The 72,089-nt window shown below is 33.6% G+C and overlaps 2 protein-coding genes and 1 pseudogene across 2 annotated transcripts; all 3 read left to right on the top strand.

Moving 5' to 3' along the window:
• The first annotated feature begins 35,026 nt into the window (after positions 1-35,026).
• Positions 35,027-42,461, top strand: LOC120182618 (annotated as a pseudogene).
• A 12,754-nt stretch (positions 42,462-55,215) lies between these two features.
• LOC120182643 (protein terminal ear1 homolog) lies at positions 55,216-57,439 on the top strand. The gene is made up of 5 exons (XM_039187561.1): positions 55,216-55,900; positions 56,037-56,688; positions 56,773-56,895; positions 56,999-57,140; positions 57,215-57,439. Exons 1-5 carry the CDS (start codon positions 55,216-55,218, stop codon positions 57,437-57,439), a joined length of 1,827 nt encoding a protein of 608 aa, XP_039043492.1.
• A 10,987-nt stretch (positions 57,440-68,426) lies between these two features.
• On the top strand, positions 68,427-69,840 carry LOC120182629 (protein JINGUBANG-like). The gene has a single exon (XM_039187553.1). It carries the CDS (start codon positions 68,475-68,477, stop codon positions 69,783-69,785), a length of 1,311 nt encoding a protein of 436 aa, XP_039043484.1. The 5' UTR covers positions 68,427-68,474; the 3' UTR covers positions 69,786-69,840.
• The last annotated feature ends 2,249 nt before the right edge of the window (positions 69,841-72,089 follow it).

The following is a 72,089-nucleotide window of genomic DNA, read 5'->3' as shown; positions in this document are numbered from 1 at the left end:
CCTGCCCAATCAGCATCAGAAAACGCTCTCACACACAACATAGTATGCTCAGACGAGAAAACTAAGCCATAATCCAATGTACCAGCTAGATAGCGTAGGATGCGCTTAACAGCAACCAAATGTTCTTCACAAGGTGCTTGCATGAACTGTGCCACCTTGTTGACAGCAAATACTATATCAAGCCTAGTATGGCACACATATAACAAAGCACCAACAATGCTTCGATAATCACGTGCATTGTCTAATAGAACACTTCATTTCCCAGATTTTTTCATAGCAACTACCATAGGTGTGCAGGTTGAAGAGGCTTGAAGCATATCTGTTTTCTGTAACAAATCGAGTATGTATTTCTTTTGACTGAGGACTAAACCAGCATCATTCCTCTTAACCTCAATACCAAGAAAGAACGAAAGTGCTCCAAGGTCCTTTAGAGAGAACTTTTTGTGCAACATATTAATAACAGTATCAATATCAGCATTCGAACTACCAGTGATGAATATATCATCAACGTATACTAAAATATACGTGCACGAATCATTCACAACTCGCACAAATAGGGACGTATCAGCTCTTGACACCACAAAGTCCAACTCAAGTAGACTATTCTTGAGTTTATCGTGCCAGTTTCGAGGAGCCTGGCGAAGTCCATATAAAGCTCTCTGCAACTTGCAAACTAAAGGAACTCCATTGGAGCCAAGCTGCTCAAAACCAGGTGGTTGTTGCATATAAACATCTTCAGCTAGATCTCCATTCAAAAACGCATTATTGACATCTATTTGTCGTAGAGACCACCCTTTAACCACTGCTACTGCTAGCACCACATAAACAGTTGCAAACTTAACAACTGGGCTGAATGTGGCCACAAAATCATGGCCAGGAACTTGCGAAAAACCCTTGGCAACTAGGCGAGCTTTATATCGATGAATAGAACCATCTGGGTTCCTTTTTAGTTTGAATAGCCATTTGCAGCCAACAACACTTCTATCATGAGGCATCTCAACTAAACTCCAAGTTCGGTTTTGGATTAAAGTCGAGTACTCCGCATTTACAGCAGCCGCCCACTTAGGTGACATTAATGCATCATGAATATTAGATGGAACATCGTCATCAAGAGCAATGGTGTATTCCTTGGGTTTATAGATACCACATTTGCTGCGAGTCAGCATGGGATGATGATTACTATGAGGTGCAACAGTCTCATCATGATCCACAGCCTCAGATGATTCCTCAAGGTTATTCGAGGAAGCAGCAGAACCAGCAATTGAGCTCTCAGGCTCATGTACAGGAGTAGTCTGATTTCCTGGTACCCCTGCATTGTTAGCAAGTAACCGATTCATATCTACTACAACATCAAGGGGTTGATTGATTTGTGCAGAGGAGCTGCACGAACTGTGACCAGACTTAGTTGCAAACGGAAAATGCCATTCATCGAATTTTACATGTCTAGACACATACACTCGCCCATTCTTTCCGAGACACAAGAAACCTTTGTGCTGGGGACTAATGCCAAGAAATGTACACGGTTGGGAACGAAATTCCAGTTTATGGTGGTTAAATGGTCTAAGGTGTGGAAAACACCGACAACCAAAAACCTTCAGCAAGCTATAGTCAGGCTGCTTATGGAATAGTGACTCATATGGAGAGAGCCCATGCAGCACCTTTGTAGACAACCTGTTGATGAGATGAACAGCCGTTGTTGCAGCATAGGTCCAAAACGTGATAGGCATAGAAGCCTGAGCAAGCAAAACTAACGCAAGTTCAATGATGTGCCTGTGTTTTCGCTCAACAACTCCATTCTGCTCGGAGGTGTGTGGACAAGTTACACGGTGCACAACCCCAGTTGTTTGAAGAACACGAGAGAGGCTTCGAAACTCACCTCCCCAATCACTCTGCACAGCTAAAATCTTCAAGTTAAACTGCGTGATTACAAGCTGTTGAAACAATTGAAAAGCATGTACTGCTTGGGATTTATCACGCAATAGATAGAGCCAAGTATGTCGTGTACACGCATCGACAAAACTCACATAATACCTAAATCCGTTAGAAGCAACTGGTGAAGGTCCCCACAAATCAGTATAAACCAATTGAAATGGTATAGAATAAATCGAATCTGATGCATGAAAGGGGAGTTTGTGACTTTTGCCCATGTGACAAGCAACACAACATTCATTCACATTCTTTTGAACGAGTACATTTAAGGATTTGCAGACTTGCTCTAGGGTCCCATATGCAGGATGCCCTAGGCGCCTATGCCAAAGTTCATACAGCTTATTTGGAGACAATGCAAGATAAGTTTGTGCCTGACCACTACTCGTAGTATCCATATTCGACTGAAAGAAATACAAACCACCTCGTTCTTCACCACGCAACAAAATTTCTCCAGACCTCTCGTCTCAAACACAGCAACTTGAAGCTCGAAATTCAAAGTAAACATCGTTGTCTTTAGCAAGCTTTGACACCGAGAGCAGATTTTTCGTTATCGTAGGTACATGCAACAAGTCATTCAATAACAACACTCGAGAATTAGATGTTAAAATAGATCGACCAGAAGTATGAATAGATAAGGGCACACCATTGCCAACAAGCAATTTACCTGGACCTGTAAAATCACCTTTATGACCAATAGTTGAGGCATCAGGTGTGACATGGTGTGATGCGCCGGAATCAACCACCCATGAACCACTAGAGGTAGAAGCGCTATGAGCCTCAGCAAATCCTTTAGTACAGCAGGAACATGCTACATTCTCTACAGCTTCAAGACTAGAGTAATGAGCATTACCAGAATTATCTCTTGATGAAGAACGAGCAGAACATTTACCAGAGAAATTCTGATCAAATCGATGCCAGCAGTCAGCCACTAGATGACCATTTTTTCCACATAGCTGGCACTGAACCCGTGGTCTCCCACGACCGCGTCCACGAGTAGAATAACTAGACTAATTACGATAGGATTGATTTGTAGAATTTGTGTTGTTCGATTTGGAACAAGCGCTCAGATTAGCAACATGAGCACTCATTGGAAACTGATCATCTCGAATATCAAATCCAGCCATTTGAGTCTCAGCATCAATCAACAAAGAACATACCTTATCAAGCGAGAGAGAATCTTTCATTGTTGTAATAAAAGCAACATAAGGTTGATAATCCCTGGAGAGGCCTTTTAAGATGCTGGCTACTTGCTCGGCATGAGAGATCGCACTATCACATGATGCCAATGCATCACAGACTTCCTTAATCCGAGTGAGATAGGTTCTCATGCTGTCATATCCCTTTTTAAGAGATTGAAGCTTATAATGCAGACTAATGACTGTTGTTGTAGAACGACTCGCGAAGAACTGCTGCACTTTGTTCCAAACAGCCACTGCTGTCTCCGCACCAACAAATTGAGAAAGGAGATGAGAGCTAATAGTTGACAATAGCCACGACGCCAGTGCACTATCTTGTGCTACAAAATCGTCGTACACCTCGTTTGGTATAGATTCACCATTCGCACCTACTATAAATTCAGGCGGAGGCTGCAGCGAACCAGTTAATAACCGCTCGAGGCGATGGCTACGAACCGTTAGCAAAACTTGCTGCTTCCAGAGTAAGAAATTCGACTCATCAAGAACAACATTCACCTTCTTGTGAGTGAACGTTTTAGCAGACCCAGCATCCATGGCTACCAGCAGATGAAGCAGCGAAGCAAAAAACACCTCAGGAACAAAAAGCGACTGATACCATGATAGAATACACTTGAAAGTAAATTTCAGTAAACAAATTCATTATTATTTTTTCATATATTGCAGTGAAGGCTTGACGCCTATTTATATAGTTTGTTTACAGCCAATCACAACAGATTTGTAACAACCTCATAACAAACTCTTGACTTACATACTCGCACATACTCAACAACCTCACACCATGCATACAGCTCAGCTGCTAAACTAACTGATATCACTGCTAAACTGACTTCACTCACACTTAATCTCAATATGCTAATATGAACTATTATTGAACATAAAAATAAGTTAGAAGAAAGCATGGAAATCTGATAGGGGGTTGTCCATGTATTGTTTGAAAAACTGATGGAATGTTTTATCCATCTATCATGCTTACAGCTCAAGATAATGACCTGAAAGATCGACGAAGAAGTTGTTTGACTACTTACATGAGTAGGACTGTGATGAAGGTTAACGATTGAGTGATTGATTTATTATAAAACAATAATATTAAGGATCGTTTTGTTATTTTTAGAACTCCAATGTTAAACATAAATTTACTCTTACTTCAATGACTATTTTTATTTAATTTACCCTTTAACTTAATTGAAGTTTTAACATATTTATTTGTTATATAAATATATTTATTTGATTATGTGTGAGTATATGATCATATTAAATTATTTAAAAATATTATGTTACATTTTAATTTGTTGTCATATAATTATCTCATAAAATAAATTGGTTTTTAACTATTATAAAATAAACATTTTACTTATTTATATAACCACAAAAACTTTATTACCCATTTTAATTTTAAAAATATAAGAACTTCACCTTTGTAAAAAAAAAACCTATATAATATTTTTACACATCAAATATCAAAATAAAGTACTTTTGATTATCTAATTAAGAAATCCGGTCGAGAAAGAAGTGCATCAATATTTTCTTTAAACTATCCAAATACTTTAAACCCTTGGGTAAAGGGATATCACGTATTTATGTATTTTTAAATATTATAATAATAACAGTTATTACATACTTAAACATATTTAAATTTTTATCTTTGTAAATATTATAATTACCAATCTACCAAAACAATGAGAGATGACAACATGTTGGGTTTTGTCAAATTTTTAGTCGATCTAATCTGACCATAAGAATATATACCCTCCACTCAATTTTAATTTGATTTGGAGAGTATATTTTTTACGTGAATTTGATCTAACTCAAATTTTTAGAGTTTTAATCTGATTCGACTCGACTTGACATAAAATAAATACATAATTAAAAAAATTATAGAGAGAGTGAATATTATATAAATTATTCATTTATATGAAAAAAAATACACTTTTACCTCATATCGATATGACTCGTACTTTAATTTTTTTTAAAAAAAATCAAACTTATCAAATCAGGTGAAGTTAAAATTCACACTTTCGAATTAAATTATCATCCTATAAATAATACCTAACCAACTATTAGTACATATTAAAATTATTTGTGAAATTAAAAAGTTTTACGAATAATCCTAGAATAATTGAAATTAGGCCATAGCCATTTTCCAATTACCAATTTAAATGGGTTGGATTTTGTAGACACCCGTTTTTGTCCGGGTATACAAAAATATTTTATTATATTATTATATTATTATTATTATTATTATTATTTTCTTTTGTTTGTAGCCCCACACTCAACAACCATGATTTAATGAGATTCAGAAAATAAATCAACGTATTTGAGTCTTATTGAAACACTAAAACCAACGTATTTGAGTCCTATTAAAACACTAAAACTGAAGCATTTGAGTCCAAGTAGGACTCTAAATCTGAGCTAAAAATAGGTTTCTTTAGACTATAAATAGTCTCAAGCATCAAGAGGAAATGACACAGAGAAATACGGGGGACCATATTCCAGAGTCTGAAACACAAAGCACCCAGTGTGCTGCTGCTTCACACGATCCCAAGACATTTAAATCCAAGTCCGGTGTTACACCAGTGGTGCAAAAGCAAGCAAGAAGAAGCGCTAAGGATTTGTAGCTGAGCTGAATACACGGACTTTAATTTCCATTTGCAGTTCGAAAGGTTTTTTTAATTGCTTTTGTTGTTTTGGAACGTGTTTGTTTGCAGAATTTTATAACTAGATGGATATTAAATGCATTTGAACAATGAGCTGGATAACCCCAAGATATACAATGGATGAATTGTTGTTGTTTTTTTCTCTGCTTTATAAAATACCAACACTGACTGTTTTGAAATGGATAAGTTCTATATTTGTTGTGTTTATTTCAAATGTTGGTGTTTCTCATGTTCATTTGTCATAATAAATAAGAATTAGGAAATGATAATACATTATTTATTATTATTTATTTATTTATTTATTATTCATTTTTTTCTTTTTGTTTAGCATTCAATATTTTATTTTGTCATCTACCATTTTGTTTATTTTTTTCTTCGGTAGTAATTTCAACCAAAGGTAAATAATTTGAATTAGGTTTTTAAATTTCAATTTCAATTTTCGCAATTAAAGACAACCGATAAATTAATTGGTATCGAAAGGGCAGTTCAAGGGTGCTAATCCTTCCTTGACCGTAACCGACTACCGAACCCGACACGTTTCTGGTACAACATAGATCAGGTAAGATGGTGTCCGACCCACCTAAATTTGTTTTAAAATGGTCAGTGGCAACTCTAACCCAATTCATTCAAGTCGAAGCCCAATTCCGGGCCCAACCGTTAGACGGTCGCGACAGCTTGGCAACTCTGCTGGGACCGGTAAGTGAGTCAGGCCAGAATTAATTTTCGGTTGTCTTTTTATGACAAAATAGTAAATTTTAATTTATTTATTCGATTTCAATTATTTACATTTGATTATTTTTCAAATAAATTGTTGTATTGACATTTTTTTCAATGATTTCAGAGATTTTTTTAAAAATTTCTATCTCAGGCTATATACCCGAGCTCCGAACCTATTTAAGTGGGGGTGAAAGTGACGCCTTCATGTGAATTTATTCACCATGCAGGCCTAGCAAGTAGCCTTCGGGATTTATATACCTTATGTCTTCGTGTGAATTTATTCACCGTGCGGGCATAAGGGAATGTGTCCTCTCGAGTTTAACTTAGTCCACACAAGCCTGTGATAGGTTTAGGACTAAAGGTTTGGCAAGCCCAAGGGGGCACCGGCAAGGAGAACTCGAGTACCGTTTTTTATAACCTAAACCGGGAGACTATGGAGAATTAGAGCCCACCCAAAAACCTCATTTCAAACCCTAGGATGCCTGAGTTATTTCCTGCTTTACTTTCTATTCAAAGCATGTGAACTAGACAAATATGTGGTTAGGATTTGTTTGAAATTAGCATGCGGGATAGAGATCATGTCCGGGTAGGAATAATAAGCATGTGGGGTAGATATCATATGGGGTAGGATTTTTTATTTTTATTATTGTTTTGATTTACCTCACTAACTCTTTTTTTTTGTTCTCTTTCATTTTGTTCTCATCATTCGCATCATTTAAAAGAGGTATTGATCCACCAAAAATGTGTTTGTTAAACATGAATAATCTGCATTAATGGACAAAGGGGTTGTAATACAAGAAATAAAAATACAGAGGACATTCTACAAGGCGACTATGTGTCACCTTCAATCCAGATGACGTGGTGCCCACAATTGAAAGTATATCATTCTGCTGCATCATAAAGGACTCAGAATGAACTGGGTCTACGTCAAGCACAATGAAAGTCTAACTTTGAAGAACTGACTGGCAGAGCTTGCATGGGCAAGATGAAGGTTACTGATCTTGGGAGTCCCTTCAAAGACAACAATGGCAAAGCGATATCTAAAATTAGAGACCATTGCTGACGAATTCAAGAAGCAGACAAATGAACTTCACATAATTCCTATCAATTGAGGACTCCAATGACGTATTCGTTGGGAACAGGTTTAATAAAAGATAAATTCCAGAGATGCAGTCATTCGAGACTTCTTGGGCTAGTACAAAAAGTAACTCAACATTTGCACTGTTCATCCAGAGAAGCCAGAGCGGTTCGATAGATTATTCAACCGGTGACAGACAAAGACAGAAGACTGGTCAACTTATCAGAAGATGTCAGGATATTTTTGTCTCTTAAAAGATAAAATTCTTTTGTCCCCAATAAGGATTATTTCTAATAACAGACATATTTTTTGATCAATGCCTCGAACATTGCATGCATCATGCATTCTTGCATATTTCGCATTTTTTTCTTTCTTTTTATTACATTCACATGTCTCATAAAAAATGATAACATTTCGATCCTATGATATATAAAGAGCTTTACCAACAGTTGTTTGACGCACATGTGGTGTCACTATATCCATAAAAATCCATGAAGCCCCCGTACCCCAGATAGTATGATGAGAACGCTCATTGCGAATATCATAGCGGTGTCCCAGGGCGCACTATCGAGAACTACTCCACATTCAAGAGAATCGTATAGAAAATACATAACAAGAATTGGATCGACTTCAACAACTCGGGGGCATCCAAGCGAAGAAGATCATTTCATCATTTGAGGCTTCTGTTTGAGTTTGTTTTTTCATTTTTTTCTCAAGTTTTTGTAAGAACATTTGAATAAATTTATGTTACTTTAATGATGACGAGCAATGAATCACATTTGAAAACTTGCAATTTTTTAAATATCAACTAAATTAAGAAACTCTGTAAATGGTTCAAAGTTATAGATCTCTGACAAAGTAACATGATTTAAAACAAGGACTTTTTACCTTACCCAGAATATACACTCAAACACCGTACTCTGCTCATGCAATTAACCAATATAACATTTTCCTTTCATAAGGTGCGGACAACGTGGGGCATCCTTTTGCATATGACATTATTATGCATTTTATTTAAGACGTTCAATGATGATCATTATCTTTACAGATGGAATAGTCGAGTAAGTGAATCTAGTTTAGGTCAGTTGCTTGAAAATTGAACTCTAAAGATGAATTTTTTTACTTTCAACAACACCTAGACTATAACAAGTTCTTCTTGACAATCTTAAGAAATTAAATCCGTAAAAATTAAGCCATTCTGCCAAGTCAATTGGTTATAGAGGAAACTTGAAAGCCCTGGCCTTATGAGTAGATTACGTTCAAACCATGACATTGCTCGAACACTTGGCAATTCGGTGTTTGCTCCACTGCTATTGTCTGGTTAAAGACTTTTTGATGAGATGAATCCTTCAGATAACTTGATAGAACTGATTGTAATGTTAAGTTGTCCCTCTAAAGCAATTGGTTAAGCGCCCCGGCTTTATGGATTCAGCTAGCCAGATAACGACAAATTAAATTAAAGCAAGAAATGTTTCGGTAATGATGGACTAAGGGAGTTAAGGAACACATGTTATAGTCAATTTCACACGAGAACTCAAGAATTTCATTTTTAGATCGATATTTTTGCACTGCCTTTGTTAGAGGAGCCTACTAAGCTTGAACAAATGGAAGATTTCAGAGGACCGAAATTAAAGGTCTAGTAATTGATCATGTTAGTTGCGTCATTTTGTCCGCACCCAATTAAAATGCCAAACAAAAAAAAACATGTTGCAATATTTCAAAAAATGACATTTTGGATGACTGAAATCTTAGGAAGAAGTCCAACCTAAAGCCAACTCATCCATTTGAACATTTTTCAAAGAGCTGTAACTCTAAAAGCATTAAAAGAGCTATTGATTCCTTTGATATACTTTGAACTCATGTTTATAATTTGATTCAATTGTGAACAATATTTTATAGCATTTTTATCATTTTCCCTCCTAAAATAAGAAAAATGAGAAAAACATTTTCAAACAGAACAGTCTCAGATATGAAAGGTCTGTAAAGCCAAAGCTTGAAAAAAGAATGGGGACAATCGATTCCATGGCCTAGATTGGAAGACAAAACACGAGACTCCAATCCAAGAGATAAAACATAACTCATTCATGTTGCATGCATCTTAGACATACTTAAGAGCATCTCATTTATCATGTTTAGCACACATAATTTTTTACAGCTTTTAGAGTCAAATTTCAACTTCAAGATGAAAGATACTCGATTCAAAAGCGCATTCGGAAATTGATGGTGGTTGCTCAACTTCACAGCGAAGGGGAGACTATCAACAAACAACTTTTCAGTTTCATTCAGAGTCAATTTCAACTTCACAGCGAAGGATATTGGACTCGAGACAACACAAGCTCAACTTCACAGCGAAGGGGTGACTGACAGTAAACAAATAACTTTTCAGTTTCCTTCAGAGTCAATTTCAACTTCATATCGAAGGATATTGGACTCGAGACAACACAAGATCAACTTCACAGCGAAGGGGTGACTGACTGTCAAACAAACAACTTTTCAATTTTATTCAGAGTCAATTTCAACTTCACAGCGAAGGATATTGGACTCGAGATAACACAAGCTCAACTTCACAGCGAAGGGGCGGCTGACTGTCAACAAACAACTTCCCAATTTTATTCAGAGCCAATTTCAACTTCACAGCGAAGGATATTGGACTTGAAACAATACATACTTGGATTTCAACTTCACAACGAAGGATATTCAAGTCGAAGCTCAACTTCACGACGAAGGGGCCATCCATTATTTCAACTCCACAACGGAGGATATCGTATCCACACATCCACGATTTCAACTCCACGACGGAGGATATCGTGCCATTTGAGGCTCAACTTCACGACGAAGGGGCTTCTCATTTTCAGAGCCAATTTTAACTTCACGGCGGAGGATATTGGACTTGAAACAATACAACTTACTTGGATTTCAACTTCACGACGAATGATATTCAAGTCAAGGCTCAACTTCACGATGAAGGGGCCATCCACGATTTCAACTCCACAAAGGAGGATACCATACCCACATATCCACGATTTCAACTACATGATGGAGGATATCGTGTCATTTGAGGCTCAACTTTACGACGAAGGGGCTTCCCAATTTCAGAGCCAATTTAAATTTCACGGCGGAGGATATTAGACTCGAAACAATACAACTTACTTAGATTTTAACTTCACGACGAAGGATATTCAAGTCAATGGTCAACTTCATGACGAAGGGGCCATCCACGATTTCAACTCCACGCTGGAGGATATCGTACCCACACATCCACGATTTCAATTCCACGACGGAGGATATCATGCCATTTGAGGCTCAACTTCACAACGAAGGGGCTTCCCAGTTTCAAAATCCATTTTAACTTCACGGCAGAGGATATTGGACTCGAAACAATACAACTTACTTGGATTTCAACTTCACGATGAAGGATATCCAATTGAAGGCTCAACTTCACGACGGAGGGGGCATTCACGGTTTCAACTTCACGACGAAGGGAATCGTGCACACAAGCAGCATCCATCTCCAGATTTGGATTTCAATTTCACGACGAAGGATATCCAACTCAAAGAATGAGTGTCTGTCAATAAACTTTCCAGTTTCGGAGTCAATTTCAACTTCACGGTGAAGGATATTGGCCTCGAAATAGCAACATTCATCTTGAAGATTGGATTTCAACTTCACGACGAATGATATCCAATTCAAGGTTCAACTTCACAACGAAGGAGTTATCCATGATTTCAACTTCACGAAGAAGGATATCGTGCCCAATTGATCGACTTAGTGTCACAACAAACACTATCAAGTCTGAACTCAAAGAGAACCAGACAAAAACTGGTTGTCTTTTTCATCTTTGCCCTATTCTTGTTAACACTAAAAATACTAAAAATAAATCACTAAAACCAACGTATTTGAGTCCTATTAAAACACTAAAAATGAAGCATTTGAGTCCAAGTAAGATTCTAAATCTGAGCTAAAAATATGTTTCTTTAGACTATAAAAAGACTCAAGCATCAAGAGGAAATAACACAGAGAAAAACGGGAGACCACATTCCAAAGTCTAAAACACAAAGTCTACAAAAGTATTGCTATGTGTATTTGCTAAAAGAGCAAATGTGTAGCGCCCCGGATCTCGGGTTAGTAGTTTAGGCTAACCCGAGACCTATTAAAAGAGGCCATTGGACCTATAATAACAGTTAGAATCATGTTAAATTTGGATTGGTTTGAATTAGGCCTAAATGTTAAAGATATGGGGATCATTTTAATATTGGGGAGTTCTAGGAAAATAGTAATTTACCCCTTGTTAGAAATGAAATATAAAACCCCCTTTTTATATTATGATTTCACATACCCACTCCCCCTTAATCTCACCTAACACTCTTCCTCGCCATCTCATCCTTCTACTCTTCTTCTTCCTCACCCACGTGAAGCAAAGATTAAAACTTGAAGAAATTCAAGTTTGGTTGAGTTAAGTGAATGTAAGAAATGAAATCTTCATCCTAAGAGCTTCGTTTTTAACACCACATTTCAAGTTTTTGTCATAGTTTTCAAAAATGAGTTTTAAGGAGGTTTAATTACACCAAGTGATTTTACCTCGTTCTTAGTGGATTTAAGTTATAAGAAGTATTCTTAACTTTAATCCAAGCTTCAAAATGGGTTAGTAATGCATTTACTTTGTCTTTGATTAGTGAAAGAAGTGGGAGAAAACTCAAAGGCCGGGGGAAAAGAGAAGTTGACCCTTGGTTGATTTTGGAAGAGTTTTCATTAGCTAGATCATCAAGGTAACACATTTCTAACCTTACTATACCATTTCGAGGATTTTTAGTCCTTTGGCTTAGTTGCATTTAGCTTTCGTAAGATAAGAGCATGATTATGGTAAATCTTAGTATTATGTGTATTTAAGTGGTATGCGGATTATTTATGACCTTAATAAACTCAAATAAGACTCTAATAACATTTGGGGACCTTATTAGATCTTTTAGGGTGGTTTAGAAGGGTTTTAAAATGCCCAAGAAAGATATTTTCGAGTGCTAGTATCAGTACTGGAGGAACAGTACTGATATTGTTCTTATGCAAGGTAATACTTTAAGGGGTTTTAGGTTGTAGTATCGATACTCATGCATAGAGTATCGATACTTAGGACTCACTTTCGATACCTCAAGGAGTGGTCTCAAAACTAATTTTTCATAATGTAATTTTAGTACCGATACTCATAGGAGTATTGATACCAAGGGTTGAGTATCAATACTCCCTATAGGGGTATCGATACTACCCTTTCTCCCAAGTTATTTTAAGTTGTCTGGTATTGATACTCCAAGGGGAATACCAATACTCCTGAGTCGTATCTATACTAATGGGTTCAATATCGATACTATTGTACTATTCCAAATAAAAAATTGAGGGGAAATTAGAGGCAACGTTGTGGGACCCTAAAAACATTCTTAAACTCCCCGATAAGACATCAAGTGGGAACAATGTTAACAATGTGAAATTTTACCTAGAAACCTTATAACTTAGGGAAACATAAGACTTGCCTTGTGTGATGTTCGAGAAACAAGACAGACACACGAATCACTCTAGAAACAGGGGAATGGTTGTATTTAAGGTTTTGGCTAACCCCAAGATAGTGCACTAGGCATTTCTTTCCTAACTGGGTGTAAATGCCCCAAGGCTCGACGAAGCAAGTTAGTCGGGTGTGTAGTTTCGATGTAGAATTCTGGACTCCACATAGGTAGTATAGTGGGGTGCTTAAGCTCCGAGATATAGCCCTTCAACCGCACCATGATACCTACCTCTGTATGTATGATTAAGTCTAGCATACTCGTATGCTAATAGTTATGTTGATAGTGTATGCATTTGAAGACTTATGTAGTATAGCTTGGTTATTAGTGTGACTCTGAGCTTGTGAGCTTAGCGTTCGAAATTTTTTTCCTTGCGCAAGTTCATAGGAGGAGCTTTTCAGGAGCCATTGCCTAGATCATCCCCAGTTATCCGCCAGCTTTTGAGTACGCCTAGGGTTTTTGTTAGTGGTAATGTATCATATATGTATCATTATATGTTTGAGTCATAATGTTTTCTTTTGAATATTCTGTATATTTTATTCTAAATCATTTTCGTACTCCCGTATTTCTAAAATAACTATTATGTATTTAATTTGTTATTTATAAGATGAATGAATTTAATAAATGAATATGAAGTCTTTAAAAAGAAAAAAATTTGGGTCGACCACTCTGTTGGTCTGTGTGACGCCATAGTTCGTCGATCTTCGAGTTGTAATGGATTAGGATGTTACAAAATACAAAGTTATAGATAAATTTGTTTTCTATAAACAAAAAGTTGAAAACCAACTTAATAAATAGATTAAGATGGTAAGAAATGATAGTGATGGTGAATATGTTAAACCATTGTGCACAACATGATATTATTCATGAAGTGACATCGCTATATTTTACTAAAATAAATGGAGTAGCAAAGCGGAAAAATTGAACCTTAAAGGAAATAATGAATGCAATGCTACGAAGTTTTGGTTTATCACAGAACATGTGGGTGAGGGAGAAGTTATTCTGTCAAATAATTACATTTTAAATAAGGTCTCTATGAAAGAAAAAAGATAAGAAACCATATGAGTTATGAAAAGGTCGAAAACCTGCATCATATAAACACTTGAAAATGTGGGGGTGTCTTGAGGAGGTAATGGTCATATTACCAAAACAAATGAAAATATGTCATAAACGATTCGAGTGAATATGTTTCACGTTGGGAGAAGAAGATGTGTCATGAAAATCCTTAAGAAAACAGTTATAACCAGATTCATAACGGAATTTAATTTTATAGCTCTAGATAAGTCTGGAGAATGTGTTAAATGGCTTTGGAATTTCTTGGAGGATATTCTTGAATGACTGAAATATTTTCCCATGGTATACATATATTGTGACTAGTATAGAATTTCAAATATAATGGTAAGTCGAGACATATGCGTCGTCGACATATTACCATAGATGACTGATCTCAAATGAAGTTATCTTTGTTGATTTTGTAAAATCAAAGGATAACATCACATATCTACTAACCAAAGAGTTAAATCGAGATCGGATTGAGAAAATATCTAAAGGTATTGGACTAAAGCCCATGAAATATAAAGGTTTTATGTAAAGGAAAACCCTACCTTGTTAACTTGATATCCCAGATATAGGTTTAAAGGGATAACCTAATTGCATAAATCGTGTACGATCACTATATGGGTTTATTATCCCAAGTTCGTTCCTATTATGTAAATAATGATCAAAGTAGCATAAGCTAAGCAAAGCTTTTAATGACCATTATGTGTTAACCGAGTAACATAAGTTACCTATGTGAGAGTGAAGTATAGACGCTTCAAGGAGATTATTTGTTGAGTTAATCGATAGATGGAATCAGCCTAGAGGGGGTGAATTGGCTATTAAAATTTTGGTGGAAGCTTTTGCAGAAAATTGAAAAGATTTGCACAACAATTTAGTGTGGTTCGACTTTCTCAACCAATGTCTAAGGCCACTACCTTAGCTATCCACACTAAGGATTTTCCAACAAATTCACTAATTTGTTCTTTCTTTTGAGGCCAAAGAGATAACCTTACAACTCCCTCAATAATATATCCCAATTCTTGAGAACACTATTTCTCAAAGAGAAGATTACAAATTTACAAACTTACAAGGAAAACCTCACAAGGCAATATGTTTGCACAATTCTAGTACAAATAGTGTTCTTGAAAGCAAAATGAATATTGAAAAGAAATTTGGCTTGAATTGCACAAACTTGATGTTTGATGCTTTCTCTCTTGTTTCTCTATTGATTCTTCTTGATTGTTATTGATCAATGGCTTCAGAACTTGTTTAAATACTCTTTCAAATGATTATGAACGTTGGGGATGGTTAGTGGAGTCAATAGAGCCGTTTAAGTGTGAAAACAATTAATTAAAGTAGTTGGAAGCGTCAGTGCATCGATGTATACCCATGGTGCATCGGTGCATCAAGTGTAAAATTCAAATATTTTGACCGTTGGACCCTTAGTGCATCGGTGCACTAAGAGTGCAACGATGCATAAAATGCATTCGATGTTTTAAAATAGCCAGAGTGCATCGATGCATGGTTTGTGTATCGATGCATCAAATGCACTGAGTGCATCGATGCATGGTATGTGCATCGATGCATAAAATGCATTCGATGTTCAATTTAATCCATGGTGCATCGGTGCATCACTTTGAAAAATTGATTTTAGGCTTGATTTTGGTTCAAAATGCTTTGTGAAAATTGTTTTAAAAATAGTTTAAGTATAAAACACAATTTTACACATTTAGTAAGGTTTGAAATTGATCTTGAAAAACTTAGAGTAATAATTTGATATTCGATTAATTAAATCAAATATTCTTAGAAAATCATTTGTAAAATCTTAAAATTCATTTAAACTTAATTTTTTATATCGAAACATCAAAATATTTTCAACAATCTCCCCCTTTTTGATATAACAAAACATTTGTGTTATTTTAAGATTTTCTAAAATTCGAAATCAATTTTGAAAAATTACTCCCCCTTACTATAACACTTCTCCCCTTTAACACTTTTACACTTCTCCCCCTTTTTGTTAAATCAAAAAGAAATTAAAATAGTTTAAACAAGGTTTTGAAAAGCATAACCAATTGATTATAAGTAAATATAGCTTAAGCTGCTAAGATCACAATCAAAAGAGAGATTAGCCATTAGTTCCATAATCAATATTCATAATCAAATGTGAAATGGCATAATTGGTCATAATGTAATTAATATGTAAATGATGCAAAAATAAAAGTAATAAACATTAAGCTCATAATGAAAATTCAAACCATACCAAATATATATATATTAAGTTCAAAATCCAATCATCCTAATCATAACTCCAAACACAAACAAAAAGTTAAGAATCCAAAACAATCCAGAAACATAAAAAATAATCCAAGTTTGAAATACTAAGAAAGCATGGAGAAAAGGTCTAATCCATCGGAGGGTCGGGAGGAGGAGGATAATGAGCTCGAACTTCAATAGTGAGCACGTCCATGTGTTCACGCATCTCCCGCTGAAACTCAGTAATCTGAGACTCCATGGAGGCAAACCTCAGATCAAACGACTCTAAGAAAGATCGAAAATATGGTGGCATTTGATCTTCTTGCCGTGCCGGTTCTGGTGCAGGCTCATCGTCTGGAACGTGATCGTCGATATCTTGCATAAGTTGTTGAAACTCAGGATCATCATCATCAGCCGGTGCCGGAGGAGGAGGAGGAGGAGCACGAGAAGAGCTAGGAGCAGTTCGTGAAGAACTCAGTCCCGGAGTATTCATACCAGGTCGAAATACCCTAAGATCGGTTTCCTCGTCTTGTTTCCAATCCGCTTTCTTCAAGGAGGTGAGATTGATTTGATAAACAGGTTACTAAGAAGATATCCATAAATCAATGTTTCAACATGTTTTGAAGGAACAATGTTTATGATATCCACTAGTTGACTAAAAATAATGTGGGGCAGATTTATTTTGATCTTATTTTTAATACAGTGCATCCACCATAAATCCCTAGCACGAAGTGTGGAGTACCTTCCTCCGGATGGTCTAAACCACCAAGAGATCATCAAATGAAAAAAACGATCATGATGAGATCGTAGAGTACTAACACTAGAGTTTGGAACATAGGGATATTCCACATTTTCATTCTCCTTGTATAACACATCATCATCTAACCCAAAACGGAAAACTATAATCTCGGGGTCAATATTAATATATTAGCCTAAAAGATAGGATCTAATGATTATAGTTCCACATTGAGTTTCGTTTTGAATACATACCACATTGGAATATAAAATGCGGACTAACTGGTGATAGACGATAGGTTTGAGATGAAATAATTTATCAAACTTCCAAGTTTTGAGAATCGGAAGATATTCAAAGTCCATATCTACCATGGCTTGAAGAGAAGGAATACGCTCTTCATGAATTCCATAAGATTGGAAAGAATTTTTGTACCTAGAGTACAATTCGTCTCTATAACGCTCAGGCATATTAAAACAAGATCCTAATAGGCTATTAGGTGGAGGAGGAACGGGATTTGGAGGTCAGGATGAACGACTCGACGAAGTCCTAGGGCATTTACGATTTGACATGTTTTAAGGTTCGAAATAAGGAATGAAACCTACAATTTGAAACACATATATGCACAATAATCAATCTAAAACTTAATTGAGTCCGTAATAATTCAAGGTTCTCTAAACCGAATCCTAATGGGCAAGATTTTGAAAACTATTTGAAAATAATCATAATATGTATAGTTTTCATGAAAACAACATAATTAAATCAAAAATATCAAATTAAAAAATTAAATTAAAATTTTCAATTTTTATTTCGAAAATTCAAAATTTTCCTTAAAAATTGTGAGTTTTTTATCAAATTAGTTGTAAAATCTAGTTTGTAATCATCAAACAATCAATGTACGATATAATGTTCATCCTAGAACTAATTAAAACTAGTCCTAAGATCAAAAATTAATAAAATAGAGGTTTTTGAAATATTACCTTGAAAATTTTGGATTTGAGAGGAATGAGATGTTGTGTTGCACGATTTAATGATAGTAGCAGGATGTAGAGATGAAAAGCTTGAAGATTCCGACAAATTTTCGTTGATTTTGAGCAAATGGAGATTTAGGGGGAGAGAGGAGGCAAGGGAGTGTTTTTGAGGGTTTTGAAACAAAGAAGAGAATCAGGATTTTTAACCAAAACCCAATGGATGCATCGATACATGGCCCTGTGCATCGATGCACATTCAAGGCGTGCATCGATGCACATTCAAGGCGTGCATCGATGCACATTCAAGGCGTGCATCGATGCACATTCAAGGCGTGCATCGATGCACATTCAAGGTGCACCTTCATGGTGTATCGATGCATTAAGCACAAAAATGTCAAAAATATGTTTTAAACACTCAAAATGCTAAATTAATTGGCTCTAGTGGTATTGGCAACTCATATATTGAAAATTAATCATGTTCAATCAATCAAACTAATCCTTAAATTACATTTGAACATAAAATTAATTTTTCACCAAAGAACATAAACTCCCCCTAACTAATAACAAATAATGCAATCAAAAATTATTATTATAAGCATTTTTCATTTATTCTTAAAAGTGCTAAAAATATTTTAAACACTAAGTGAAGATAGGTCAGTTAAACCTAATTCTCTTCTATGTGTCCAAAATTTTTCCTTGTCTAAAGGCTTTGTAAAGATATCCGCTAATTGGTGCAAAGCATCAACGAATTCTAGAACTACATCTTCCTTAGCGACATGGTCTCTAATGAAGTGATGTCTAATTTCAATATGCTTAGTTCTAGAGTGTTGGATGGGATTTGTAGTGAGACAAATAGCACTAGTATTGTCACACTTGATAGGAATGGTACCTGCTTCAATTTCATAGTCAAAAAGTTGTTGTTTCATCCATAAAACTTGTGCACAACAACTACCAGCTGAAATGTATTCCGCTTCAGTGGTAGATAATGCTACACAATTTTGTTTCTTTGAAAACCAAGAAATCAACATATTTCCAAGGAATTGGCAAGTACCGGAGGTTCTTTTCCTATCTAATTTGCATCCTCCATAATCTACATCAGAGAAGGCATGCAAGCTAAATCTAGAGTCTCTAGGATAACAAAGTTCTAAACTATGAGTGTCCTTAAGGTATCTTAAGATCCTCTTAACAGCTAGTAAATGTGATTCCTTAGGGCATGATTGAAATCTAGCACATAAGCAAACACTAAACATAATGTCTGGTCTACTTACAGTTAGATAGAGCAAAGAGCCAATCATTGACCTATATATTTTAACATCCACACATTTACCTCCTTTATCTAAGTCAAGCTTTATTGATGATCTCATTGGAGTGTTATATGGTTTCCCATTTTCCACTCCAAACTTCTTGAGCATATCTTTGACGTACTTAGCTTGATTGATGAAGATGCCATCTTTTCTTTGCTTGATTTGGAGTCCCAAGAAAAATGAGAGCTCCCCCATCATGCTCATCTCGAATTCACTTTGCATTATTTTAGAAAATTCTTGTCAAAGAACATCATTAGTAGAACCAAATATTATATCATCAACATAAATTTGAACTACTAATAAATCTTTACCTTTATGCTTTAAAAACAATGTAGTGTCAACCTTCCCTTTGGAAAAACCTTTTTCAATTAAAAAGTTTGACAATCTTTCATACCAAGATACCAAGCTCTAGGAGCTTGTTTTAAACCATAAAGTTCTTTTGCCAACTTAAGAACATGATTTGGAAATTTTAAATCTTCAAAACCAGGAGGTTGTTCCACATACACTTCTTCCTTTATAAAACCATTTAAAAATGCACTTTTAACATCCATTTGATATAATTTAAATTCATGAAAACATTCAAATGCTAATAACATTCTAATTGCTTCCATCCTAGCTACGGGAGCGTAAGTTTCATCATAGTCTATGTCTTCTTCTTGAGTATAGCCTTAAGCGACAAGTCTAGCCTTATTTCTCACTATATTACTACTTTCATCAAGCTTATTCCTAAATACTCATCTAGTACCTACATATATTTATTACTAGGCCTTTCAACTAATGTTCATACTTTACTTCTCTTAAATTGATTTAACTTTTCTTGCATAGCCATAATCCAATGTTCATCATTCAATGATTCTTTAATATTCTTAGGCTCTATGCATGAGATAAATGCAACATAATTACAAATATTTCTAAGAGAAGATCGAATGTTACCCCTTTGGATGGATCACCTATAATCTCACCATCCTTGACATAGTTGTACTCTCTTGGATAAGATACTTCCCTTTCTTCAATGGTTGGATTCTCAAGAGGATCTTGAGTTTCCTCATTTTTTCGTTTCTTCCTTTAATGATGGTTCTTCAACGTCATGTTCAACGTCATTTATATTTATAATACCTACATCATAATTCAAACAAGAATCCTTCCTCGGAAGGGGATTATCATCGAAAACAATATGTTTAGACTCTTCTACAACTAAAGTTCTTTTATTAAATACTCGATAAGTTTTAGAATTTAAGGAATAACCCAGAAAAATCTCTTCATCACTTTTAGCATCAAATTTGCCAAGATTGTCTTTATCGTTGTTTAAAAAAAATATTTACATCCAAAATGATGAAAATAGCTAATGTTAGGCTTTTTATTTTTGAAAATTTCATACGGAGTTTTCTTTAAGATTGGCCTAATCATTACTCGATTTACAACGTAACAAGCGGTATTTATGTCTTTCGCCCAAAAATATTTTGGTAAATTGTTTTCACAAAGCATGGTTCTAGCCATTTCTTCTAAAATTCGATTTTTCCTCTCAACAACTCTATTTTATTGAGGGGTTCTAGGTGCTGAAAAATTATGGCTAATATCATTAGAATTACAAAAATCAGTAAATCCAAGATTTTCAAATTCAGTTCCATGATCACTCCTAACACTAGTTATAGAGTAACCTTTTTCGTTATGGATTACTTTTGAAAACGTGATGAATTTTTCTAATGCTTCATCTTTAGTACTTAAGAATAGAATCCAAGTATATCTAGAATATTCATCTACCAAGACAAATGCATATTGTTTTCCACCCATACTAGTAGTCCTAGTTGGCCCAAAAAGATCTATATGGATCAATTGTAATACTCTACTAGTTGATACATCATTAATGGATTTAAAAGAAATTCGTTTTTGTTTTCCTTTAGTACAAGCATCACATATTTTATCATTATCAAATTTAAGCTTAGGCAACCCTCGAACTAAATTTCCTTGAATTAGCCGTTGCAAAACACTCATACTACCATGTCATAGTCTCCTATGCCATAACCAACTATCATGCTCATCCTTAGCAACTAGGCATAAATTAGTCATATCAATAGAGTCTAAATGCACCATGTATATGTTTCCTATTCTATGACCAACAAGCATAATCCGATTAGATGCAATGTCAATAACTTTACAACCATTAGTTTCAAACATGACATTGAATCCTTTATCACAAAATTGACTAATACTCAAAATATTATACTTTAATTCATTCACATATAAAACATTTTTAATTTGTATGGAAGAGGTATTACCTATTGTACCTATACCTTCAATGTGACCTTTTGAATTATCACAAAAGTCACATCTCCTCCATTTTTGGCATTGAGCTCTATGAACCGGCTTTTGTCCTCGGTCATGTATCTTGAGCATCCACTATCAAGGTACCATGAGTTTGAATTTGTTTCCAGTGCCTTGTAGCAATGCTCCTTTTCCTTATAATCTTCCCCGAATGCCATCAAGCACAAGTTTGTTACTTCTTGTTCCTCTTCATCAGAACCTTTTTCATCGCAAATGATCAGGTCCTTCTCTTTTGGTTCATTTTGAAGCCTTCATTTCATTTGAATTTCCTTCCTCAGTTAGGTCTCATCATTTTTCTAAACCGTTTGGCAAATAATACCATTTCCTCGTCATCGTCATCTTCATCCGAATCACTCTCATCTTTTGTTGATTTGAGAGCAACTCCAATATTTTTCTTCTTCTCCTTCTGCTTTGGTGTCTCGTCAATCTTATCGAGGTCTACCTCATCTTCAAGCATCATTTCATGAGTGAGGAGGGAACCGATTAGCTCTTCAAGAGTTAAGGACTTTAGGTTCTTAGCCTCGATGATTGTCGTCTTCTTGGATTACCACGATTTTAGAAGTGAGTAAACTAACTTCCTCACAAGATTTTCGTTTCGAATGATCTCTCCATATGATTTGAGACCATTTACAATCGTTGAGAATCTATCCGTCATAACTTTGATATCTTCATTTGGTTTCATCCTGAAATTTTCATAGCTATGTGTTAGAAGACTAATTTTAGATTTTTTTACCTCGTTGGTGCCTTCATGAGTGACTTGTAGTTTATCTCATATTTCTTTGGTGGTTGTACAAAATGAAACTCTTTCATATTTATCTGGTCCAAGAGCACAAAATATGATATGGATGGCTTTGGAGTTGAGCTGGAACATTCTTGTCTCTCCTTCACTCCACAATCTTGGATGAGTGAGAGGCTTGATATATCCGTCTTCTACAACATTCCATGCTCCCATGTCACTTTCTTGAATGAAATACATCATCCTATTCTTCCAATAGGCATAGTTAGCTCCATTGAAGAAAGGAGGCTTGTTGACGGGCATCGAATCGAGACCGGAGTCGACATTTGAAGTAGAGGCCATTGATGACTTGATAATCGATGTAATTCTTCCCGAATTGACTCAAGAGGCGATTAAACCTTCAAATGAGTGAGGCTCTGATACCAATTATTGAGTTAATCGATTGATGGAATCGGCCAAGAGGGGGTGAATTGACAATTAAAATTTTGGTGGAAGCTTTTACAGAAAATTGAAAAGATTTGCACAGCAATTTAGAGTGGTTCGACTTTCTCAACCAAAGTCTACGTCCACTACCTTAACTATCCACACGAAGGATTTTCCAACAAATTCACTAATTTGTTCTTTCTTTTGAGGCCAAAGAGATAACCTTACATCTCTCTCAAGAATATACCCCAATTCTTGAGAACACTCTTTCTCAAAGAGAATATTACAAATATGCAAACTTACAAGGAAAACCTCACAAGGCAATATGTTTGCACAATTCTAGAACAAGATAAGAACACTCAAAGATGATTACAAATGAACACAAATAGTGTTCTTGAAAGCAAAATGAATATTGAAAAGAAATTTGGCTTGAATTGCACAAACTTGATGTTTGATGCTTTCTCTCTTGTTTCTCTATTGGTTCTTCTTGATTGTTATTGATCAATGGCTTCAGAACTTGTTTAAATACTTCTTCAAATGATTCTGAACGTTGGGGATGGTTATTGGAGTCAATAGAGTCGTTTAAGTGTGAAAACAATTAATTAAAGCAGTTGGGAGCGTCAGTGCATCGATGCATACTCATGGTGCATCGGTGCATCAAGTGTAAAATTCAAATATTTTGACCGTTGGACCCTTAGTGCATCGGTGCACTAAGAGTGCATCGATGCATAAAATGCATTCAATGTTTCAAAATAGCCAGAGTGCATTGATGCATCAAATGCACTGAGTGCATCGATGCATGGTATGTGCATCGATGCATAAAATGCATTCGATGTTCAATTTAATCCATGATGCATCGATGCATGGATTGGTGCATCGGTGCATCAATATCACTTTGAAAAATTGATTTTAGGCTTGATTTTGGTTCAAAATGCTTTGTGAAAATTGTTTTAAAAATAGTTTAAGTATAAAACACAATTTTACACATTTAGTAAGGTTTAAAATTGATCTTGAAAAATTTGGAGTAATAATTTGATATTCTATTAATTAAATCAAATATTCTTAGAAAATCATTTGTAAAATCTTAAAATTCATTTAAACTTAATTTGTTATATCGAAACATCAAAATGTTTTCAACATTATTGGGCATAGTTCTTTCAAAATATTATAGAATCAGGCGATGACCATGGCTTTAAAGACATACCCATTAGAACTAAATTCTTGTCAGAGGGATAGTTGTGTGAAGTATGTTATCGTTTACACAAATGACATAATAGTTCATCGTCTACCATTTAGCCAGTAAAGTAAATATATTATCACAAGGGAAGGTTCAAAGGAGGACAACTACCTATCCTATGCAGTTATCGATCATAGAGTGTATCAGCACATCGAGTCTAAATATTTTTGATAAAATCATCAATTTTATTCATGTGAGAGATTGTTGGGGAAAAAGGTGAATTTAAATTGGTGGATTTAATATTTATATTAAATTTGTATTCCTTTTGACTATTACAAATTAAAAGATATTTTAGTTTAAATATTAGTAGGATAATTATTCTTTGAATTTGTCAAATTAAAAGGTATTTATTATCTGTTTAACTTTGAATATTAAAGATAATTATATATTTTTGAATATTTTAAATTAAAATAATATTTATTTAAGTTTGAATAGCAAAAAAATGTTTATATCTTTTGAATATTTCAAATTAAAAGATATTATTATATAAATATTAAATGATTTCTGATTTGGTTAAATCTCTCTTGGAAATCCGCTATAAATATTGTGCTAACTTGCTAGGTTAAACGCATGTGTTCAAAGAATTCAAAACAAGTTCATAAAGTTTTCTCTTCCACTAGTTTTCCGGTGATAGACGAATGCAAAGCTAGTTCATGATCTCTACAACTATGCTATTGTAGCTGATCATCCAGTTGTTGTATCCTATGAGATAGACGACCAACGAACTCGAGCGCCAAAGGAGTGGCCAAAAATCTATCTTAAGAAAACTATGTAGTGACAGGCCTCAATTTTTTCCGTTCAAAGATCAATAGAAAAAGAGTATTTTTATTTTTATATTTTTTATTTATAATTTAAGAAATTTAATTTCGTTTGTTGTCTTCTTAGGTGTGATTATAGTCTTGGATCGTTATACTTCTAACAATCTTAAGACAAAGTAAATTCGTTTTTTATCATTTATTTTACGATGACATTTTTTTATCATTATTATTTATTCTATTTTATTTTCGGATTAACGTGATTTTTTTAAATAATTTCTATAATGTTGTTTTTTTCCGGAGGCATTTACCACCGATTCGATCTCATTTTTTTCTTCCACTAATTGTCTTGCCATGGATCGCCGGCGTTGCAAGTAAGAATCTTAGAAACCTATCTATTTCTTAGGTTGAACAGACTGTAGTGAACGTTCCCTGTTGGCAAAACTTTCTCCAAAAATGTTGCTTTGATTGTTTATCTGAACTTATTTATACAGTTAACAGATATATTCAATTAGTATGTGCTATTATTGCCTACAAGCATTAGGGAGCTTAATTAGAAGCATTATTTGGTTGCTTAATTCTTAGTGACAACTTCAAATAAGACTGTTACACTCGAGTAATTCCTCCCCCGACTAAATACACTCTGGAATTTGCACGACAGGTACACTTCACATGTTCCCTAAGCTCCATTTGTTAAAAGATTAAAAGAACGCATTATTTATGACCTTAAAAAGAGTAAAAGAAGATTAAAATCGAACATTTTTCATCTTGATCGTAGTTGTTTGGCCGGGGAAAGCGTACGTTTCTTTGAAGAGGTGCATGAGCTTGGCAAAATTCCGATGGATGACACTGTAAGAAGGATTTACATGGCACGGCATATCATCAATAAATACATAATTGCATGTTTGTTATCTTCCATGATCGTTTGATTCATCAAGCTCAAATTCGACCTTTATTGGAGCCTCTTATTACATTTGAGAAACCATGTTCTCCTTACTCCTTAAACAAATTTTGCCAATTTCCCCCTCGTACTTTTTCAGTTGTTCAAATTGAGTTTCATCAATCCCAACAAGTGTTGATATTGTTCATCCTAGTATCGGTACTTTTCCCCAAAATGATTATTTTAGGCTCGAAAAACACTTAAAATTTACCCTAAATGAATATATTTAGTTTCTAATCTTATTTTGAAACTTTAGGGAGTTAACTAGGGTTTTAAAGTAGCATAAAAACGTCTTTTAAACTCTAAAATGTGATTTGATCATTATATCAAACGCTAATACTTGAATACCCAAATCATAGCAAAACTTCATACTTATGATAATCTTAACAATAAAAAGAATTAGAAATATACTTAGTTCTAGAAACTCGAAATGAAGCCCATTGCTTAGCTAAACTCATTTCCTTGGTGATTTTGGTGAAAACTCTCACTTTTCTCTTTAACTATAAAAACCCAACGTTGAATCACTAAAATAACGTTGATGGAGGAATTATAAATGAAAACGAAGCATGAAAAGGGCTCAGAACCTTACCTTTTGCTTGGCCTTTTGAAAAGGAAGAAGAAGAAGATGAAGAAAAACGAGAGAAAATAAGAAAGAGAAAGAAATGAAAGAATATAAAGGCTCATCTTTTAAAAATGAGAAAATAACGCTTTTGGTTATTCCTCATTTTTCTACTAATTAAAACTTCTTTTTTATGACTAATTGTGTCATATCCTAATCCAATTAAGCTTAACGACTTAAATTATAAAATTCACAGAATTCACTTACCTCTCGTGTAAACCCGAAACTATCAGCCCATAGTTTGAGATGTTACAGACAACACCAGTACAATCGTTATGACTGCTAACCCTGTCTTCCATGCTCTATCTAAGCATGTGGAACTCAACTTCCACTTTGTTCGGGAGAAAATGACTGACAAGTGACAACACTTTGTGAGTGAATTACGTTCCAACCGAGTTTCAAAAAGACGATAGGTTCGTGAAGCCACTGGCTCGGTCTAAATTTTTTAATTTTGTCATAATGTTAATATTGGTGAGGACAAGAAGGTCGAAGGAACAAGAAGCATGTTGGAGTATAATATAACTCATCGTCAGCTGGAGGCTGATTTCAGCAGTTGTTAGACTTATAGTTGTGAGTTGGTTTTGAGGCGGTTAGTTTGTTTACTAGATTAACACATGTATAAATAAACCTTCAGTGATTTAATAAAGATGAATTCATTTTGCATATTTTGTCTCATCTTCTTCCCCGTTTCTTCTCTAAACTGTGCTACTAACTATCTGATCGATTATTCATCGAGATTTTTTAGAGGCTTCTATCACAAATCGTCATGGTTATGGTGTTGGTGGTGTTGCTAGTTTAGACAAATTGATACCTGCTACATCCTCTTTCCATTGGTGTCCTCCAATTCCTGGTGTGGTAAAGATCAATTTGACGGTTCCTTTGACATGGTTTCTGGTTGTATTTCTGTTAGAGTTGTAGCTCGCAACCATTGGGGAGAGTCTTGGGTGGTTTAGCTTAGGCTATGAGTGGCGTAGGTGATTCGGGTTTAGCCAAGATTCATGCTTTTAGTGCTACTTTATCTTTGACTTTTGATAAGGGATGGGGGAATGTACTTTTTGAATCTGATTGTGCTCTTCTGGTGAACAACTTGCTTCATGAAGATGAAGATTTTTCTACCTTGGCTTGTCATCTTCAACTAGCGAATGAACGTTTTCAGGCTTGTTCTAGTTTTCACGTTTCTCTTATTCAATGATCTTGTAATTTTGTAGAAGATTCTTTGGCCAAATGAGCTTGTATTATCCTTTACTCATAAGAATTTTATCTAAATAAATTTAATCATTGAGTAATTTTCAATTAGTTCGTTGAAGTACTATCACCAAACCTTTAATAATATCAAGGCTTACAAAATATTTATTGAAGCATTGTTGGGACAATTAAGACTTTTATATTGCAATAAAAAAAACCTTGTTATAGTAAATTCATCTTTCATGTTTTCAATATAACTAACAAAATTTATAATAACAAATTTGTTTGAAACTCTAAAATTCGAACTATAGTTTTGATATCATTTGTTAGTAATTTGGAAGTGAAAATAATAAAATGGATTAATATAAAATAAGATACACATAAAAAATGAAATTTAATGTAATTTACTCTACATATAAAAAACATAAATTTATTTTTTTAATAATCGGGGTAAGTATAAGGTAGTATCTATTCAAAGATAATTCTCAACCATTTGACATTGAACGCTCACACCCCTGATATTCTTGGTACTTGAACTTGAAACCTCAATGAATAACAACAATTCATTTACCATCGAGTTCACTTGGTTGATGAAAACATTACAAAATATGTAAATACATAAACTTTTATACATTCTTAATTAGATATATACATATCCCAAAAAAAATCTAATATATGCTAAGAATATGGTGTCTATTTCATGGTTTTATATTCAAGTATAATACGCAAGGGTGTTAGATTCCATTTGGAAATCATATGGAGTGTTTGAAAACAAATTATCACAAATCTGGATTTTTCAAATCAAATTCTAAATATAAAAAGTCAAGAAAATAGCTAATTTAGTCCAAGAATTTTTAAATTTAATTTAAAAACGATTTAAAAAAATAAATTAAACTCAAATTATAAATAACCCCGAAAAACTTTGAAAATTTTTATTTCAACCCTTAAACCCACATCGATCATTGTCCTTTGCCGTTGAAAAAGTTCCACCTGACTTCATCTTCCCCTGGTGACCAAAACCCCCCATGAAATCGTGACTGATCGACTGCGAATTGAAATTTTATACCTTGTGAACCCTAGGATCAAAATTGTGATTCCACGTGATCTAACTACCAATCGACGACAACTATGATGACATGTGACTAGGAGGATGGCAAGAACTACGTCGGCGGACGTGATCGTGGTCGGAAAGGGGGGCATCGACAGATTAAGGATACGATTCGGGGATTTTAGGTATTTGGGGGTTTTTTTATAATTTAAGAGATATTATGAATTTTTTATAAATATAATAATATTTAAAAAATAAATTTTAAAATCGCCAGATTATGATATGCGTAACTTAACGAGAGAAATTAACACTGTTGACAGTCTAGACACATAGATAGGTTAAAAAATAGGTGGTGTTTTTTTATTTTTTTTTTACCGAAAACAAGGAGAATCCAAAGTTAATGATGATGAACTCCTTTATTAATAAAAATAAAAAATAAAGAAGGGAGGAGGCAACATCTTTGCACTTTGATCAGATGCACGTTAACTCAACTAAAGGCACGTGACACGTGTTTGGCCACCTTGGCTCATGTGGGTCGCAAATTAGTCGGTGATTGGTTGATTTTTTTTTTGCATAGAAAAAGAAAACATAAGACATTACCATCATGGCTTCAGGTTCTGCTTCGGGACCCATCATCTCTTGTTTTCTTCCGATAAAATTATACTTTTTCTTTGAACCTTCATTTCACCCCCACCCCTCAATTTTATATGATTACAACCTACAGTATAAAATTTATTAGAATAATTAATTAACAACTTTGTGGATATGAAGCCAAACATATATGAGAAATAGGGTAAATTTAACCTAATAATTAAGCCGGACAATTATTTAGACTTCTAGGCTAGTTTAGAAGTTAATTAGCAATCTACTATAATTATTATAACGATTTAGAACTCGTCATGTGGGGATAAGAGTTTCAATAAAACATATTTTTTTCTGTTGAGACTTGTTATCCTCATACAAGTTTTAATAAAAAAATATATTTTTCTGAAATTAGTAACCCTCTCGTGATGAGTTCTAATAAATTTTTCGAAACTCGTCACCTTCTGTGATGAGTTTGCCCTCCACAATAATAAATATCGTAAATTCTAAAATAAATTTTAGACTACCTATTGGATTAAATAATATACTCGCCTAAATTATTGCCTTGATTTTGTCGAGAAATAGTTTACTATTTAAAATATAAATTAGATAAATTTTATTATTTAATACACATATGATGTGTATATATTTAGACATTATGTTTTATTTTTAATTATTTAAAAATACGAATTAATGAATGATTTTAGTTATAAAGAGGTGTATTGTTATCTTTAAAGATCGTGGGTTTAAACAATTATGTTTATCAGGTATTTGTATTATCAATGATTAAATAATATTATGAACATATATTACCTTTTAATCACATCAACCTATTCAAAAAAATTAAAAATCAATTATTATTTGATATATAAATCATACAAAATTTATTTTTCATAATTTATTTATTTAAAATTTAAATCTTAAACTATAAACCCTGAATAAGACGTGTAAATACATAATTATAAAAAATAAAATTTCTTTTGGACGCGATCGATCAACCGAAAATCATCAAAAGGGGGTGAATTGACTTTGATAGAGTTCACAAAAATAAAAACTTTTTGCACAAGTCAATTTATAGTAATTCAAGTTTCTCAACTAACTCGTACATCAACTACCTTAGGTTTCCATGACTAAGAATTTCAACAAATTCACTAATTTGTTCTTAATTACCTTTAAGGATAAGGTGTAACCTTAATTCTCTATCTCTTCAATGGCTAAGATAGAACCGCTCTGATTTTTCTAAGACTAAACTAGAATCACTTCCCTTTTTCAATTGTTTACTTTGTGTAAACGAGAAGACCTCTCAATGTGGGTGTTTACAAAAATTTAAGCTCACAAGAATAAATTACAAAGACTTTCAATAAATTTAAAAACACTTATGTACAAAAGAAAATGGAAGAAATAAGAATGAAAATTATTTTTTTGGATCTTCAAGCTTGGATAGGTACTGTAACCTTCTTAAATTATCTTTGAGGTGTTTTTATGGTGTGGAATGAGTTTTTATTGATTTACGACAGTTGAAGATGAATTATATTAGTTGAAAGCCTTTATTTTTCTCAATTTCAGCTTTTTTATATATTGGTTTTTAAATCATTAGAGGGAGTTTCAAAATTCTCTTTAAAAAATATAACATTTGCGGTTGGGGTTTAGAAACTAGTCAGAGGGGTTCGTAACTAGAAATGAGTTTTTCAGACCGGACATAACTTTTTGAAACTTTGAACATTCTGCCTTGAGGTTTCGAAACCTTACTAAAAAAATTGAATATTTTGTGTTTCTAAAAAACTTTTAAGGTATAAATCAAATCAAACATACTTGATTTTTTTTTCAAGTTTTATGAACTTTAATTTTTTTTAATCATTTAAACAAATTTGATTAAATCTAAAACATTTTGTCCATAATTTGTTATATCAAAATATAAATTTAATTAGGAAATGGCCAGAATACTAGGTTCTGGGAAGACCAATGGATAAATGGAGTAGGTCCCTTGAAAAACCATGTTAATAACCCAGGAGTACAAGTGCTGAGTTCAAGAACAGTGGCATCCATGGTGAATGAAGAAGGTGAATGAAATGGAACGAACTGGAAACAATTCTCCCAAACTCTATTTTAGTGAAGATCGCGCCAATTAAACCTCCACTTCCAACGTTCAAAAAGGACACCCCAGGCTGGAAAAGAAGGGATGATAGAAGGTTTACGATGAAATCGGCATATGAGGCTAGAACCGAGCAACAAAGGTTAGAAGAAGAACCAGTTTGGAAGGCGATTGGTAAATTCAATGGTTTACCGAGGATTAAAAACATTCATGTGGCTCGTGGCTCACAAAGTTTTACTAACAAATCAAGAGAGGACTCGTAGACACCTAGCAACAGATGCGAGATGCCCAGAATGTAACAATGACGAGGAAGACGTTGATCATATCCTAAGGCATTGTCAAACGGCTAGTATGACTTGGATGGCTCTAATTAAAGAAGAAAATGGCAGAATTTTTCATGTTAGAAACCAAAGATTGGCCTCACTGAGAATCTAACAAATCCAACATACCTTGCCAAGGAAGGAGAATCATGAAAAATACTATTTGGCACCATAATATGGAACCTATGGCTACAGAGAAACAAAAGGATTTTTGAACCAGAAAAACTAGAGAGAGAAACACTGCTCGAACGCAGCCGGCAACTTATGAGAGAAACAATCAGAGCCAGAGAAGCGACGGGTGCCGATCGAGTTGATGAAAGCATGCGAAGCAGGTCAGAAACCAAATGGATCCCCCACCGAAGGATGGCTGAAATTAAATTCGGATGGAGCAGTTGACAGATCAAATGGGATGGCATCATGCGGATGAGTTATCAGAGACGAGAATGGAAGCTGGGAAATCGGATTTCATAAAACTATCGGAGCATGCTCCGTATTGGAAGCGGAGCTGTGGGGAGTTCTCGATAATAAGGAACTTTGGTGTAATTTGCAGGATCCGTTTCAGAAGGAAATTGACACAACGATATGGCACTACGTAGTAGAATTACTGAGGAAGGACTGGGACACTAAAGCTACCACATTCACAGGGAGGAGAACAGAATAGCAGATGAAATGGCCAAGCTGGCCCGAACTAGCAACACAAGCAGCTGCATGTTTGAAACTCCACCAGCAGCAATTTATGATTCATGGCTCGAAGAAGCAGGAAATAGGATAGTTTGGTATAGTAGATTAATTTGTCTTTAGTTACCAAAAAAAATATAGGTTCAATTGTTTCTTTAAAAAATTATTCTAAAGATATTTCTTGCCTCTTGAATTATATAGTCGATCAGAATTTAAGTAAATATTAGATTTGATATTTATTTTATAAGAATATTTTTAAACTTGTTATATATTTAAAGGATTACTTTGTTCATATTTTTTTGTAAATATGAAGCGAATATAATGTAATATTTATTTCAAGACTCTCGATTAATTATTAATGAATATTTATATCTATGTCGGTATTCGAACCTTAAACCTTTAAAAGAATAACGAGTCTCTTAACTACTAAAGTTACTTAGTTACTACTATTTATTTTATATTTATATATGAAATACGAATAGGTTAAGGGAAAATGTAGACAATAAATGCAATAAGTATTTCTATGAATGTTCATGAAAAGCATACATCAATTAGTTGTCAAGTGGTGGGGTCTTAGGTTTTGATCTTCTAGTCGTAATCCTTAAAATCTTGTACATGGATGATGGAGATTTTAAATTTCACACACACTCAATTTATTAGATATATACAATGATATTGCAATTATGAAATATATATATATATACAAAAATTTAATGATATTAAAATATTAATATTTCAAAAACGATAAATTATATTTAAATTAATTTAAAATTGAAATTTATTTTGATGCAATAGAGTTGAAAAAGTCTTTTTTAGAGTAAATTATATAAATGATTTTTCGGCTATATGATAATATTTTATTGAGTCACTCACTATTAAAAGTTATATAATAGTCTCTTGACTAAAGTATATTGCTCTATTGAGTCCCTCAATTATACAAATTTATAAAATGGTCATCCAACTACTGATATGCTTCAAACTCATCATTTTTTTCGTTAAAAAATAACGACAATATGAATTGGATGTTAGCATATTGATTGAGGTATAATAAAATTTGATCCAAAAAAGCTCAATAGACTATATAGCTCAAAAGATTCTGAGATTATATATTATCATATCTCAATTAACAAGTTAATATTCAGTTTAGACAATTATTAAATTTTTAACGAAAAATAACACGCTTGGGATATATGAATACTTAGGTAATTGTTTTATAACTGTTAATAGTAAAAAAAAACTCAATAAAATAATATTCTATATTTAGAAGACTATTTTATAACTTTTATAATAGAAAAAATCGATAAAATAATATCTTATAATTATGAAATCGTAATTTACGCTAAAAAAATAGATTTTAAACAAAAAAAAATAGTATATATAGGCATAGGTTTTCCCTTCCTGCAAAGTAGTGAGAGTAACCATCCCAGCGGCATTGATAATTGCTAATGTATAATTGCATTAATGGCGGACTTTCACGATTCAAGGTCTTCGTAAACGTATGGTGTTCAAAGCTGCTTGATTTAATTTTATGCAATTTCAAGCAAAGCTTTTAAATGGCAGGGTCAGATAAGTTGGGAGGTCAATTCAAACGACGACGACGGCATGGAAATCTTTTATTACCCCCTATGTGTTTAATATGTGCATAAATACTCCGCATTAGATTTTTTTTATCTTTTAGGGTAAATTACATCGAGAGTCTTTGGACTTTTAAAACAATTGCATTTTAATCAAATAGCTATACGTTGCTTTTGTGATTCTTTGATGTAGAAGTGGAACCTTTAGACCGTCAAAATTTCAATGATGATCGAATCTACCGACTTCTCATTTGTAAACCCTATCCGAAAATCCCACTTCCATAGCGGACCATCACAATCGATCTCAACATCTTCATTCCGAATGCAACTGTTGCAGAAGGTGGCTTCATTAGGTTTTGCTGTTTAGCACATAAAGGGGGTTGTCCTCCATTGGGTTCTGTCATGACTGTATCCCCATCTCTTTTTGGTTGAAAGCGAACCAAAGCAAGAGTGGCAGGCAGAGCTTAAAAAGCAATGGCTTTCAGTAGAGCCATCCAGCAGCAGCACTGACGTTGGAATTGTCTGCAAAAAGCATTAAACCAATAAATTACCATCCTTAAAACTGAAGCCGTTCAAGTCCCACTTTACAATAACCAAGCAATCTCTTCTTCTAAAGATTGTTGGTAATGCGGCAGGCAGACCAAATCATTAAACATTAATAATGATGATTATTTGATTAGATTAGAGTGGGGTTAATCAGAATCAACTATTTTTTTTAATTTATTTTTAAAATTAGAAAATAAAAAGCGAAAAAGAAAATGTGGATGTATGGCCGGTCACTGTGATGCTCTATTACGGGCATCAAAATCCTATCCCTATCCTTTCATTAATCGCTTTCACAACGGATATGAAATACCCAGAACGCCATCGGGGAACATCGCAATCATGTTAATAAATGCGGAGCATAGGGAGAAGAGAGTCATTACAATAGAACGGGGGGCCATTTACCCAACGGACAAACACTTCCCCTCCAGTTTCTTCAAATCACGCGAAAGTGCGCATGTTAGCTGTCTCCCCTCACCCACAATCATCGTCAACCAAAAATTCTTTAAAACAAACTGATTTTTTTTAAAAGAAATCCTCATGCATTTATATATTGGGATTTAATTTTAATGGCGTTTTTCGCTTAACCTACGCATCGAGACCTCCCTGACTCCTATACTGAAATCACTGACCACTGCCTTAAATGGATCTGTGTGCACACTGCAACTCTTCTTTATAACTTCTCCCAACTTTCCTTCTCCCTGTGAATCTCCGTTTCTATGTCATTTCGAGAACCTTCAGTTTACAGCTCCGATCGGGTCTCACTTTCCCTCGGATCCGGCCCGATTCGTCCCCAATCGGAGCTTCTGCTTCTTCTCTTCCGCTGCTTTTCTTCGTCTCCGGCATTTGTCTGAATCTGATCGGATATTGGATATAATCTCCGTGAATGTGAATTTGTTTTTCTGTTTGTTTGCCGTTGTTGCTGTTTTTTTTATTTCGGTTCTGAGAAGCGATGAATCCGCTGTGCTGCATTGCTCCTGTTTCCATTGATCGTGACCGGGCCAACCCGGGGGTTACCAAATCGAGTCAATGTCAGCTGAGCATCGAAACTCCCGTTAGGACTGTGAACTACTCTTCGAAACCGAGTTTCTCCTCTCAAGTCTCCTCCATCAACGCCGACACCGACAGATCATCGCCGTCGGTGATGAACCCGACCTCCACGGCATTATTTGACGAACCTATTATCGGAGATGTTACCGCCATCCACGGTGTTGCTGGTATCCTGTACAAATGGGTGAATTATGGAAAAGGATGGAAGTCTCGGTGGTTCGTGTTGGAAGACGGGGTTCTCTCGTATTTTAAGATTCACGGACCTGATAAGATATTGATAAGTCCATCGAGGGAGAAGAACGTACGAGTGATTGGCGAGGACTCGGTCCGGTACATGAGGAAAGCTAACTGGAGTAATGATCGGCTTAACTCGGTGCCAACTCAGTGCAAGCCGTTTGGTGAAATTCATTTGAAGGTTTGCTTTCTTCCTTTTTAATACTCTGTTCGGACTTCATTTCCGCTTTTCATGTTATTTTTGTTTCCGTGGCAAAAGGGCCGGTTCTTTCGGTATTTTATTAGAAGGAAAAGGAATATACGGACCATAAACTTTCCCTTTCAGTAGTTTTTTAATCCTTGATGTGTGATTATTGACGCTTGCATTGCATGCCTAGAAATTTAATACTAGAAAATTATGCTGGAAAATATTTAGCATTATGTCTTACTTTCCTCCAATGTATCCACTTGGAAGGACCCATCGAACTGAAACTTGGATAGACCGTGAAAGATTGGAGATTAGTGTGAATAGAGATGAGAAGGTCCTTTCGATTTCATTCTAAAAAGGTCTCTGCTTCGATGCTTTAAAGTATGGAATTTTTTTGAGTAAATAAAAGTATGGGATTATTGTTTTCGCAAAATTCTGTTTCTATGTTTTCTAATATTGAGATTTCTAGCTTGTGGAGAAAGTCTATATAGTAGACTAGCCTTTTTCATGCTTCTGTCGTCCATTGCTGTGGCAATAAACCATCCAAAAATAATTTCAGACCTTCACTTGAAGGACTAACGGGAGTAAAGAAGAGAAGGTCCTCTGGGTTCATTTTAGAAAAAGATGACGCGCTTGGATGCTTTGAAGTGCGAAAGTCTGTTTCTGTGATTTCTTATGTTAAGATTACTAACATCTGCAGAAAGTCCATATGGTAGACTAGCCTTTTGCATGCTTTTTTTTTTACGTTGTTGTGGCAGTAAACCTTCCAGATGTAATTCCAGACATTCTCTTGCAGTTGCTTCATTCAGGATGAACAATCTGGAGAATGACCCGTTAAGAAAGTACACTCATCATTTCTTATGAGAATCAACTGCATAAACTAGCTTACTTTATTGAAGCACAATACACTGGCACAAGTTCAAAACTCCTTTCCTTTTTAAAAAAAGATGCCCACCAGAAAGCTAAAACAAACTCTGACCCAAAAAAAAAAAGAAGTAAAGGCACATTTCAAGAGAAGGAAAGACAATGCCCTAATTCATATTCCCTGTTTCAGTAATGAGTACATCTCTTGCCACCTTCCATCACTTTGACCACCTCCTAGAAAATTAGGTTCTAACAACATATTTTATTCTATCATGAGGGAAAAGATTTCTGAAAAGTTTGGATGCTAATGCACAGGTTTCCTCAATTCGTGCTAGCAAGTCAGATGATAAAAGGCTTACAATATTCACAGGAACAAAGACTCTTCATTTGCGATGTGTGTCAAGAGATGACAGAACTGCATGGATTGAGGCCTTGCTGGCTGCTAAAGATCTTTTCCCTAGAGTATTGTCAAGTAATGATTTTCAAACTTTTGAGGATGTCGTCATCTCAACTGAAAAGCTAAGATCACGTTTGTTACATGAAGGCATTGACGAGACAGTCATTAAGGACTGTGAGTCAATAATGCTTTTAGAACTTTCTGAGATGCAAAATCAGCTCAGGGTTCTTCAACTCAGACATATTAAGTTACATGACACCTTGCGGCAATTAGAGGTACATGTGATTTTCCTTGTGAAATAGTATGATTTGGTGGTCAAATATATGGAAGAAAGAAGATAGCATTGACCTGTATTCTTTATACTCTTCCACTATGTGTTTGTAGCTTGAGTTGATATATTACCTTATGTTCCGCCTTTATATCTAATGTTCTGCCTATCTCATAGACTGTGGAAGTGGTAATTTGATCTTAAGAAAAGATATTTGGCACATCAAATTCAAGGATCACCTGTATTTGTTTAGTGTGTTACTATGCATGAATAAATTACTTTATATTCTATACACAAGCCTTCTAAATCTCTCTTTCCCTTTTGTTCTTGTTTGCCCATTGAAGTCTATAACAAAAAACATCTCACTTATTATTAAATGTTATATATGTGATTTTTACTCAAATAACCAGATCCAGTTCCCCTTTTCCTCTGTTGGCTTCTATATTTATAATTTCTTTACTTTATATAGTTTACATTTGGCTTTTCTTGAACATGAAGAAAGTCAACACTGTAAAAGTTTTCCTTTGAGGTGTAATTTCCATCTTCTGTCTTGTTTGCAGACGGAGAAAATAGAGCTTGAAACTACTGTAGTTGATGAAACAAAGGAACGCAAGTCATATTGTGGACAAGGAAGACGATTTAGTGGTTTGTTTTGCTTTTAGATTGTAGTAAATAATTTCTAAATAATTTCTTTTTAGTTCCCAACTATTACTCCTTTTGATGTTGTGCGTGTAACATTTATTCAGTATTGCTGATTTATTTATTAGCAATTTATTATTTCATAATTTCAAGGGGAAATTTGATTCAAAGCCCTAGGTCACGTTTTGGTTAAATAATTACTTGATTGACCGCAGGAAGTTTCTGCTAAATTACTCTTGAAAGAACTTATTCATGAGGAAAAAGTTTCATGACTAGATTCTTTTTGTTACCTGGTCTTAATATAGATTTAGAAGTTTAATAACTCATTGCCTTCCCCATGTTGCAGATTTCTACTCTGTCATGTCAGAGGGTAGTGCTACTGATTCTGATGCGGATAATGAAAGTCGAGATGGTGCAGACATTGAAACAGATGAAGATGATGGAACATATTTTGATACAAATGACTTTTTGTCTTCAGAAGCTCTAAGAAGTGCTTCCTATCGGTGTAGGGAAACTGGAACTGGCTGTGTATTTGATAAAGATGCTTTGTTTTCTGATTGTATGTGTAGGCCTGAAAAGGAAATCAGGACCATTAAATATGCTTATGTCAAGAGGAGGGATAACCTGCCAGAACCAAAGGAGAAAGAGAAGCCAGTAGGCTTGTGGTCTATTATCAAGGATAATATTGGAAAGGATTTATCTGGAGTCTGTCTTCCAGTGTACTTCAATGAACCACTCTCTTCATTGCAGAAATGCTTTGAGGATCTGGAGTATTCATACCTGGTTGATCGAGCCTTGGAATGGGGAAAGCAGGTCAGGTCCTCAGCTCTGCTTTCTTTTGTAGCAAAGAAGTTTTAAAGCATGATCTGCTAGTTTCTTTAATCAAGTTTTAAAGCATGATCTGCTAGTTTCTTTAATCCAGGTAGATTATGTACTGGCTTTATGTAGGCTAGCATATTAGAATGTGACAATACACTATAGGCTTTTAGTTTGAAGTTCTCTCTTTTATCATTAGTGGTTATTTAGCGCCTTTGTTAGTTATTGTTTATTGTTGGCTCTGAAACTATTTGTTTATTGTCTAATCAGAATAAATAAATAAATAAATAAATAAATAACGAGGAAACTATGGAGTAAATGTGAGGAGGAAGAGATAATTGAAAGATCCTCTCTCCTGATAGGTATCTCTTATAGAATGGGATATCTGTATATGCGCCACCATTGACTTTATGACTTTTTTCTCTGGGTTGGGTTTGCCGGAGAACTTGTTTGTAGTTTCGATGCTTGCTTTTCTCATCCTTAATTTCTGCTTTAAAATATTTTCCCATCCTTTTTTCAAGCTTCGATTGCTTTTTTACAAGGGGCATCCTTCCACGCTTGCTCTGCATTAACATCACTCCCACCTTCAATGTCTCTCTTGCCTTGATCTTTTTGCATTACTTGCTTTCAGAACTGTTGTCATGGATGTCAATAGACGCCTTTCCTTTCTCTAAACCTTGAAAAGGGGTTAGACTAGACTGTAATACAAGGAGATGGATGCTGGATAGTCTAGGAGCTCTGGTCATCTTGAAGCCAGCTAGTTGAAGAATGACCCTAAATTTCCTTTTGTTGCTAGACCTGAAAATGTAGTGACTGGATTATATTAACTTTTCAGTCTCTTTGAGGCTTCCACTGCTGGAATCTTAAATTAACATAAGAAAATATTGTTTTGTAAGATTAAAGATGTAAATGGAGCCTAGCAAATCAATTTACTTTCTAAACTAGCTATCCTGTTGTTTTTTGATTGATTGTTTTTCTATGCATGATCAGGTAGGAATGACATTCTTCATTTTGTGTTGCTGTTTTCTCCCATTGAGGGAAAAAAGGGCTGCTAGTGCCTAGCATTAAAGTAAAAAGCCGTTTAGTGAAACATCATAGAGAAAGATAATATTTATCCCTTCAAAAAGCTGCTAGCTTTAAAATCTGAAGGAATTTGGAAAAGAAGATAATTCTTGAATGTCATTCACTTCCATTACTTTCTGAGGTTTTCTACTACATATTGTCTTTTGCTTGATTACTTGGAAATCAGTGCCTTAGAAAAAGATGTTTTGCAGTAGGGGGTAGGGACACTATATTATGTACCTTGCATTTTACAAATATAAACTCAATGTCATTTGGTGTCTTAGGAATTTCAGAAAAAGACCAAGATTTTGTTGCATTTCTTTCCAAGTTGTTCCTTTCATAATCTATACTTTTAGCTGCTAATCGATTGAAGGTTCATTAAATAAATAAGGAAGATGCTGGCATTGTGATTCTGTGTTCCGTTTCTAACTTGTCCAGGAACATATATGCATATTTTGTTCCTAAGTTTAAAATGTCTACTTATTGCCATGGTGTATAAGTTACATTCTTAGGTTCTAGGCCTAAGGAATTCATAAAAGCATTTTAATGAGTTTATTTACGGTATAATTGACTGGCCAGTGTTTGTTGAAATAATGCAGGAAAACGACTTGATGAGAATTCTAAATGTTGCTGCTTTTGCTGTATCAGGTTATGCATCGACAGAAGGTCGGCAGTGCAAACCTTTCAATCCACTTCTTGGGGAGACCTATGAGGCTGACTATCCAGATAAAGGACTTCGTTTTTTCTCTGAAAAGGTATGCTATGTTGGGTTAACTGGTTATTGGTGAGATTTCTGGAAAAACTTCGGTGGAAAGATGAACAAAATGCTTTTCTGTTGAACATGGTTGAAAATAAGACAGATTGAATGGGGTAGTTATATTACATTCGATCTAACAATTGATTTGAGAAGCTGTTTGCTTCCAGGTGAGTCACCACCCCATGATTGTTGCTTGTCATTGTGAGGGTAGAGGATGGAAATTCTGGGCAGACTCCAATCTCAAAGGAAAATTTTGGGGGCGATCCATTCAACTTGATCCAGTTGGTGTGCTAACATTGCAGTTCGAGGATGGAGAGGCTTTTCAGTGGAGCAAAGTTACCACGTCCATATACAATATTATCCTTGGTAAAATCTATTGCGATCACTATGGTACCATGCGCATAAAAGGCAGTGGCAATTACTCTTGCAAAATCAAGTTCAAGGAGCAGTCTATCATAGACCGAAATCCCCATCAGGTTGTATTTTATTCTCCTTAACATTTGAGTCAACCAAGCTTCATCGTGTAATTTTAATAGTTTACCATAGTGTCTGCAATGGTGTACAAACTCATGTTTGTTTCGTTTTCTGTTAGCAGAAAGGTCCACTATTTGCCTCGTGGAAGCAGTTCTAAATAATAATTCATTTGTTGATTCAGTGTTATTTGACTTGCTTCTATCCTTAAAATATTTGTGAGAAAAATGAGTTTGATATGTTTCAGTTTGCCAGAGACATTCAAAACTCACAAAATGATAGTGAAGGCAATTTTGGCTCTCTGTTTTCTGCCAAAGTTCTGCAAAATTGAAAATGAAAATGACTAGCAACTCTTATTGACAATAATTTGAAGAAAAAAATTGATGGTTTCTCTCGACAATATCAGGTTCATGGATTTGTGCAAGACAACAGGACAGGGGGAAAAGTGGCCATGTTGGTGGGCAAATGGGATGAAGCTATGTATTATGTGCTGGGAGATCCAACCATGAAGCCGAAAGGGTATGACCCAATGACAGAAGCTGTGTTGCTGTGGGAAAGAGACAAATCTGCTAATAAGACAAGATACAATCTTACCCCTTTTGCAATATCCTTAAATGAACTAACTCCTGATTTATTGGAAAACTTGCCACCGACGGACTCAAGACTAAGGCCAGACCAGAGACACTTGGAGAATGGAGAATATGAAATGGCAAATGCAGAGAAGCTGAGATTGGAACAGTTACAGAGACAGGTATTTACCTTTTCAGTGTGTATTTGTTGAATCAATGGGTAATAGCCATAGTATCCGACCCTTGCTTAGGTATTTGAGAAATATCATAAGCATGACTGTTTAGAACGTTAACATGCACTGGTTATTTGTTTAGAGCATATGTTTTTTGTGATTAAGATCAGACTCCATTGATTGTGATTTAGGCAAGGAAATTACAAGAAAGAGGATGGCAGCCAAGATGGTTTAACAAAGATGAAGACGTTGTTATAGGTACATTGGAGGATACTGGGAAGCAAGAGAGAAAAGGAAATGGGATGGAATCCCTGATATATTTGAGCAGAGTAGCAGTAGTAGTCGTAACTCACCTTCATGTTTGATTGAAGAGTGACCAAGCTAAGCTATATTTTGTTTCTGCTTGCTCGGCTATATTTTGGTTATTGTTTATTTTGTTGATCCCATCTCATTTCTTGTGTATGATGATATGATTATGGCAGAACTTGTGGATCTTAGATTGATGTGAGCCTAAGTTAAATGAGCTTTTATTTGGAGTGGAATTGCCGTGTCAAGTTCAGCTCTAATATGCTCTATAGGTAGTATCTGCTCTTTCCTCTGGGCTCTTATCCTCGAAAACATCAAGAGAACTGCATGTTTCGGCAAAATTAGGGAAATAATACAGGCAGAATATTTAATTAGCAAAATAGGCATTTGTTATAGTGCATGTAAAACTCGACATGTGGAGGTGATGAGTTTCGTGCAATTTTGATCCATTTCATATGATAAGTTTTATTTTTCAAATATATTTTCTGGAACACTTTACGTAATGAGTTTCACGTGTACAGTAATAAATGACCTAGATTTCAAAATAAATTGGAGGGTGTTTTATTTCGCTAAATAATTATATCGCCGGCATTATTTGCCTAATTTTGCCGCGTTTTCCCCTATTTATCTAATGATCTGTATAAGATTACGGATGTTAATAATTTCTTTTTGGTGCTAATTATATTTATTGATTAATTAACGATTTGATCATTTAGTATCTGTTTCTATATTTGTGGTTGAAAATGACTAATTTTGGTACTTAAAACATCAGTACGCGCTGTGTTTGAGTCCAATTTTTAGGTACAGTTAAAGGTGAGTTACCCGCTTATGAAAACGTAAGACATGGTTTCTTTTTCCTATGTTATCAATCATTTGACATTCAAATGGATTTAAATTAAAAATACATCTAAATTGTAAAACATTTTAAAAGTTGGATCTCAAATAATAAACTAACCTTATATTGATTTTCCTTCGATGGAAGTTTATACTGACTGTTTATATTAACTTCAAGGTTAAAATGCACAAATAATCCCTAGACTGTACGATGTTGTTTTGTTGAATCTTTTAACTATTAAAAGTTATAAAACGGTTTTTTAATTATAGGGTAATATTTTGTTTAGTTATTTGATTATTAAAAGTTATAAAATAGTTATCCAATTCTTTATACGATCTAAATTTGTTCTTTTTCGTTAAAAAATAACGATGGTTTGAGTCTGATGTTAACATACTAATTAATATATGATAAATATGATCTTAGAATTATTAGAGTTGTATACACGTTTGAAATTTTAGGATCATATTTTATTATATCTTAATTAGTAGATTAACGTTAGCTCAAACAACCATATATTTTTAACGAAAAAGAACGAGTTTGAAACCTATGAATTGTCAAGTGATTATTTTATAATTTTCAATAATTGAGTTACTCAACAAAATAACACTACATAATTGAAGGATTATTTTATAATTTTCAATAGTAAAAGAATGGGTAAATTATGCCTATAGTCCTTTTGTTTTAATTTAAGATGATTTTTTTATAGCTATGATTGATTGAATGTATATGACTATTGAGATGGATAGAATTTACTTTACAACTTGGTTACTTGCGCTTAAATTGATACATTAATGTATGCTTTATATGCTTAAGAGTGTTAGAAACTTTTTATGAAAGAACTCTTGCGTTAATATAAATCTATATTAATGAACTATTAATGCACAACAGTTACAATCATTATGGTTAGAGACTCATTAGAGGTGTAGTCATGCCAAGACCCTTAGCAGAGGATTAAGGGAAACATGAGACCCCTACTTCAGCAATAGAACGGTTGAACGGTAAGTAGGTAGCACTTGATTATGATCATGCATGTACCTACTGCTTAGTACTATGTCTTTAGCACACTTGTGTTTATGAGAATCACAATGTTGCTCTAGATTAGCGATTATACTACTAGGCTTTGTAAGCTCAACGTTCAAATATTTTTCGTTCGCATGTCATTAGCTTGAGTTGTTCGTGGAACACCGTCGCAGCATGACTTCCAACATTTCTTCCAGAGTATTGTATTATAGCTTTAGTAGGCATGTGTATTCATAGGATCCTTATTATTGTATTCATATTTATAATTCTGAGTTTTTATTGTTTTAGTTTTAAACTGTGTCACATAGCTCTGATTTATAAAATGTTTTTATAACTGTCATATATGTCTATTTTGGTATCATACATTATGTTTTTGAAATGAACATGAACGGATTTTGAAAATCAAGTGCTGCCTGGGTAACTCAATGTAGCACTTTAGACCCAATCAAGTTTAGGGTGTTGTAAGTCTAGATTACAATTTTCGTTAATTTTCGAGGTAAAAGGACATCCTTTTTAAATAAAATCGAATGAATCAAATGGTTTCTAGAATCAAATATTTTACAAAGAAATTTCATCTTTTCAAAATTTATTCATATAAAATAAAGGATCATAATTGTAATTTAGGATTCAGTTATGTAAAGTTCTATTATTTTAGACAATGTATAACCGAGAGGTACTGATTTCGGGCGTTGTGGAAGTGTTTACTCTTTCCCATGCGTAATCGACTTCTAAACCTCTAAAAATGAATCTTTGGTAAAACACAGACCAATTTTTTATCTTTTAAATATTTTTTAATTTGTTAAAACACATTTTTAAGTATTTGAACTGCCTACCCAAAGATCAATGGTAACTCTAAAATTATTTTTAAAAAAGTTAAAATTTTCTAAAATAAGTCGAGTCTCGTTTCCGAGCTCAAAGGAACGTTATGACAGATGCAACTCTGAAAGATGCATCCTGTATTCTGCTTATCATGTTTACATTTGAAAATTTATGGTTATATAATTATTAAAATTTGTGTTAATTTTAGATGACGATGTTCATTTTATAATTATATTGATTTAAATTTATCACTTATATTATTTATTTTATTATTTTTACAAAAATTATTTAACTAATAGATATTTACGGATCTATTTTATAGCCGTACATTCTAAACATGGTATTGCATAACATATAGTGATAGACATGGAACCTGAATCTCATGGGTTTCAATCGATCGAGTTGGATTTTTTTAGAAAATATATTCGGGTCGGGGTTTTAAGGTTATTTTTTAGTCGGGTCGAGTTTAGGGTGAAGAAACACTCTGACCCCAAAAAATTGTAATTTTACCCTTATATATTTAGAGATATTACAATAATACCCCTTTATATAGTATTTTCTTTTAATTAAATTCTTATTTTTATTGAATAAAAATAATATTTTTTAATAAATATATTATTTCGGATCGAGACGAAACGGATTCGGGTTGGGTGGAAAGTGTATATTTTTCGGGTCGAGTTCTTGTTGAGTGCAGAATTTATAATTTTCAAGGCAGGTCGGGTGGATCGAAAATTCAACCCAGCCTGACCCATGCCCATTCCTAATAACATACCTTACACTAATTTGAGGCAAAATTGGCCCAGTACAGTTTACAGGCTGTTTTTTTGGCCCAATACCCCAAGCGGATCAATTATTTAGGGGTATTGGGCCTCCCCAGACTTTATTTTAGAAAATACAATATTTACTACAATGCAAAAGGGACTTGTCAAATCAATGTGACGAGTTCCCTCGAATATTATTTTTAATTGGTCCCCGAGTAGTGGGTCCCTCGTGGGCTAATATTTTATTATCATTAATATGACTCGTCACTCCGAGGTGACGAGTCCATTAAAAATATATTTTTTTAAAAATTAATTGGTCCCCTAAGTTTTTGATGATGCCAATGAGTTTTCGAATAATAATGACGCGGGGCTCGTAGGCCTTGATCGTCGTCGTCACGTCGAGGAGGTGTACTTAACACACTCTGAGATTCACCTTCGAAATGCGGTGATGGGCTTATGGTATTTGACGCCATCATTGTCGTAACTAATTTGACTTGACTACTACTTTGGTGACCATATATGATAAGGTTTCACTCACCCTCAACCACATGTTCTGTTGAAGATGCTTGAGTGTATTGTGGTGCATCCCATGAACCTCCAACCCAAGCTGATCAAGTCTCGGTTGAAGAATAAAATGGAGGATAGAAACTGAAACTAGCTTGAGATGCTTTCTTCTTGGACTTGGACTTGGCGTATATGACCTGATGATGTTGCTATTCTCCATTCTCTTCCAATCTCGTGAGATATAGTTTCCTATTTGCTTTGTAGTTTCGGAGATAGGGATAATAGTCGAAATTTAGGTCCAGCTGTGTAATGTCGTGACGCCAGGGGATTGATAGTTCACGCTGATTCTATAGGTTGATGTAGTAAGGGCGCTTTACTGGCCAATTTTCGTTATGTTTCTCACATGCATCGATTGTATAGAGCGTGTCAATATCAACCATTTACATAGGAATTGGTTGGTGCGATGCAAACTATCGCATCACTCTATCAACGACGTACCACTCAATAATCACATAATGCAATAAAGGTGTCACGACACACCATAAGTGGAACCCCTCAAAAAAATCATGCCGGTAATAATTGGTTGATTTCCTCGTCAACATACGGAAGCCAAGAAATCTATAAATATTAAATATCAAATTCAGTATATATAAAGTTAAAAAATTCATAAAAATAATAAAAATATTGTATGTCATACCGCATATCGACCGGCGATGTTGATCCTCATCCATATCTCTCATGTAGTGGCACCCGTCAACTTTATCTCGGATATTTTATGATTCCATGTAACACCCTCAACCCGTACCCGACCCGGATACGAGTATGAGATGTCACATTACCTTTTTAAAGCATTATTCTTAACAAAATAACAAAACATTTGAATTATATTAAGAAAATACGATAATCTACATATATATATATATAGGTTTATACAAGGTTCATAAAATACTCAGAGCATACACAACTTAACCTTCTATTATATGCCGACACTGATTTACATAACAAAATGACATACTATTAAGTTGCTTCTGATCTGATAGTTACAGGAGTAATGTTGTCCAGCTGCTTAACCTCATCGAATCCTACGTGTGCAACACTCACACGCTAAGTCATCGATTTAGTGAGGCAATATAATAATAACCATAAAATATAAAGAAATTGCCAAAATGAGATAGGTTGCAATGATAATATGAATGTAATCAATGCAATAACCATAACCATATTCTTACACATAGACTTATCAAATTTCACATTCATAAGTTCACATTATTAAGTTCATTAGCCCATGATACCATACTGAGAACCTAAGGTATGTGAGTATTGTGAGGTTGTGCACTATGCTGTCACCACAGCTCGTATAATTGCACCGAAGCGCCACGTAGAATTGCACCGGAGTGCCGCGTAGAATTGCACCGTAGTGCCATATAATAATGTCCATAAGGACCACATATCATTCCTTAAGAATCATATACATATACTATGGATCAAGTATGTGTCTCACAAGACTTCACACATGTTCCAAAGAATATATATATATATCCTGAAGGACCGCGTAGACCCTCTACCCTTGGCATGCCAACTATACATATAGTTCTCATATACATAACATGGGCTTTCGCAATTCACATAATTTGTATCACGTAGACATAGTATTTTCATACCTTTATCGCATAGACATATCATTTCCTGCATATTCATGTCACATAATGCATATGGTATAAACTCATATCATGTTTCATAATATGGAATGTAATCATGTATCAAAATATTGAATCTAGACTTATCATACGTCTAGAACTGATTATAATACTATATTCAAGCTATGCATATACACTCACCTAGATTTCTTTGTCTTTCCCTCGATCGATCCTACTTGTCGATTTTTCCAGAACTCGATTAGACTCGATTAGGCTCAATATCTACATAAGAATAATTTTCAAGATGATTATCAGATGCTTAAGTCTTGAAATTAACCTCTAATAGCCTAAATAATTTAAGGAATTGATAGTTTTTTTTATGGGGGAATCGGTTCCCCCTGTGGGGGTATTGATTCCCCTCTAGCATTCTGGAATTCATATTCGTTTGAGGGGGAATCGATTCCCCTTGAATGGGTACTGATTCCCCTAGCCCAGAAATCCCATTTTGAGCTCGAAAATCACCTTATTTCAGCTCAAACCTTCCTATTTTACTCCCTTTAATATTCCTAACTTTAATACACATACTTAAACTCATTTTTACTCCATAATCACTTCTTTAAACTCCAAATCTAGTCATTCCCATGTAAATGCAAAAATTATACTAGTTTTTCAACATGTTCAAATTCCTATTCTAACACTTCCTATCCCTTAATTAACTTGATGACAAGTCAAATCTCACTTCCAATTCTTATTATGAACTCTAATCCAAGATTTCACTTTTCTACTTCCTTTCTTTAATTCTTCATATACTTCTCATCTTGAGGTTTTAAAACAAGTTAAACTTCCTTTAAGTTTAACTATTGCTTAATGGTCATAAATCAACCATAAATTCATCAAGAAATTCATTAACAAGAGATCTTACCTTTAGCTTGGGTCTCACGTATGAAGAAGAAGAAAGAAGAAGAGAACTCTGGAAGCTTGTTTGATTTCCTATACTTCCACGTGGTTAATATAATACTAACCCCAAATAATTATCTTGCTATGAAAAGATCATTTTGTCCTTCTAATCCTCCTTCTTTATAATTTAATCCTATACAAAATAACTCAAATAAGTCATTGAACTTTTCCATCATTCTACTTTAATCACCAAATTCTGAAACTTTACAATTTAATCACTAACCTGGTATGGAGGATGTTACACTCCATCTTAAATATTTAAAAATAATTAAATTTATGAAATTAAAAAAAGTTAAATAAATGACGTAAAACAATTATCTTGCAACCAGCAGAAACTCGACTGAGGCTGATATAATTGGCGTAAAAAAGGGAATCGATATCAAGCCCACGAATGTAGCAGTATCAAACAACCTATTACATCGGCCTTTTGACCTGATTGGACAATTGCAGCCTTGCAAAGCTCCTGGTACAAAAAGGCTAGAACCGTCGAGCCCCAATTGGTTTTATGGCACACAATGAAGTCTTGTAAATATTGCAGATACTGAGTGTGCACCAAATTACTGGATTTATCCGATAATAATACCCCTCCGATCACTTGGAGAATAAATGCTCGGGAGGCGAAAATAACCTCCAACCATGTTATTTGTACCCGATATCCATCGATGAAGTAGAATGGTGGCCATTTTCACAAAACTTCGTAGACAAACATCGCGGAGTCGTAAATATTTTGACTCACCATAGGGGCTCTATTCACAATAACACTAAGTTGGTAAGCGGCGTCTTTCAACGTAATCGTCGCTTCACCACTCAGGAAGTGGAACATGTGCATCTCGATCTTCTAATGTTCTATTAGAACCTCAATCAACACCGAGTACAACTTGAAGCCACGTACAAATATGGCCGAAAGGAGACCGGATTGCTATAGATATATTAACATCCGCTGATGCGATTTTCTGTATGTCGTCCCCGCTTACGAATATTCCATTCATTGTTCGACCCTCGTTGGATCGACAAAACATAGGTGTTATCCAGACGCAACATATATTTTGGGTTGCCATTTTTCAAGATTCTCAAAGAACGTATGATTTTTTAGTTTTTTCAAGTTCAGGCTTTGGTGAAAAACCAAAACCCTAAACCCCTATTTATAACTCCAAGTGATCGTTGCTAACCATTCCCCCGTCTGTCCATTGACCAACGACTAGAAAACGACTATTTTTTTAAATTTAAAGGAGATGAATTCCATCTAATTTTTTAATTTAAAAATTTTATTTTTATTTTATAATTAAAAAAATATTTTTAATAGATTCATCACCTCAACTTCAGAAGTCATATTAATGACAATAAAATATTGGCCCACGTGGGGCTCACTACTCGGGGGCCAATTAAAAATAATATCCAAGAAAACTCATCACCTCAATGTGACGAGTCTCTTCTGCATTGTAGTAAATGTCGTATTTTCCAAAAATAAAGTCCAGGGAAGCCCAATACCCTAAATAATTAAATCGCTTGGGGGTATTGGGCCAAAAATCCCGTTTACAGGTTTTTTATTTAGTCTAATAGGGCAAGTAGAAATTTATTTTGGGTTACACGACATTTTCTACATTGACATGGAACTCGACACGTCAAGGTGACGAGTTCTAATAAAAATATTTTTTTATTCAAACTTTTTATTTGAATGTGATAAATTTCAATAAATATTAAATTTTATTAAAACTTGTCACCTCAAAGTGACGAATTTGAATAAAAAATATTTTTTTATTAGAATTTGTCACCTCAATGTGACGAGTTCTATGAACACTATATAAAATACCATAAATCTCAAAATAAACTTCTATTTACCCTATTTTCTTAAATAATTTACTCGTTTGCCCTATTGGGCCAAAAAAACCCTAATATGTCCTAGTAGCCTCCATTTTTCAAATTAGTGAGTAAACTATACAAATAGCAATTCATGTTCAAGTAAATTTATCCCTTTTCCACTAATATTTTAAAATTAATGATTTGATCATTAATATTATTGATTTATAACAAATTAATCATTTGACGTTAACAGACGTTATTGGAGATAAAAAAAACGTTGATGTGATCAGGGATGAATGCATGATTTTATGTCTGGAGGTAAACTTATAAACTTTTAAGAAGGGAAAATTTCATAAAATTTCAAGAGACAATAATAAATTTTCAATAGAAAATACATAAAAAATTTAAATATTATTTGATTCCCTTATATTATTGATTGATATTTGATGTGTCTATGAAAAATAATATTTTTAATGAAATTATTAAATATTTAAAAGAAAGGAGAAATCAAGAGTTGATAACAGAGAAAAGATCTAAATCTTCCCTAAAGAAATAAATACGAGTTTCCTTTTTCCTGCACAAATATATATTTATTTCTTTTTCTGTTTCCATTTTTTAAAATATTTTCGTGACATATTTTTATAATATAATCCAACAAACAACATTCTTGATCATAGCGTCGTTTTTAAATGAAAAATGGTTACCCCCATGTTATATGTACTTCCACTTTTATATCCTACATTTTTATTATTAGAAATCCAATGTCAAATAAATTATTTTAATTATTTATATTTGACTTATTAATTAATTGATTCAAATCCAATATTATAAAGATTTATTATAACAGTTATCTCTCCGATTTAATTTTTTATATTCACAATATTAAAATTTATACTACTAATTTAACTTCAAATTAACTTTTGAGTGATTATAATATATTTTTTATTTAAAATTTTTTAATCTATTGATAACCCACACACTTTACAGATATCAATGTTAGAATTCAGTATCTCTAAGAAGAGCAATATTAAAATAGTAATATATTCTTTACTAGTGGCCCAACCAAATAGTATATCTAATGTGCCCATTAATAAGCAAAGAAACATCTCTTTTGCTGCCCTCTTTCCATGCCCTTAAAAAGGGGTCCCTTACTTCCCTTATGCACACTAAACCCTACTGGCCCATCAACTCGTGTGGCAATAACGGGGAACATACACGCACCATGCAAATCTACTAAACTCAAATTACCCAAATTCATTTCTTGTCAATCACTGTCACTAAAGGAAATTAATCCTACTAAAATGTTTGCATGAATGTAAGCACATAAATATTTTTTTTAAATTACAAATTATGAGTTGATACTTGAATTATTTGGATATGAAGGTTTAAATATTAGATAAATTAGAAGTTGTCTTTTGAATTTTTGGTCTAAATACAATTTAAGTCATTGTAAGTTTAAATATTAGGCAAATTAGAAGTTGTCTTTTGAATTTTGAGTTTTTTTTTTTAATTTAGGGTGAATACAAGGTAATATATGTATAAAGACTTTCAACTATTTGATAATGAGCCCTTATACCCCTACATACGTGCTTGAACTCGGGAACTTGAGGATAACAATAATCCCTTAATCACTAAGGTCGCTTGGTTCATACTGAACTTTGAGTTTAAATACCTAATAAGTCTTTATATTTTTCTTAAATAATCTAATATTTCAGCTCCTGTCAATATTTAATTCTGGCTCCATCTTTAAGTGTAAATATAAGAAAAATAACAAAAAACAAATGATGAATTTCGATTTCATGTTAATCAAATAATAAAGATTACATATTAAAATAAAATTAAATTAAAATTGTGATTTTTTTTATTTTTAGAGGATTTTAAGAAAATTTAAATTGATAAAAATATTTTGATTTTAATTCGTACAAGCGATAATCATGCAATAGATGAATGATGATGAAAAAGATATCATTCACGAGAAAGAAGAAAATTAAAAAATTAAGTCAATTTTCAGAAACTAAAAAAATCTCAAAAACGTATCGTTTTGGTGTTGACGTTAAATAATTAATAGTCGAGTAAAGATTGATGTTTTAAAGTTAAGAGATGAAATTATAATTTTTAAAAAGTTAAATGACAAAAATAATTTTTCAATAATAAAATAATAATAAATTTTAACAGATTAAATTTTCGATTTGTACCATTTTAAGTTTAATATTTATTTATTAATATCCTTTTAAGTAAAATGTCAACTTTATATGTTTAGTTTTATAATGATCAATTGAGAAAAAATAATATTTTATTTTTAATATCATATTATTACTATAATTTGATAATGTACTTTTATCATTTAGACCAAATATGTTCTTAAACCATAACAAAAAAAATGTGATTTATTTTTTTAGGATAAATTACATTCGATATTATGTAACTTTAGATAATGTATCATTTATATAATTGGATTTTTAGTTTCTCTAGTTACAACACTGAATTTCAGGTAGTGTATCATTTTTATTACTGAAGTTTAGATATTGTATCGTTTATATTATTGAATTTTTAATTTCTTTAATTATAGTTCTAAACTTTTATTTTAAATTCAATTATGTCACTAAATCGTTAAAATTCAAATAGAATAATGACGTGGGCGAAGCAACATTATTTTTGAAGTGACTATTAATGCTTAAAATGAAATCATTTTAGGCATTCAAAATTAGACCTATATGATATTGACACTAAATTTTTAAACATCTTGTTTTTTTACTACTGATATTTTTCATGATAAAATCACTACAAAAACATTCATATTTCACATTTTTTTTTCTTCTTCTAAGATTAGTTTTTCACGTTTGTATAATACAATATTATAAATTTGGGTAAATTACACATTTAGTACTTAAACTATTACTTTTGATCTATTTTAGTATCTAAACTTTTAATTTTTTTTTCAAAACATGCATAATGTTTAGTTTTTTTTCGTTTAGTACTTCACCTTTAAAAACATGACGAATAATTTACACCTGACACCTTTTAAAGGGTAAATTGCATCATTCACCGCTCAACAATCTTCTCGCTCTTATTTTGGTCACTAAAGTTTTTTTTTTAATTTAATTAATTGACTTTTAAATTAATCCTAATTTAATCATTCTAAATTTCAAATTTATTTTTTTATATTTTTAATTATTTATTAATAAAATAATAAAAAATTTCATGTGACAAAAATTATTAATAAAATAAATTATAGTGATTAAAATAGGAACAATTTGAAAGTTGAGTAGTTAAATTGAAAATTTTTAAACTTCAGTACCAAAATAGGAGTGAGAAGATAGTTGAGTGATGAATGATGTAATTTGTCCATAAAAACATAGTATTGTTATGGTTTTAACGGTGAGATACTAAAAAAAAAACTAAACGTTAAGTATGATTTTTAAAAAATAAAATAATTAGATATTAAAACTGACTAATACTAATAATTTAAGTACGAAACATGTAATTTATTCTACAAATTCATACCACGATTAATTAAATACCGTAATAATATAGTTCATATAATAAAGTAATAGGTGTTATTAAATTAAAAACCTCCAATTTGTCATTTTACTGGAAAAACAATCCTCAAACAATATTAATTAAAAAAGTACCCCAAACTGCTCGTAGGATGAGCATGTGTTCTGTGAAAAACAAGATCAGACCTCTCGTTTTATAAAAAGCGAGTTTTATTTATATATTATATATTTATTAAAAAATTAAATGAAATTATCTGAAAAATTAATAAATCTCGTGTTCTACAAAAAAACGAAGTATTTAAAATGTGATTCGAATGTGAGGTAGCCTACATGTGTAATTTAGGAGGGTGTATTTTTTTAATTAATGATATTTGAGATTTTTCATTTAATAACACCACATATTATGGTTATATCCATTGTATAAAATCTTTTAATTTTATATTATTTTAAGATCGTTAGATTAATAAAATTAAATAATGAAATTAATTTATTTTTTTAATGAATATCTTATTTTTTATTGATAAAGTCAATCTTTAATTATTTTATATAATAATTTTAAAAAATATAAAATTAAAATAGTTTTATAAAAATGCAATTAGTTTCTCATGTATATTGTATATATATACACACATACATGGATGTGAAAGAATTAATAGTGGTGAACAGTGCTGATAATAAAGCAGAGGAGGAGAGGAAAGAGTACTCTGACTGTCTCAGTAGTCAAAATACCAAAAATGAACCAGCTTTATTGTTACTCTCTCCCATACCATTCACTTCCTCTGCATCACCACGTGTACGGTTCACATTCTTCATCACCTCCAAATCACAAGGAGGATCATTATCAAATACATCAGAAAACTGAGGGGCTTCCCTGTAAAAAAAACAAACAAACATCTTTCCCATGAGGTGGCATTTTGGGAATCCACGACATTTTTAGCAATCTTTTTTTTCCCGGAGAAAATTATTGTGTTCTTGGAGATGGAAAGCGACACTATTGCAGATGAAGAAAATGTTCTCTAAGCTGCACTCATAAAAGAGAAACATTTTTTCAGCTACTTTTTTTTTTCAAGTTGGAGGAAAAAAAGAGAGAGATTTCTTTTTCTCGGCCTTGAAACTGTCATGGATGAAAGCGGTCCGCTCCGATTCCCTAGAAACCTAGACCCGTCGGCACAAGAGTTTTGGCCGGCCAGCAACGTTGTTTTCCGACCCCAATTTCCAATCTTTACTCCTCTCCAAATTTACTACCCATACGCTGCTGCATCTCCGACGGTTCCTCTTTGCAACATCGGCGTAACGCCTTTCCATGCTATGATTCCAGTACATGTACCTGCACCTGCACCTGCACCAGCGCCTTACGTTGCACCCCAGCCTTCACTTCCTCCTCCGACGGCGGCGGCGACGAGGGCTTTGGTGTTGACGTCGGTTCCATGCGATGTGAGCGAGACGGAGGTGCGGAAAGAATTGGAAGTGTTCGGGGAAGTACGCGGGGTTCAGATGGAAAGGGTCCGAGAAGGGACCGTGACCGTCCATTTCTACGACCTGAGACATGCTGAGAAAGCGTTGAAGGAGATAGTAGACCAGCACATGCAACGGCAAACCAGTGTCCTGGACCAGTACGTTGCATCTGCTGCCGGGTGCGACCCCAACGCTCGTGTACTCATAGCGGGGAGACCTGTTTCGGCGCACTTCATTATTCCGGCGAGTAACGCTGTTCCCGACGGGATTAATCAAGGAACTATCGTAGTTTTCAATTTGGATCCCTCCGTTCCAGTTTCGAAACTCAAATATATTTTCCAAGCTTATGGTATGTTTCCGTTCATTTCTCGATCTTTAATCTTTTTACGGTTCGATTATTTAAGTTTCCATGTTTAGTTTCGTTTTTGGTCGGTTGGAATTAGCGGTCTCTTTCTTTGTTTAAAATTTTTAACTTTGTTGTTTAGGCCCAGTGAAGGAACTAAGAGAAACGCCATTGAAAAAACACCAAAAGTTTGTGGAGTTTTATGATGTAAGGGATGCGGCTAAGGCATTAAGAGAAATGAATGGAAAAGAAATTAACGGTAAACAAGTTGTAATCCAATTCAGTCGGCCCGGTGGATATAGTAGGAAGTTCTTTAATGGTGATATTAAAGCTTTCACAGATAAATACAGTCACCATACAAGAAATTCGAAGTACCCATCTCCTCCTCCTCCTGCGCCACCGCCGCCACCATCTTTATTGGCTCGTAGTTTTTTTCCAAACAATGTTATACCCCATTCCTTTGTTTATCGAAGCCAATCGCCTACTACGAAAGTGACGAATTCTAGTGAACGAAACCCTAATGGAATGGCTGAAGGGGTTGAAGACAAGGTTGGTAGCGGTGGGGGAGGTCCGAAGAAGACTGTAAAGAAGAACCGAAATTACCCGTTGACGTCGAGTAGTAGCAATGGAAGTAAGCAACAGCTGCAGCAGCCGTGTCGGGGCAAGCCATGGAAAGGTAGACAAGCGAAAAAGTTCGATCCTCGTTTCCTTATAAGTGAAGACGCCGTGGTAGAATCTATTTGCAAAGATTCCAGGACCACTGTCATGATCAAGAACATACCCAACAAGTATAGGTTAGTCTTTCTCACAAGATATAATATACTAAAGTAGCTTATTTCTTCTTTTAATTGTGGTTTTTTGAATAATGCATGTTGCAGTCAGAAATTGTTGTTGAACATGTTGGACAATCACTGCATTCACTGCAACGAGCAAATCGCCACTGACAGCGGCAATCAGCCCTTGTCTTCCTACGATTTTGTCTACCTCCCTGTTGATTTCATGTAACGTCCTTTTCCCTTCCGTGCCTCGTATAATATCTTTTCTGTATTGCATAATTCCTTAACATTTTGCTTTGAATTGTTTACTTTCCGAATGAAAAAACAGCAACAAGTGTAATGTAGGGTATGGATTCGTGAACATGACATCTCCACAAGCAACATGGAGGCTTTACAAGGCTTTTCATCATCAACATTGGGAAGTTTTCAACTCCAGAAAGACCTGTGAAGTTACTTATGCCAGAGTTCAGGTTCTTTCTTTTCCCTCGGTTACTTTTCTCTTGTTTGATGAAAAGCTTATAATGCGCATGGATTATTGGTACAGGGATTAGAGGCGTTGAAAGAACATTTCAGAAACTCAAGGTTCCCATGCGAAATGGATAACTACCTTCCGGTAGTATTTTCGCCGCCTCGAGATGGAAAACAACTGACTGAACCACTTGCTATAGTTGGTCAAAAGCAGCTGCAATCCCTCGTCAGTGGTCCCTTGTCGGCCCAAGCCAACGGCGAAGGTGATGATGATGGCTATCATAGCGTGATGGAGGTCTAACGGAATGCAAATTCATTCGAAATCTTTAAAATAATATCTATTTTAAAAAAATTAATCACGTGACAATTTGGATTTAAGACCTTTAAGACATTAATAAATTATTAATATCGTTTGATTTGTATCGATTTGATTTACTTGTTTAAAAAAAACGATGTGAGATTGGGTCTTCTCATAAAACCGAAGCATCTCCCTATGATGAACAGAAGAAAAGCGTGTCGGTGTCTCTCTCTTTCAATTGTACTCTCAGTTGTAAGCCGAAGGATAAATACAATATTTCATGATTTCTGTACCATCTGGTTCAGAATCGGGGTTCTTCTTCCTTCTGGTTAACGGCTAGAGGTTGGCTCGGTTATCTACGTACGTCAATGTTTGAAATTAAATAAAGGATAAACTCCTTTGGTAGTGACTAAGCTTTTTAGGTATTTTCACTTTGGTCATTAAATTTTAAACTTGGATTATAATCATCATACTTCTAGTTTACTTTTATTACAATAATTTTTGTTATCTTCACTCGAAAAATGTTGATATGACACAATAAATTCGTCTTTCTAAAAAAAAAAAAAATCTTAACGTTCCAAACCGGCAATTGTCTAAAAGCTCAAGTATCAAATGAATTGAGAAGTCGTTCGGTAATCTCAATAGTGAGAACTTTCATTTGAATGAAACTTGTCAAATAATTCTAATATTCTTAAAATCCTAATCGAAAGTTAAAATCTAAAATTTTTTTATTCCTCACTGTCAATCATCAGATCAATTTACTATTAAATATGTCAATTTATTTAGTCAGATAGATCCTTTTAATTATGATCATTTTGTTCATAGAAATTAGTCTTTTACGATAACTGTAAATTTAGATCCTTATGATTTTTTTGGACAATACTTTAACGTACCAGATTAGTATTTCTTAACCGTTGTTTAAGGTAGCGATTGTAATGAAATTGAATTAAAAGTTGAATCATTGTAAATAAGTTTTAAAAGTTGACGATCAAAGTGAAAGTGTGCTAAAAGTTCAATACCTACTAATGTAATCTACCTTAAAATAAATAAATCAACTCGGTGCCTGTGCCATCAACAAAGAGGCTTTGCCTTTGACCCTCGCATTCCCATACTGACACTGCTGCCACCCCGCCTCTAAACCCTACAATCTGCAGGTAAATACTCGAAATATCATTGCTTTATAAATTATTTCATATTATATTTATTAATTTTTATGTAAAAATATTATATTTACCTCTAGATTCAATTTATTATTTTATTTTTATTTATTTTCATATCAATTTAATTATCGAGGTTGTTCAATTACTTCATTCTTTATCTATCCCTAACTTTAAATCTTAAATTATAAACTTTAAACCCTAAAACATAACCCTATTACTTATAAATCATAAACTTTAAACCCTAAAAATTAACATATGATTTATAATTTAAGGTTTTAAGTTAGAGGAATAATATAAAATGACTAAATTATAAATAATTTTGAAGACTAAATTGACGCGAAAATATAATTAAGGTAAAAATGATAAATTAGATCTACTATAAGGGCAAATGTGACATTTTTACCCAATTGTTATTATAAAATTATAGAAAATGATTTAGATTTTATGGATCACATCAATTTTTTTCTTTAATTTTGTTTAGTCGTTTTTGCATCGATTTTGATGTTAGTAATCAATTTTCGTTTTATTAATTTTTTAATAAGAATAATTTTGTGTTTATGTCATTTTTTTGTGTCACATTTTTCGTTTTTCATTATTAGTCGTGTGACTTTTCTTTTATTTTATGTTTTTTCTGGATTAGATTTGACGACGTCATGATTGATCAAGATGATTATTATTTGTAGTCATGATTGATCTTCCATGCCATGTATCATTGGATTGAATTTGGATATATGATTTTGCGTTTGTGGATAGTTTCTCATGACACTTGGTTATGGTTTACGTTTCTTGATGGTCTTTCAATATTTTAATCTCATTTTGTGTTTCGTTCGTCAATACAGTCATATTTGTTCGTATTTATTTTTTGTTGGAGTCTTTTAGTTAAATTTTTAACATTTTCCATGCATGGATCTTATATGATTTAAAGTGACTAATTTCAATGTTATAGAAAAATATCCGAATTATATATTTAGTTTACGTGACCGTTGTAAATCCTTATTATAACTTTGGATATTTTAACTTTTTAATAATACTAATTGTTTCTATTAAAAAATAATTTAAATTTTAGCACCCTTAAACTTAGAATGTTTGAATAAATTGACTCATGAATTTTCAAATGCGATATAAATGATGAATCCAAATGTCACAAATGTGATTTTAGTTTAATAAATCGACTTTTCTACTAGCCACAGGTTGAACCCAGAAATGAAGAAGAAAGAAATCGGTTCACCCCATGTGAACCATAATTTCATAATCGTTAACGTTTTTTCTCCAAGCTCCATCTCTCTGGCTCACCTGATACTCGTGCACGTCCCGCTTTGGGTTCTGAGTTTAGGTTAAAATTTGGCAAAACAGAGTTGAGTTTGGTTTCAACCTCGTCTGGTTGGTGTCAAGCAATGCTGACAGTTTTGTTTTCATGTTTTTAAGCCGTTTTTTGTAGTTCTGTTGTACAACAGTCTAATATAAGACTAAAGAAAAACGTTACCGAAAATGTTAATATTTTTTTAACATTTTCGATATAGCGCTACTTAAAATGTTATTTTTTCTATCGAAAATATTAATTTCGCTACTTAAAATGAATATTTCCGATATTAACATTTCCTGTAGAAAAAAATAACATTTTAGTTAGCGTCCGATATTAATATTTCTAATAAAAAAAATAACATTTTAAGTAACGCTCTACCGAAAATATTAAAAAAAATATTAACAATTCCGGTAGTGTTTTTTCTTAGCATTATATTATTCTCCCGTGTTTGGAGATGTTGCATGCAAAGACAAATATGTGGTCTAGCTGTGATCAGATGAGATATAGAGACCGTCAGTGTTACAGGAGCCTGCTTGTTTGCAAATTTCAGGAGAACCAGACTGACTTTGTTTCAGATTCGGTTGTCGCATTAACTTCCATTGTAATCGAAACCTGCTGCTCTCTCAAGGGGGTAAATGTAGTAGGGTTCTCTCTCTCTTGCTCCCTCCCGATTACATCTCCACACCAAAAGAGTTGAAACCCAAAATTTTTCACTACCAATTAGGAGTTAATATAGAGTCGAATTAAACATTTTTATAACACAAATTTTATTTGAAATTCTATCAAATTGAATCAAATTCATGGAATTTCGAGTCAATTTAAGTTGTTCGAGTTTTTGTTTAGATTTAATTGTAAATATTTATAATATATATTTCTTTATATTTTTTCATATATATATATATATATATTAAGTTGTTCGAGTTTTTGTTTAGATTTAATTGTAAATATTTATAATATATATTTCTTTATATTTTTCATATATATATATATATATATATATATATAGTTGAAAGACTATGTTTAACTTGAAAATTAATTTACTAATTATTAACAATTTTGAATTATTCAAGTTTTATTTTATAACTCGACTCAAATTTTATTTTTTAAAATGAGTTGAATTTATTAAATCACGAGTAAAACCAAATTGAAATGAAAATTTTAATTTTTTCTATTTGAGTTGAATTTTACTCACTCATCCCACTAATAAAGTGGATATATTATGGGTTTCTACCGGAGATTTAGATGGGGGAAAGATTATCAATAAAAATATTATATTTTATATTTATGTTAAAAATAATAATTTTTAATCGATAAAATAATATATTAATAATGCTAGAATTTAATTATACAAAGATAATCATTTTTTTCACAAACCAACTTACCTCAATGGTTGGTTGGTTGGTTGTCCCTTGTTCCCATATGTAATGGGGTAAAGGGGAGGTAAGATAGTAGGCTGCCCCCAACACTAGGTTAAGAGTAGCTTCCGTAGGAGACCTCCAAATTATGAAATGCCCTCCATGGGACTCGATCCCACGATCTCAAGGTTAAGAACCTTGTGCTCTACCAACTGAGCTGGATGGGTAGTTGTTCCTAAAGGAATCGTTGTTGTTCCCACGATCCCACGATCTCAATGTTTAAAGGAATCGTTGTTGTTCCTAAAGGTTACGGATTCGAGCATCAGCTACTGCAGCAGGGTGATTGAGTATTTATTGTCAAATGGTTAATATTATTTAGAACATATACTACTTTGTAATCAATTTAGCTTATTCGAAAAAAATAATCATTTTTTTATAAAATACAAAGAAACGTCTTTATTGTTTTATTTTAAATAATTCTGGTAATGTAAGGCTTGAGAATTTACCTTATTTTTAACATTCTTAATAATTGTACTTAAATTAAACTAAAATAATAACTAATGATTTATGTTATCTAACTCTTTAAAACATTTCAAATTTATCATCGTCCTCGTGATACGTTGACGAAAACAAAAGAATTTTGCCTATTACATTTATTATAATTTTATCATTTTCTCTTATTATTTTATTAAACTTATCAAATCAGAATTGCTAATGATAAAACTTTGATTATAATAACTATAAATAATTCTTTTTTTTTTTTTGAAAATTTGAAGCAAATGTTTTAATCAATGATTGTGTGAGCAAAAGAAAAAAATGAATAATAAAGCAGTTAAACCTACAAAAGGAAGAAAATTCTTGAAAGTGGACAAAAAAAATCCTTTTTTGATCTTGTATTATTGTTTATACATTAGTCCTTAATGTTATGTAAAAAATAGTCATGATAACTGTTCATATGATAAATTTAGCTTCGAATAATAGATTTAATTCTGACTTGTTGCATAGATTTATTAGTGGCCATATCATAGAATTGTTAATTATCCAAAGAATATAAAATTCCCCTATTGTATTTATAATTTTCTCTTAAAGAAATATATAAAGAACTATTATTTATTTTATTATATGATCATTATACGTATCGTCGTTACATTTCGACAATACACACAAACAGTTGATGCTTAGAAGAGTTGGAGTACAATGAAATTGAGTACTCGGATTATATTCATATGCTTTCCAAGACCAGACTTTATAACCATTGGCTCATTTTCTCCAAGCTAGATGGAGGGGACCAAATCCTCCTGTGTATATATTTATTTTATTCAACCATAGTAGATCAGAATTTAACCTATGATCCAATTAATTGGAACCCGTGTGTGTATATATTATGAAATTAACCTAAAAAGCATCTATAAATAAAAGCCAAAAATGGAGCTTTCATTAGGCCAACAAGTTGGATTTATAAAGTAATCCAAGACAGTGAATAATGTTATCCAAACATTGAGCTTTTTATTGATTGAAATTAGGTAATGTTTGACAAAGACTCTTTGGTAATTTAAATTTGTTTCGAAATATTACTTTAACAATAGAAATATATTTATTTAAATTTAATTAAAAAAATATTTCTTAGGATCATGTCGTGACTAACTATATACAACATCGGCATTTAATGGCTTATAAAGTTACAAGTTGTGGAGTAATTATATTGTTGTTCATAAGAATAAGTGACCTATTGACATTACTTTAGGGAGAAGTATATGCTTCTGGTATTAAAATAGAAGTGAAAAGTGAAATTATAGAATTTATTAACATTGAAGTGGGAATTAAAAATTTGAAAGAGAGATGTCCCATGGACCCCGTCATCTCGCTGTCTTTAACAAAGGGTTGCTGTGTATGCTTAATTTACTTTAATTCATATATTTTTCATGCTTTTATTTTAAGAATAAATTACATTAATGACAATGTTTTATTATTATTAAAGATTATTATTTAATACTCCCTGTTTGCTGTTTCCTTAACAAGTTGCCATTGCCTGATGCTTAGGTGAAGGATGAGGGAGATTTATTCGGCAGAATTGGGTAAGGGTCAAATATAAAACGTTGGGATTGGAATTCCGATAGAATTTCATGTCTACATGTACATTCAAATAGAACTAACATATGATTTTATGTTAGAAAACAAACTTTTTAAAATATTTTTTATTTAAAATATATGATAAATTATAATTTTTTGATCACCCATCCCTTGTTTCATCCTGCGCCCAAAGCTTAAATCACTAAACACCAAACAAGGATACCCTGGCCTTCTGCTTTGAATGGCCATAAGCTATTGCCGGCTCTCTTGTTTGCCGCTCACCCACCCTGGGTCCAACACATCCATTACTATTACCCAAATATTACCATATCAGTGAAGAGCATTATTGTTTGCACTTTGAAGATTTAAAGTGGGGACATACTTGGTCATACTAGCACAACTTTGGATTGTTTATTTTCCAAAAGGAAAAAGTAGATACAACCAATGAAAATTAGGGTTCGAACTTCCAATATACATTCATGTGGGGTATAGAAATTGGATTTTGAATCAGCTAAGCCAAGTTGTATGGTGATGTTTTCAACTTTCCTTTCTCTTACCATACAAATTTAAAATTTTTATCCCAATAATGTTCTCTTTTGTTTAAAAAAAATTATAAATGATTCAAAGGCGATTTATTTAAATTTCTCTTAATATGTTGATACTACTTTTTAACTATTTTAGATTATATAGAAAATTTCTCTTAATCCGTTAATGGCTAAAAACAAATTAAATAATCAATTTAATAGAATTAATAAAATAAATTAGATTATAAAGTAAAGATTTTAAGAACCTTGTGCTCTACCAACTAAGCTGGATAGGTGCATTATGAATATGAAGTGGCTAGAGCTATACTCGGACACCAGAGTTCTTCACCTTGACAGAATTGGATCTGACCATTGTCCTATTCTGCTCCATACTATGAATAACCTTAATGGTAATAAAAACAAACCTTTTAGATTTGTGGCAGTTTGGTTGGATCACCCTGAATTTGGGCAGTTCCTTAAAGAAAAATGGGCTAAACATGACAGTCTTATAAACAACCTCAACCATATCAAGCAGAGCATTAAAATTTGGAACAAAGAAATTTTTGGTAGTATCAATCAAAGAAAGAAAAAAATTATGGCTAGATTGAAAGGTATTGATAAAGCTTTACAAAGATAAAACTCAGATTATTTGGCAGCTCTCTAGTCTGAACTTAAAACCGAACTTGACACAATTTTAAGACAAGAAGAAATTCTTTGGGCTCAAAGAGCGAAATGAAAGTGGATCAACTACGGTGATAAAAATACCAAATAATTTCATTATTATGCAATCACTAAAGGTAGAAGAAAGCTTATAACATCCCTCAAAACAGACTCTAATGCATGGTGTGAGGATCAAGATATGCTTAAAAATCATGCTAAGGCTTTATATGAAAAGCTTTTCACTAGTGACCCTTTGATCAAACAGTCTCTTGAAAACAGTAGGCCTTTTCCTAGTTTGAACCAGGACCAATGGAACTGGCTGGATAGACCTTTTGAGAATAATGAAATAAAAGATTCCATTTTCAGTATGGGACCTCTTAAAGCACTAGGTGTTGATGGATTCCATGCTATTTTCTTTCAGAACAATTGGGACATCGTTGGGGAAAACGTTTGCTCGCTGGTCAAATATTGTCTTAATGGTGGACAGATTGTTGAAGCCCTTAATAGAATGAGTCTGGTTCTACTCCCTAAGGTGGATAAACCCAAGAGAATTAACCAGTTTAGACCTATAAGCCTCTGCCAAGTGACCTACAAAATTATTACTAAAATCATTGTCAATCGTCTTAAGCCTATTCTCCCCACAATGATTTGTAATAGTCAAACGAGCTTCATTCTGGGCAGAGTCATTACTGACAATATTGTTCTAGCCCAAGAAGTGATTAATTCGATGAAAAAGAAGAAAGGAAAAAAGGGTGGTTGGCCATCAAATTAGATCTTGAAAAAGCCTACGACATATTAGAATGGTCTTTTGTTAAAGATAACATTGAGAAGACGGGGTTGCCTAATAAAATCATTGTGGCCATTATGAACTGTATAACTTTCATGACTATTCAAATTAATTGGAATGATGAACTTATTGAACCTTTTAAACCTTCTCGGGGCATTAGACAGGGGATCCTCTTTCTCTTTATCTGTTTATTGTCTGTATGGAAAGATTGGCGCAAGAAATTACATTATCAGTTAATCAAGGAAAGTGAAAACCTATTAATCTATCTAGAAATGGTCCTGACATCTCTCACCTCTTTTTTGTGGATGATCTCATCCTATTTGCGGAAGCAAACATCAACCAAATTGGAGTGATTCAGAATACTCTCAATAATTTCTGCATTAGCTCAAGCCAGAAAGTTGGCCTCCAAAAGTCTAATATCTTTTATTCAAATAATGTCAATGCGTAGACCAGGAACAATATAACAAATTTAATTGGCATAAAAGAGGTTGAGAATATTAGAAAGTACCTGGGAGTCCCTCTTCTGCACAATAGGATCAATAAACAAACATACAACATCATCACTCAAAGAGTTAAGGACAGACTCACAGGGTGGAAAGATAAAGCTTTATCGTTAGATGAAAGAATTATCCTCGCCAAATCTATCATCAATTCGATCCCTGCATACACCATGCAATCGATTTTAATTCTCAAAGGAACATGCAATGAGATTGAAAGACATACAAGAAACTTTATTTGGGGAAACACTAATGATCATAAGGGAGTTCACCTTGTGAATTGGGAGAACCTTTGTAAACCTATCAAAGGAGGGGGTCAAGGCTTAAAAAACCTAAGATTCCAAAATAAGGCCTTCATTTTTAAGCTAGCCTAGAAACTTACTAATCGGACTGATCTTTTATGGGTGCAGGTGATGAGAATCAAGTACAAAATGAAAGAAATTCTACCTGAAGAGCTTGAAAAAGGGGATGATCACCTTTATGGAATCATATATGCTCCTTATGGACAAAATTCAAGCAGAACATATGTTGGAATGTTGGAAATGGAAACCGTGTTGAATTCTGGCATGATATATGGTTAGATAAAAAGGCCCTCTATCTAGACTCTACAATCAACCATTGAATGTAGAAAATGAAAAGACTAAAGTTAAGGAGATGATCAATCGGAACGACAACTGGGATTGGAATAAACTTACAACGCTTCTGCCAACTTAAGCCATTAACATGTTGAGAGCCACACTTCCCCCAGTAGAAGAAGACATTGAAGATTCTACGGGCTGGATTCAATCAGAGAAAATGATTTTCACTGTTAGATCTGCATACAAGTGGATAAATAACTTCAATAATAATATGGAAGACAAGTTTTGGGACATAATTGCAAAACACAACAACATTCCCAGAGTCAAAACCTTCCTATGGTTAATTGGAAGAAACAATCTGCTGACCAACTCAGGAAGAGTAAGAAGACATATGTCTTTGGATGCAAATTGTCCTATATGCAATTATGAAACAGAGGACATCAATCACATGCTGAGATACTGCCCTAGGACGTTGTCAATATGAACATACTTGATTGACCCCCAGAAGATAAACAACTTCCTAAACTGTAATTTCAGGAATTGAATTATTGAGAACCTTAAAACAACCCAGTCCCCTTCGCCAAGAGTTGAAAACTGGCCAAATTTCTTCAGCTCGGTAATCTGGTATATATGGAAGAGAAGAAACCAGACAATTTTCGACCCATAGATGATTGAAAGGGAATCGGTAATCCAACAAGCTAAAAGGCTTACCCAAGAAATACAGAGTTTGGGTCCTACTAATCCGGTCAGCACGCTAAGCAGAGATAAATCCCGAGTCAAATGGCAAAAACCAGCAATCAACTATTGTAAAATAAACACGGATGAAACCAAAAGACAAATCATTAGAGAAGCTATGTGTGGGGCTGTTGCAAGAGATTGTAATGGTAACTGGCGTTGGGGTTTTGGGAAAAAATAGGGATATGTTCTATTTTGGAAGAAGAATTATGGGGCACACATGAAGGCTTAAGAATTGATTGGATGAGGGGAGAAAGAAACGTGATTCTAGAGTCGGATAATAGATAAGCTATCAACCTAATCAAGAACAAATCGACTGAACACAAGAAGCTTACGATTCTGTAACATATCGAAAGATTATTAAAGAGAAATTGGGAAGTTGGTCTGAAACACATATCCAGAGAGGCAAATCGCGTTGTTGATTTCATCGCCAAGCAGATGTGGAAGCACCATGATGATACCAAATTTATGAAAGATTACCCTAAGGAAGCTGAGGAGCTGCTGATAGTGGACAGAACATGAAGCTAGACGACCTTTTTACCTTTTTTCAACAAAAAAAACGACTACAATCGACGTGGATTTAGAGAATGAAATTGGAGTTTTCAAAATTTTGAATTTTTTAAAGTCTTTCAAAATTTTTGGGTTTTTAATATATAATTTTATTTTTTATTTTTTAAATATATTTTTTAAAATTATCCAAATGTGACACATGATTAATTTTAATGGTTGTTACGGTCCAGAAACATAAAATGATAACGATTGTATCATTGACACCTGAATGATTCAAAAAATGATTTGAACACCTATTTAAAAAATAATATAATTTGAACACTTATTTTATAATCAAAACTAAGAAAACCAATATGATCAATACTAATGCAATATTAATTATTACTGTGTCAATTGAATTAATAATATGTAATATGAATGAATTTTTAAATATATTAAATTTTAAATTCAATGCCTGAATAATGTTCCTAATTCATATCCTTTATGAAAAAGAAATAGCAAATTATTAAAAGGGTGCGATTTATTTTTCATTCATGCCCACGCCGGAGGCGCCTTGACGCGGTTAGCCACCGCAATATCTCTCACTTCAAAGTTGTAAAGCATCAAGTTGAAACATACTGACTAAAATAACCCCGGTGACTGCCGTCAAATTACCAAAGTACCCATCTTGACGTGCAATCTATTGTCCGTTTGCAACCCAAGAACGGATCGTACCATACCCTTTGGCTCAACTCCACGTGGCAATATATTTTGCTTTCTAATTTGTTTCAAAAATAATTTCCTATATATAAACCACAACAAATAACTTCTATTCTCTGTCGTGCATAGTTTTACATTTTTTTCGTCTGAAAAGGCCGGCATGAAGGTCCGATCATGGCTAGCCACATGCTCCACCAGCACCTGCTCCACTTTAACCCACGATTCCACCGTTCCCTTTCCCAAAAACCCATACCTGTCATCAGAAATTATCGTTTCCGACAGCTTCTCCGACAATCGGGGAAGCGCCACGTCATCTTTCGCTTCTTCTAGTGATACCAGCTACAGTAGCCTCCCTAGCAACCTCTCCCTCGAGACTCTGCCATCTGTACCTTCGTTACAGAAGTTCTTCCCTGAGACCATGGTCTTCTCCGTCTCCGACATCAGCGTTTCTTCAATTAATCCCCGACCCAAGCACCCGATCACCTGCGTTGCGGTTCAGGATAACTTCTTGTATATAGCCTCTGTTAACGAAATCAGCGTCTACGTTCGTGGAACGTCCACTGTTCTCGATGTTTACAACGGCCAGGATTCATCCTCCGGTTCCGTTAAGTCCGTTGCTTTCTGTAACGGAAAAATTTTCACAGCTCACCAGGACTGTAAGATCCGAGTCTGGCAAATGACGACTAAAAAGCACAAATTCTTAACCGCTCTCCCTACCGTTAATGACCGTTTACGTCGCTTCGTTCTCCCAAAGAACTACGTCAGTGTACGCCGTCACGTTAAGCGGTTGTGGATCGAGCATGCCGACGCCGTTACCGGACTCGCCGTTAATAAAGGCCTAATCTACTCGGTTTCATGGGATAAAACATTGAAAATATGGCGAGCATCGGATGCTCGTTGTTTACAGTCTATTAAAGCACACGACGACGCCATCAACGCCGTAACAGCATCCGTTGACGGAACGGTTTATACGGGATCCGCTGACAAACGGATCCGGGTGTGGGCGAAACCATCGGGCGAGAAGCGGTACGCATTGGTGGCGACTCTAGAGAAGCATAAGTCAGCGGTTAACGCACTGGCTTTGGACGACGAGAGATCGGTGCTTTTCTCCGGTGCTTGTGACCGTTCGATCCTGGTTTGGGAGAGGGAGGATAGCGCCAATTACATGGTGGTTGTGGGAGCGCTGAGAGGGCATGGGAAGGCGATCCTATGCTTAATCAACGTCGGTGATTTACTGATGAGTGGGTCAGCCGATCGGACTGTTAGGATTTGGCAACGTGGAGTGGAGGGGAAATATTGTTGTTTGGCGGTTCTGGATGGTCATCAGAAGCCGGTGAAGTCGTTGACGGCGGTTAGAGACGATGAACATAGGGATGAAGTTTCGGTTATTAGCGGAAGCCTTGACGGTGAAGTTCGTACGTGGAAGGTCTCGTTTTCGAAACCCAGTTCGAAGACGAATTTCCAAAAATGATAAACGGAGATAATTCATTATTTCATCGTAAAAGAACGATAATTTAGCGGCCACAGATTGTTTTTGGTACAGTCCTCGACTATTTGTTTTGTTTTGTTTTCTTTCTTTTATTTTTATATTTGTTTGTTTTCTGGAATATATTATTGTTTGATTATATGCAAGTTTACTATTTCTGCATTAAGCTGTGAAAATGCATATATTTATATACAACCTTAAAATTATAATTGATATATTTATATTTATTTTGTAATATACAATTTTTGATTATATTTAAAGTTTACTATTTTTGCATTAAATTCTTAAATTACGTATATTTTATAAATGATAAAAGTTACATTTAGTTTAATTTTTATCAATTTAATTTTTATTGCGTCTATCATATCAATCTCAATATTTATATTACAAAAGGTTGCATGGCACAATTCAAAGTTTCCACGTTTAATGAATGCAAAAAATTGTGAAATTTAAATAAAATCATAAAATTGTAAAAATTACGTTTTTTATTTTTATATATATATTTTAAAATTAGTTATGATTAATTTAAAAAAGATCATAAAAACATGATAAATGTATATTTTTTTTAAAAAAGTTCCTTTTAATAATTTTTTTAATAATTTTGTTTTTTACAGAAACTTTTCAAATACATGTAATAGAATGTCGTTGAACCCAATCAATTTTTTAAAAAATTAACCATTGAAATAAAATCATAATGGAATTTTTTTTATTAATAATGAACTAGAAGCTCCTCTCATTTTTATTACATTCTCTCCTTTAACCATAATCTTCAAAGACAGCAAACCATTTTCCCCACATTTCTTGAGGATGAAAACGCAATGTTTTAATGTATATTTTTCTTGACTTTGTTTAATTATAAATTCCTTTCATTTACTTTTACAATGAAAAGTTAATTCACACGTTTAAAAACAATCGGAAAAGGTAAAAAATGAAGATGCCCATTTTGGAGCTCTTTTCATACATGGAATATGAAGGGGCAAGTTTAAGGTTAAAACAAACACAGATATAAGATTTTATGTTATTAGAGATGAATTTATAAAATTTTAAGAGAATAAAAATATATTATGAATAAAAAAATATAAAATATATCTAAATTACATAAGAATTTAAATTTTTTAGAGAGAACGAACGTTACATCGGTTCCCTTTTGATCTATCATGAGTAAAAAATGATACAAACAAGTTGTGAATGTGTGGATATGAGTAAAATTGAGTCAATAGGCATGTGCGCCCACCAAGAAATTAAAAGGGATTGTTGGACAAAAATTGACAAAGTAGACAACTAATACAGTTGTGATTTGGATTATTTCTCTGCCTATTTGGATCTAATTAGAATGGATATGAGATAGATTTTTGATTTTTTTGTTAATAAAAAATTTAGTAACGTAAGATTTTATGTTAGGGGACAAATTTGAACTTATAAAATTCTAGGAGCGAACTTGAACTTATAAAATTTTAAGGATGTAAACATATTTTTCAATAGAAAATACATATAAAAAATATAAAATATATAATAATTTTAGATTTTCAGGAGGCGATTGTGTCGTAACCGTTTTTCGATGGGAATAATTTGTTTGTTGTTTTAAAAACAGTTAAGAGTTTAATTTTGGAAAATCCGGTGATTTTAGATTAATTTTAATTAAATTGAAAAGAGTCGTCATCAACCTTTAATTTAGGTAGGTCGAACACCTAAAAATGTCTTTTAAAAAATAATTTTAAGAAAAATTATTTTTTAAAACAAAAGCTGGTATGCGTTTATCAAAGATTTGATTAAAACGGATTCGGGAGTCGGTTACGCGTGGGGAAGAATTAGCACCCCCATAGCGCCATAAATCGGTACCTAGTCGATTAATTAATGTCTTTGCAATGCAATTTACAAATTCGATTTTAATTTGATTTATGATCCCAAAAAAACAACATATGAATTTTACAATGTTCAAAAGCACCAAAACAAATTAAATTAAAATTACCATGCCTTTTAGAAAGATAAAGAATATTTGATTATTTAAAAATATCGATACTAGATTTTAAATAGTTATAACAACTTTTTCTCGATAAATTTAAATAGGCGAACATTTCTTTTTCTTCCATTACTAAATTTTAAAGTGACGAGTCAATTTCTTAGGTGCCACTGATAGGATACACTTTTACTTTAAAATCATTAAAAGTGGACTTCGAATAAGTTAAGACAATCCACTTAAAACGATTTAAATTAAAAGGATATTACCCTTAATCCAATTATATAATGTCGAGTTATGCAAGTGAAACTATCATGCAAATTATGCAAAAA

Source organism: Hibiscus syriacus, unplaced genomic scaffold (genome assembly GCF_006381635.1).
Source record: "Hibiscus syriacus cultivar Baekdansim isolate YM2019G1 unplaced genomic scaffold, ASM638163v2 tig00112699_pilon, whole genome shotgun sequence".
Lineage (NCBI taxonomy): Eukaryota > Viridiplantae > Streptophyta > Magnoliopsida > Malvales > Malvaceae > Hibiscus > Hibiscus syriacus.
This window is presented reverse-complemented; position numbering and strand designations above follow the sequence as displayed.

Excerpts from the sequence above, each read along its gene's own strand:
- LOC120182629 (XM_039187553.1), top strand. The coding sequence starts at position 68,475 with ATGAAGGTCCGATCATGGCTAGCCACATGCTCCACCAGCACCTGCTCC.
- LOC120182643 (XM_039187561.1), top strand. The coding sequence starts at position 55,216 with ATGGATGAAAGCGGTCCGCTCCGATTCCCTAGAAACCTAGACCCGTCG. Across the intron at positions 55,901-56,036 it reads ATATATTTTCCAAGCTTATG|GCCCAGTGAAGGAACTAAGA; the intron begins GTATGTTTCCGT and ends TTTGTTGTTTAG. Across the intron at positions 56,896-56,998 it reads TACCTCCCTGTTGATTTCAT|CAACAAGTGTAATGTAGGGT; the intron begins GTAACGTCCTTT and ends ATGAAAAAACAG.